General features: G+C 40.7%; 2 protein-coding genes across 3 annotated transcripts; one reads left to right on the top strand and one right to left on the bottom strand.

Annotated features, from left to right (window-relative positions):
- Positions 1 to 19,814: 19,814 nt before the first annotated feature.
- Positions 19,815 to 21,317, top strand: LOC131506893 (tripartite motif-containing protein 75-like). The gene has a single exon (XM_058720962.1). It carries the CDS (start codon positions 19,815 to 19,817, stop codon positions 21,222 to 21,224), a length of 1,410 nt encoding a protein of 469 aa, XP_058576945.1. The 3' UTR covers positions 21,225 to 21,317.
- An 18,422-nt stretch (positions 21,318 to 39,739) lies between these two features.
- TMEM192 (transmembrane protein 192) lies at positions 39,740 to 71,329 on the bottom strand. Of its 2 annotated transcripts, XM_058720966.1 has the most exons (7): positions 71,172 to 71,329; positions 62,473 to 62,619; positions 55,832 to 56,096; positions 50,436 to 50,570; positions 43,731 to 43,833; positions 42,990 to 43,173; positions 39,740 to 41,155 (listed from the first exon to the last, which is right to left on the bottom strand). In XM_058720966.1, exons 1-6 carry the CDS (start codon positions 71,196 to 71,198, stop codon positions 43,035 to 43,037), a joined length of 816 nt encoding a protein of 271 aa, XP_058576949.1. In that variant the 5' UTR covers positions 71,199 to 71,329; the 3' UTR covers positions 39,740 to 41,155; positions 42,990 to 43,034. The 2 variants fall into 2 exon arrangements, with proteins under 2 accessions (XP_058576949.1, XP_058576947.1); XM_058720964.1 differs by lacking the exon at positions 39,740 to 41,155 and having other exon boundaries at positions 42,613 to 43,173.
- Positions 71,330 to 72,089: the final 760 nt, after the last annotated feature.

The following is a 72,089-nucleotide window of genomic DNA, read 5'->3' as shown; positions in this document are numbered from 1 at the left end:
CTCTGGAGTGATGGACCCTTGGGGTGATACCTGAAACTGAATCCTCTATTTGGTTATCTGTCTGTAAAGTCCACCTCCAAGTCTTTGAAAGGGGCGGATTTCTGGTAACTGTCAGATCAGGTTTAGGGAAGATACGGTTTGCATATTTAGAGATCCATCCTGTTTCCCAGTTGTTTAAATAATCATGTGCCCATGGGGTCTTATTATTATCCCCACAGAATAACAAGCACAGAAGATTGCTTACACATGAAATACGGTGACAATTTTCTCAAGTTTACCTCAAGTTGTCTAGTTTAGGTAAACAACAAACATTTAAAGACAATCATAACTAGAATTTAACATCCATAATGGTGCATTGTTGAAATATATTTTTTCTCTCGAAAAAAAACCCTTTCTAGAGATAGCCAAATTGAGGCCAATGCATTTGTAGAACAAGTCCAGTCTTTTTTTTTTTATTATATGAAATTTATTGTCAAATTAGTTTCCATACAACACCCAGTGCTCATCCCAAAAGGTGCCCTCTTCAATGCCCATCACCCACCCTCCCCTCCCTCCCACCCCCCCATCAACCCTCAGTTGAACAAGTCCAGTCTTAACAAACCTGGTCTCATCATTTACATAAGCTCAGCAAGAATAGCGATCGATCATGAGGATCTTTTAAAGTTTCCTTTCCTGGAACCTTTTATAAGGAATCTCCGGGTTGAACTTTTAGTAGCCTCTTGAGGCCAGAAGCCAAGCCAAATACTTGCCATCAGACAGGCCTGCAATACCTGTAGAATTGGGCGAATTCCTGTTCATGAGGTCCCCAAGATATCCTGAGGTTCCTGCAACTGCCAGGAAGTGACCTTCTTTACTCACCTGGTAAGGCTGCTGGGAACTCTGTAAGCAAGGTATCAGGCCAGCATTTCCAAGGCGCTTTATGGCTCCATGTTTCATAAAGCCAACCTTAGTTCCTTAAAGCTGTCTGCTCATATCTGAGTCTATGAATGTCACTCTCAAATATGACATTCCTGTCAAAGCCTTGGTAAAATAACCAGTATATCCAGTGGTGACCTGGTACAAGATGAACAGATTCTTAATGAACTTATGCAAACAATTGTAATTGCCATGAACGAAAGAATACTCACTGAGAGTTTTTGAATTTCAGGGAAGTTATGTAGAGAGAAAAGATAAATGCTTCAGTTTACAAATGAATACTTTATGACATTTCCGTATATCATAGATATCTTAAGAGAAAGTTTCCTTAATCTAAAAGAGCAAACATTAGAGAACCAGCAATATTTTCAAAAAGAACCACAAAACTATAATCTTCCTCAGTTCATTTAATCCCATGTTCCTAATTCTTGTTCAATTTGAATGCAGATTTTTAGTCCTGGAAATTCTTACCCATTTTAGTATTAATCTTAAAGATGTTGAATACCTATATTTGTCCACAAAGTCCTTTTTATAAATCTCCTTGAATAAGAAACACATTTTGTGAGAGAATAAGAACAATTGTAAATGACAAAATCTCAGAAATAGACATTGTTAAAGATCTGATGAGAGTTCATTATGATGCAATTGACAAATTCGGTTATTTCTGTGACACATAACACTTCAAGTAATCAGAATATTAAGTGATGACCTTATACCAAAACATTAAAACTTTAGGAATTGCATATATATTTGGGCAGTTACAGCATTAACCTGTGCAATACAACCTAAGGTTTACTGTTGTAAGACAGTGAGTTTCCAAGTAACTTAGCATCCCAAATAAAAGGGCCTAACTGGTCAAAAAGACTTCCTTTACCATTTAAATCCTGGGAAGATTGTTAAAACCTTAGGAAGTTATAATTACATCCTGAATAGGATTACAGATCATTACAAATCTTAAAACTTTATTTATTCAACCAAGGTGGCAATAAAAGATCCTAAAGGTGAGTGTATAGTATTATATAGTTGTTACCACAACCTAGCTCCTTTAACATTGAGAAGTGTTAACTAAGTAATCAAAGACCTGATAAAGATGAAACCTGAAACTTTGGTTTTCCTGGAAGACAAACCTTTGTTTGCATTGTCTTATCAAGAGGAGATCAACAGTCCAAGAAAACTTTGTCATTTGAGCAGAGAGAAAAGCAGAATTTCAACCTTATACCAGTGTACTTTTAAAATTCCATTCATCTCAACCTTAGTCCATCATGACCACACATAAAATTCCTTTCCAAAGATTTCCCTTCATGAACCTTCTACAACTTTCCTTTGCCTTCAAACTTTGTCCCAAAGCCATTTCTCTCCAAATAACCAGTCTCATTGAAGACGGAATTACTTTCTTCTACCCTCAACAAAAATGTATTTCCATTACTAATATCTTTCTTACATACCTCCTACTGTGGGACCCAAGGAATTTAACAAAAACCCCCTACCCCTGGACAAGCAGAGCCAAGACTAACTCCATTTTGTGCTACACCCACTATTTCATGTATAACCCCCACATGACCTACTTATTGCTTAAGACACTCCCCCACCCTAGTCAAGCCTCTGAGCACACCCTTACTGGAAACCGGCTCAAATAGGAATGCGGAACCCCTAACTGCCAATTCTCAAACCCCGCCTTGTGCCCGCCAAACTTGCGCGCCGATTCTGACCAGAGTGATAGGCTAGTTCAAACAGTTACTGTAGGGTAAATTATAATTCAATTAGCCACCTGCGTGTGCACTGACATGACTATGCAACTTTCTGTGTGTGTTACAATCTCATTGGCCACTGGCCGCTATAAAACTGCTACACCTCTTAGCCTAGGGGTCCAAGTCCCTGCTCTGCTGTGTCGGGTATACTTGGGCCCAAGCTCGAGCTTGTAAATAAACCCTCATGCATTTGCATCGGTATTGGCTCCTTGGTGGTCTCTCGGATTCGAAATTGGCGGCATTACATTACTTTCCTACATACAGGGTTGCTTTCCTTATTTCCATCCGTCTTAAGTACACTTAGCAGAATTTTAACTCTTACAAAACCTTAGTCTCCAATTGAGGACTTAGTAACCAACTCAGAGGTGTTTACACCAGAACTTTTTTAGATGGTAAATTCATGAACCAATTAAGTACAAAGCATGTTTTCCAATAGGTCCAAATAGCCTTAATTTCTCTGCAATAAGAAGTTAAAAACACAAACTATATTCAGTAATCAAAGCTTTAGCGATTTATTCTATTTGGAAAAGACCTAGATGTCCAAGGGGGTGCACTTTACTCCTTAACCTTGAAGATGGGAGGAGGAGCCAATGGGGCCTGAGGCACTGAGGAGGGTATAGGAACCAGTTATGTAGACCACACCCAAGTTGGTGCAGAAACAGCAGGGGGAGGGGAAGGCAGAAGAGGTTAGGTGCCAGTAGAAGGCAGAAATGGAAAACCTAACTCAAAACCTTAACTCAGACAGAGGAGCAGATGCCATGTTTCCCCCCCCCCCCCACTAAAGTGGAAATATGAAGTCCACACACATGAGTGGGGGTGGGGCAAAGAGAAAAAGAAGAAAGCATCTGAAGCAGGCTCCATGATAACAGCAGAAAGCCCAATGTGGGGCTCAGTCCCAGAAACCATGAGATCGCAACCTGAGCCAAAGTCTGACACTCAACCAACTGAACCACCAGGCACCCCTCAATTGAATTTCTAAAGCATGCAACTCTGAGAACAGGCATTTAAGAAAAATTGTTTAAAAGGCACTACTGTTGGGGCGCCTGGGTGGCTCAGTCGGTTAAGCGTCCGACTTCAGCTCAGGTCACGATCTCGCGGTCCATGAGTTCGAGCCCTGCGTCGGGCTCTGGGCTGATGGCTCAGAGCCTGGAGCCTGCTTCCGATTCTGTGTCTCCCTCTCTCTCTGCCCCTCCCCCGTTCATGCTCTGTCTCTCTCTGTCTCAAAAATAAATAAACATTAAAAAAAAATTTTTTAAATAAATAAATAAAAAATAAAAAGGCACTACTGTTAATAAAAAACAAATGTTGTGCATATCTTGATAACAATGATTTGGCTGAAATAAAGGCAAGAAAAATGTATATAAATATAATAAATTACATATAACTTTATTTGTTACTCATTCAAACAGAGACAGCCTATCTACAGAATACCAAGAAATGAAATCATATATGCTCTTCTTTCTGGCTTCTCCATTTGGAATTGTGAGAGTCAATCATTTATTCCTTTTTATTGCTGATAGCATTCCATTGCACAGATACACCTCTAATTGTTTATTCATTCACACATTGATATACAGTTGGCCACAATGTGTCTCTCCATGGTTGGTGAGAGTTGTTTTTTTTTATAATCTATCTCTTGCCCTTGCATTTATTGACAATGACCTGAAGATCAGTAGGGGAGTGTAAACTCATCTATAACTAACTCAGGTTAGTATTGGAATATAGACTGGCCTTAGACTGAGAAGCAAATGATCAAAACCCCAATAGAAAAGTGTGCAAAGGTAGTACAGTTCACACACACATACAGAAGGTACACGGAACTTTAACAAGATCGCAGTGTAATCTGCGCTATATTGTTTCCAAATATGCTTAACCTGAATTAAGCCTCTAGAGCTAATTTTCAATTTACAGGAAATACAGGGTATAGAGGGACTGACTGAAGAATGCCATGAGGAAATCATCAATCAAGAATGTGGTCCACTTTGCTGACTTACAGAAAGAGGTAAACCAGAGCAAATTCAAAATTGTCAAAAAGATGAGTTTATTTGGGAATAGCAAGGAATTGCAGTTTGGTACATACAAATTATAGCAAGCTAAGGCAAACCTGTTGACGGTTTGGGTGGGCTGTATTTATGGGCAGGGAATGTGAAGAAGAGTGAGTTTTGTTAGAGTCTGTGAAAATGAAAGACACAGGAGGGCTTTGAAAATTCCCCAAGCAGACGAAACCAGTCCAGTCATAAAACAAAGCCCAATTCAGTTTATTTTGTGAGATCAACCCAACCTGGGTCATTTCTTGTTCATGTCTCTGAAAACCCTAAACAAGACTTCCCAAGGTTGATATGAGGCAACCCCTGAGCAACTGCCTATAATGTAAGAAAATGTCAATATTATCAGTTTTCTGTAAATCAGGCATTTATGGGAAAATAGCCTCTCAGTCCTGAAGTTTTGTTTTCCTGAGGACGGTTTTCCATTTTCCAGTTTGTATCATCCAGTTCCATTTTATTTTTTAATTTTCAAAAAGTTTTTTTAAAATGTTTATTCTTGAGAGTGTTGCATCCACACGACTCCTGAAACACAATGCTACGGGCACCAGTGACAGTCACAACAAAGTTTATTACAATGAGAGGCAAGGCCAACCGATCAGGACCCACACTCTTGACCAGAGTGGGGTCCCGAACAGCCAGGGTACAGAGTTTTTACAGCCGACCACATTGTCTTATCAACACCTGGGAACAAAACAAAGAAATAGTCCCCAGATGGGGGTGGACGTTCAGACATGCCCTTGCCCCAATCCAATCAAACACTAATCCAGTTGACTTTCCTTGAACTTTTGTTCCCTTAATTGAGAGGACAAGGCTGTTATCTCTTAATCTACACTGTTAAAACAAAGCTGTTATTTGTTAAGGCTACAGGTTAGCCAAAACTACAATTTAACCCTTACAGAGAGAGAGAGAGAACGAGAATGAACAGAGAAGGGGCAGAGCAAGAGAGGGACACAGAATCCGAAGCAGGCTCCAGGCTCTGAGATGTCAGCACAGAGACCAGTGCAGGGCTTGAACTCCAGAACCGTGAGATCATTACGGTTAAACAGTTAACTGATGACTAAGCCACCCAGGCGCCCTTCCAGTTCCATTTTAGATTGAAATTCTTTTACACCCTAAAAGGCAATTAGGCTGGACTTTTCAAAAAGTGAAGTTCTCTTGAAAAGATAAAAGGGGCAGGAAAATTGTTCCAGATTCAAAGAGACCGCGGAAACATACCGACCCAGTGCAATGCACTAACCTTAATGGGTCGAGGGTTGGGGGGGAAGGTACAATGACATTTGGGAGACTACTGGAGAGGCTTTAAAACCGAACACTTATAATAATAGTGGAATTTTTATTAATTTTCATGTTTATGATAATGGTACCCCATTTAGTAGAATATCCTCATTCTTAGGAGGTTTATGCTTAAGGATTGTGGTGAAATATACTTACAAATGTCACAAATTATTCTTAAATTGTTAAAAGGTGTTTGTTATACTATTCTTTCAGCGTTTGGCTATGGTTTAATTTTTTTTTTTTTTTTTTTTTTTTTTTGAGAGAAACGGAGAGAGGAAATAGTGTGCGCGCCTGAGCTGGGAAGGGGCAGAGATGGGGGGGGGGGGGGCGGGCAGAAGATCTAAAGTGGGCTCCTCACTGACAACAGAAAGCCGGACGTGGGTCTTGAACCCACTAACCCTGAGATCATGACCTGAGCCAAAGTTGGAGGCTTAACTAATTGAGCCACCCAGGCACCCCTGTGGCTTAAATTTTTTAAAGAAAGAAGTTGGGAGGGGGCGCCTGGGAGGCTCAGCCTGTTAAGCTTCAACTTGGGCTCAGGTCATGACCACCGTTTGTGGGTTTGAGCCCCACCGTTTGTGGGGCTGTTTGAGTCTGTGCTGAGAGTTCAGAGCCTGGACCCTGCTTCAGATTCTCCCTCATTCTTTGCCCCTCCCAGCTCCTGCTCTCTCTGTTTCTGTCTCTCTCTCTCAAAAATAAATAAAACATTAAAGAAATTTAATCATTGTATTCACAGGCCCTTGGCTTGGTTTCTGATTCATAACGGGCCTTCATAAATCTTTGCCAGTAAATAAATCCTGGCTCCCCTTTATCATCTGCCTCCTTGGGAAGGCTCCATCACCTCCGTGAGCCTCAGCTGACTCCTCAGTAAACACCCAGACGCAGGTGAGGAGGAGGAAGTTTGGAAGGTTCTCCACCCCACTGCATACCGCAAGCACTACTAGCATCATCAGAATAAGTCTCCCCGCCCTTCCCAGATCTGCCCTCCTCGGGACCTGCTCCTCCCCCAGTCTTCTCCCTCGGTCCAGGGAACCCCTTTCTCTCAACAGCTCCAGCAAAAACCTCACGGCTTCTCTGCTTTCTCTGCTTGACTCCCCACAGCCGGTCTGTCAGATATCCAGCCGTCCCTCCGCTGCGCTCTGTGCTCGAATTCTGGCACGCTCTCCTGGGGACGCCTGGGAAGCCCCTCTGACTGCCTGCTCTGGCCTGCAAGACTCCCAGCATCTGACCTTCAGCAGGCCGCCTGCCCCACCTACGCCACCTGTCCCTTGCCGGGCCCTCTGGTCAGCGCTCCACACAAACTGGCCTTCTTGCCTTTGCGTCCCCCCAACCCCACCCCCACCCCGGGCCCTTTTCTGCCCCGATCTCCCTTCATTTGTTCACCGCGCCTGGAGTGGATGTCCTGTCCCCTTGGCCCGGATAATTGCTGCTGAGACTGGACTTCACTTGGCCTTAGTCCCCTCCCCAGGGAGGAATTCAGGGGTCCTTCATGCTAGTAACGGGAGCCTGTCACCTGCTGCCCAGTCTACTGTTCTGTGGCACCTAGCACGCAGCACACACAGTGCGGTGGCTCAGGTAGTGCCTATCCTGAGACTAGATTACAAACTCCCTCATGGACGATAAAACTCCATGGAAGCAGAGACTGACTTCATCCAACTCCGTCTGACCAGAGCCAACCTATGCTAAGGTGCCATAATTGTTGGGAAAAGGAACCCGTGAAATGTTGCCACAAGAACCCACCCAGGGCACTTAGGAAAACAATGACCTTTTAGAGGGAAGATCTTTGACCCCTGGAGGGAAAGGACGGAGACTTAACCGGCAGAGGGAATCTGAACATGTCCGCAGGCAACTGAAGTGTAAACTTACCTTGACAAGCTGCCTGGCCCACCCTGATTTATCTCCGTGGGCGAGAAGACTTTCTATCCTGGCTCCTGCCTCACTCTCTTGATCAAATCAGCTGCAGTTTTTTCCTTCTTGCACACTTTGGCCACATATCCCTCCCGTCTTGTCTCCACTCCCTCTTTCCTTCCTCCCCACACCCAGGGCACCTACAATCACTGCCTTAGGCTGACTAAGCAAGCTTAGTCAAAAGCAAGCTGTTTGAATGGGAGTCCATTGTTACTTCTTACTCCCCCCACCATGTACGCTGATTGTGGTAAATGGTTTAACCTTCCTGATTGACAAGGATTCAGGGACAGGGGTGAAACTCATCTCCTTTCTGCCTTGTCTGGAAGCTAAAGGAAGAATGTAGAAAGATGTATTTTTTAAGAGCATTTATATCTATGTACAAGAAAATACAACAAAATGTTCTAAAACAATCCTTGGATTGGGGAAGATTTTACAACCTTCGGCTTTTTTGAACAGTCACTCAAAGAGGGGCATCCCCCCCCCCCGTACAGGGCCAGAAGCTGCTAGAAGTCAAGTTAAAATCTGGTCAAGTCTTTTTTTTTTTTTTTAATGTTTTATTTATTTTTGAGACAGAGAGAGACAGAGCATGCGCGGGGTATGGGAAGAGAGAGAGGGAGACCCAGAATGTGAAGCAGGCTCCAGGGTCTGAGCTGTCAGCACAGAGCCCCACATGGGGCTCAAACTCATCAATTGTGAGATCATGACCTGAGACAAAGTCGGACACTTAACCGACTGAGCCACCCAGGTGCCCCAAAGTTTGGTCAAGTCTTGAGTGAAGTTATTGGAATGGAGTGTCCATGCCAATAGTTTGTCCAGTTCTTGCGATACAGAAAAATATGTCTGTATATTCAGAATAAGATTATTTCTGGATAATGGAATTATTTAATTTTTGTGTGTCTGTGTTTAGGTATTCTTAAACTATGATATTATTGTAACAATAGTATTAATATTCCAGATAATATGTGTACATGTTTTCATAATACAGATGAGAAAAACAAGACTCGAGGAAGTTATAAGAAACTTGTCCATGGTTGATAAGCTAATATTTGGCAGGATATGATCGGAATCATATAGAATCAGAAAAAAAATATTGGTTACCTATAGCGAAACATGGACATTCAACAGACAGATTGCAGTGTAAGTCTCTGCAGAGAGTAAGACCACACCGGGAGTACGTGTGGCCTGAAGAAATGACCAGGATATACTCCTCTACATTCTTGGATGGAGAATATTATGAGCAATTATATGCCAATAAAATGGGTAATCTAGAAGCAATGGACAAATTCCTAGAAACATATACACCACCAAAACTGTAACAGGAAGAAATAGAAAATTTGAACAGACCCATAACCAGTAAGGAAATCGAATTAGTCATCAAAAATCTACCAAAAAGCAAGAGTCCAGGGCCAGATGGCTTTACAGGGGAATTCTACCATTTAACGGAGAGTTAACACCTATTCTCTTGAAACTGTTCCAAAAAAAAGAAATGGAAAGAAAACTTCCAAACTCTTTCTAGAAGCCAGCATTACCTTGATTTCCAAAACCAGACAGAGACCCCACTAAGAAGGAGAACTATAGACCAATTTTCTTGGATGAACATGGATGCAAAAATCCTCAACAAGATATTAGCCAACTGGATCCAACAATACATTAAAAATTTTATTCACCACGACAAAGCGGGATTTACACCTGCGATGCAGGGCTGGCTCAATATCCACAAAACAATTAATGTGATTCATCACATCAATAAAAGAAAGGACAAGAACCATGTGATCCTCTCAACAGATGCAGAGAAAGCATTTGACAAACTATAGCATGCTTTTTTGATAAAAACCCTCAAGAAAGTCGGGATAGAAGGAGCATACCTCGAGATCATAAAAGCCATATATGAAGACCCAATGCTAATACCACCCTCAATGGGGAAAAACTGAGAGTTTTCCCCCTGTCAGGAACAAGACAGGGATGTCCACTCTCACCACTGTTCTTCAACATAGCATTGGAAGTCTTAGCCTCTGCAATCAGACAACACAAAGAAATAAAAGGCATCCAAATCGGCCAGGAGGTGGTCAAATTTTCACTCTTCACAGATGACATGATAATCTATATGGAAAACCCAAAAGATTCCACCAAAAACTGCTAGAACTGATCCATGAATTCAGCAAAGTCCCAGGATATAAAATCAATGCACAGAAATCAGTTGCATTCCTATACACCAACAATGAAGTGACAGAAAGAGAAATCAAGGAGTCAATCCCATATACCTAGGGGATAAAATACCTAGGAATAAATCTAACCAAAGAGGTGAAAAATCTATACACTGAAAACTATAGAAAGCTTATGAAAGAAATTGAAGAAGGCACAACAAAATGGAAAAACATTCCCTGCTCCTGCATAGGAAGAACAAATATTGTTAAAAATGTCGATACTACTCAAAGCAATCTACATATTCAGTGTATCTATCAAAGTAACACCAGCATTCTTCACAGAGCTACAACAAATAATCCTAAAATTTGTATGGAGCCAGAAAAGACCCTGAATAGCCAAAGCGATCTTGAAAAAGAAAACCAAAGCAGGAGGCATCACAATCCCAGACTTCAAGCTACGCTACAAAGCTGCAATCATCAAGACAGTATGGTACTGACACAAGAGCAGACACTCAGATCAATGGAACAGAATAGAGAACCTGGAAATGGATCCATAAACGTATGGCCAACTAATCTTTGACAAAGCAGGAAAGAATATCCAATGGAAGAAAGACAGTCTCTTCAGCAAGTGGTGCTGGGAAAACTGGACAGTGACATTCAGAAGAATGAACCTGGACCACTTTCTTACAACATACACAAAAATAAAGTCAAAATGGATGAAAGACCTAAATGTGAGACAGGAAGCCATCAAAATCCTCGAGGAGGAAGCAGGCAAAACCTCTTTAATCTTGGCCACAGCAACTTCTTACTCAACACGTCTCCAGAGGCAAGGGAAACAAAAAAATGAACTATTGGGACCTCATCAAAATAAAAAGCTTCTGCACAGTGAAGGAAACAATCAGCAAAACTAAAAGGCAACTGACAGAATGGGAGAAGATATTTGCAAACGACATATCAGATAAAGGGTTAGTATCCAAAACCTACAAAGAAATTCTCAAACTCAACACCCAAAAACCAAATAATCCAGTGAAGAAATGGGCAAAAGACATGAATAGACACTTCTCCAAGGAAGACATCCAGATGGCCAACTGACACACAAAAAAATGCTCAACATCACTCATCATCAGGGAAATACAAATCAAAACCACAATGAGATACCACCTTACACCTGTCAGAATGGCTAAGATTAACAACTCAGGCAACAACAGATGTTGGCGAGGATGCAGACAAAGAGGATCTCTTTTGCATTGTTGGTGGGAATGCAAGCTGGTGCAGCCACTCTGGAAAACAGTATGGAGGTTCCTCAAAAAACTAAAAATAGGACTACCATATGACCCAGCAATTGCACTACTAGGCATTTATCTACGGGGTACAGGTGTGCTGTTTCAAAGGGACACATGCACCCCCATGTTTATAGCAGCACTATCAACAATAGTTGAACTGGAGGGTATTATGCTAAGTGAAATTAGTCAGTCAGAGAAAGACAAAAACCATATGACTTCACGCATATGAGGACTTTAAGAGACAAACAGATGAATATAAGGGAAGGGAAAGAAAAAATAATATAAAAACAGGGAAGGGGACAAAACAGAAGAGACTCATAAATATGGAGAACAAACTGAGGGTTACTGGAGGGCTTGTGGGAGGGGGGATGGGCCAAATGGGTAAGGGGCACTAAGGAATCTACTCCTGAAATCGTTGCTGCACTGTATGCTAACTAATTTGGATGTAAATTTAAAAAAATAAAAAATTAAATTAAAAACAAATAAAGAAAGAAATACAGTGAAACATGATTTTGGGGACATTCAACAGACAGATTGCAGTGTAAGTCTGTGGAGAGGGTAAGACCATACAGGGAGTAGGTGTGGCCTGAAGAGATCACCAGGATATACTCCTCTACATTCTTTGATGGTCACTGCTTGCCCTTTCTCTCATTTATTATTATTTTCCCCAGAAAACATTAAACACTGAATATGTTATACTTTATTAGAATCCCCACATTTATTGTATTGTCATTTTAAGAGTTCATAGAATTGAAAACATTCAAGTTCATCCATAAAACAGGAAACCTCACCTTGCCTAGTATGAAAAACTCCTGAGGGCAAAAACTGTAGATCTGATCATTTTTCTGCATCTATAGGTTGGGCCATAGAACTAAATGCAATTAGCCAACAGGTTGGGAAGGGGAAGAATAGAGATGCAATTACCTACCCTCAGAGAGGCAAATTAATCCCCCAAATCTACCTCTACATTTTGTTTCTGTGCTCAGGACTAATTACCTTTAAGAATTATAATCCACCTTTCCTTTTCATATCTCCCTTGGCTCCTCCTACCCCCCCCCCCCCAACACTGAAATTGCTTGCACTAATTCATCAGTGTCCCAGTCCATGAATACTTTTTCAGTCCCTTTAATGTTGTCTTGAGCCCTGGCCCATGACAGTGCTGACTTCCTCTGACTGTTTCTCAGTCTCTTTGGCAAACAGCTCTTCCTTTACCTGCCCTTTAGGACTCCTTGCTCCCTAAGGTTCTGCTCTTGGCCAGTGCCCTCCACTTTTCTGCCTCCACAGGACCTAAATACAGCCAAACACAAGTTCCCAAAGTCATATACCCTGTTGACAACACTGTGATTCGGAAGAGTGCGAGGCTTTAAGGTACCAGGCAACCCAGGGCAGGGGTACTCTGGGGTTCCCCAGGAGCATGGACAGAATTTAGGGATATATCTGAAGGGAGGACAACAGGAACTGCTGATGGAGTGGGTGTGAGTAAAGGAACAAGAGAAATCAGAGATGCCTAGTAGGTTTTTGCCTCAGCTATTAGGAGAACAGTGGTTCCCTGGATTAAGATGGAGAGGCCTGGGGGAAGGTCAGGTTCTGGGCAGATAGAAATTAAGAAAATTAAGATTTAACAGAATTTCTTTAAATTAAGAAATTAACAGAAATTAAGATTTCTGTTTTGGGGCTCCTGGGTGGCTCAGTGGGTTAAGCATCTGACTTCAGCTCAGGTCATGATCTCACAGTTTGTGAATTCAAGCCCAGTATTGGGTGAGTCCCTCATTGGGTGAGCTTGAGCCCTGCTTCAGGTAAAAACACGAGCCCCGCTTTGGGTGAGCCCCGCTTCTCTCTCTCTCTTTCTCTCTGCCCTTTGTGGGATTCTTTCTTTCTCTGCCCTTTACTCAATTGCACTCTCCCCCTCCCCTCAAAAAGATTTCTGTTTGTATCCATGAATCTGGAGATGCCAGTTTGAAATCCAAGTGATAGCCTCCATTGGGCGGTTGCATACAAGAGACTGATGGTCCAGAAAGAGGCCAACCTGAGAAAAATTTTGAGCTCTCAGCACAAAGGTAGCTTAATTAAAGAGCGATAATACCACCTAAGGAGAAAAATTAAAGAGAAAAAAATGAGGACCCTACAGAAAACTCCTAAAAGTAATACAAATTAACAAATTCTTAAACTCACTAGTAATCAGGGAAAAGATAGTTAAACCAACATCGATTTCTCCTATTAGATTAACAATAGTGAAAATGACCCTTAATAACCAGTTGGCAAGGATTGTGAGGGAAATGATACACTATCAGTGGGAATGTTAATAGATACAGGCTTCCTTTTTACACTTTAAAAACAACTAAGACATAGGAGGAGGATGAAATAAACTTGATTTTTTTTTAAACAGCATATTTCAATTTTGTAAGTAAGTTGTTCAAGTATATCATTTTGTATGCATATAGTATTGCTACCAATACTTTTTTTTCCCCCTCTCTTTTTGAGAAACTGGATTTCATCTTGTTCTTCAGTCAGACCACCTTATCATCATTTTATGCAAGACCACACTCTTATTGTTTTTAAATATCTCCCCTCATTCTTGTTCTCCACTCCTGTTCTCTCTTCCTCTATTCAGTACCTCCTTGAATGCATTTCATTTTCCTTTAAGACTGGATGCATTTTTGTAAGATTATAAAGTACTGCTTTGTGGGTCTAAGTCTGTTTAATTTGGGGTGCCTGGGTGGCTCAGTTGACTAAACGTCTGAGTTCGGCTCAGGTCATGACCCTGTGGCTCATGGGTTTGAGCCCCACATCTGGCTCTGTGCTGACTGCTCAGAGCCTGGAGCCTGCTTTGGATTCTGTGTCTCCCTCTCTCTCTGCCCCTTCCCTGATCGAGTGCGCTCTCTCTCTCTCTCTCTCTCAAAAATAAATAAAAAACATTAAAAAAGTTAAGTCTGCTTAATTTACCGATATGTTCATTTGATCCACATGTACTGTATAAGAATTCATTTAATTTATGTTGGACTTTGCTTTTTAGTTCCTGCTCTTCACTTAAAAACAGTATTGGTTATGTGCTTTTACAGTGCTACATGAATGGTATTAATACTTTATTTTTTGTCTACAATCTTCCACTATTCACCAATAATAATAGATTTTCTTTAGTGATTTATCTCTTATCAGGTTAGCTGAAGAATATTATGTATGTACAGTATTATTTACTATGGGACTCTGTTATACATTATACTGGATTCACATGAATACAAAAAATATTTTCAGGTGTAAAACCTTTTTATCCTCAGTTAAATCTTTTAAAAATCTTGTTACAAGCTTTAAAATTTAAAGCTTATACAAAGTAGAGAGAATGGGAAATGAACCTCCATGCGACAATCACCCAAAGTCTTACAACTTAAGAATCACTTCAGAATTATGTTATATCTGTCTATATCTCAAAAAAAGAGGACAGATTATTTCTCAATAATTTTCTAATAAAATTAGTTTGTACATTGAACCAATGCTTGCTTTATATTGACACCTTCAGTGTTAACCTTCTTTAAGGAAGAAGATCTTTCAGCAGGTAACCCAGCTGGGCAGGTTCTGGGTTGAAATCTCTTTTTGACACTTTGAAAGTCATAAAAATGCAAACAATAAAAGAAATTGCCTGGGCGCCTGGCTGGCTCAGTCCATGGAGCATGGAGCAGGAGACTCTTGATCTTGGGGTTGTGACTTCAGGTCCTACATTGGGCATAGAGCTTACTTTAAAAAATGAATGAATGAATGAATGAATGAAACTGCCCTACATTGTTATTATGAAGAAGACTCTAAAGTTCTTAGGCCAAAGACACTTAAGGGCTTATTATAATTATAGGACGCCCCCCACCTTCTCTCTTTCACGCCCCTCCCACTTAGAGGAGGAGCCGGGTTTGCTGGGTGGAGTCATCTCAGCTGGTCCCTCCCATTTATAATGTGGATTTCCCTGCAGATTGTGCCTCCCTGCGCAAATAAAGGGACCTTAGCAGAGGCTCCAGGTAAGCTGGGAGAGGGAGGGTGTGGGTGCGGGAGACTGGAGTGGTAGGATCCGTGGCCTCTGGAGTTAAGCGCTCAGTGCCCCGTGAGAGACCATGCTTGGAGAGACCATGCTTGGAGAGACCATACCTCATCAGGAATTGTAAACTCTGGGTTTGGCTTATTTCAAAACACATCCCTTGTAACATGGTTCCCGGTCTCTCAAAGAGCCTTGTTAAGAATCGCCTGAAATGTTCGCTAAACTCACCGATAGCCAGATCCCACCCTGCCCTAAAGGGGAAGTAATACCTGTTTCAAAGCCCTGGGAGGGGCTGGTCTGAGGTTGAAGTGGAATTTCTTTATAGGATGTCTCAGAAATGTTTTGCGGTGGGGCGAGTGGAGGGATAAGAGCTATGGGCCCCTGTACCCCTGATTCTCATGCCCTGCATGGCCTTCTTCTTACTTAGTTTAACCAATCTGCCTTCTTACAGAGGGCAGATTAAGTTTCAGTGAGGTTGAGTAGTTTACCCAAAGCCACCGAGCTTGTAAGGGAGCAACAGGAATCTAATTCGACAAGTATTTAATGGGTTCCTGAGCTGAGTGCTTAAGGATCAATTATAAGAAATCAAAGTACACTCTTGGTGGTTAGTGTGGAAGACAGAGCTTGACCTCAAAACACAACAGTAATTAAGGTTTACGGAGGGAAGGTGTCTAATACTGAACCTTGAACTAGGATATTGAGATCAGGGGGGATGTTTGAGATCTGAAGGGAGAGGAGGAACTAAGAAAGGACACTGAGCGATGGGCCAGAGCTCTGCTGGACTTCAGGTCAGCAGTGTTCCAATGTCCTCTGGCCATAGGGAGGTCAGCCTGGAGAAAGTGAAGGAAGAATTGGGGCTGAAGCCAGCTTGGGGGCTGGGTGCCAGACAAAGGCCCCGACCATGAGGGGTCTTGGGAGCCCAGTGAAGGATTTGGGGGAGCCTGGGCACTTTCTAAATCCTGTACCTGTGTAAGCAGAGGCAGGAATGGCAGGGGCCTGGTAGCCGCTGGTCCCGGGTCATCCTGGAGAGTCCACAAGTCTGAAACTCAAACCACTGTAAAACAAGTTTTTGATAAACTTGGTGCAAAATGTATTTGGTAAAAAAACTTCACCTGACACAAAGCTTTTTGTATCCTATAAAAGATAGCTTTAATTATCTCACTTGCTTTAAATACACATGAATTTTGCATAAATATTACAGTGTTTAATTAGGAAGTGTTTCCCCAGACTCTTTTGGGGATGTTCACATTATACTTGATGTATGTACTATATTCTTTTTCTAAAATATAACATTCCAAATATAGTAGTAGTCCAGTGGTCTCAGGGGAAGAGAATGCCGGGACTGGAGTGAGGGATTAGTTGAGAAAGTGGGAAGTCTCCTGCTTCCTTCGGTCTATAATGAATTGTTTGCATCTTTCTACATCAATACATTTAGTACTACCACCTTTCTTTAAAATCTGCTTGCTGGGCGCCTGGGTGGCTCAGTCGTTAAACGTCTGACTTCGGCTCAGGTCATGATCTCACGGTTTCGAAGTTCAAGTCCCATATCGGGTGAGCTCAAGCTGCACTTCTGGTGAGCCTTGCTTCTCTCTCTCTCTCTCTCTCTCTCTCTCTCTGTCTCTTTCTCTCTGCACCTCCTGAGATTCTCTGGCCCTCAATCGCTTGCCCCCCCTCAAAAAATAAAATAAAATCTGCACGTAAGTCTCTTCAAAAGAATGTATGTGACATGCACGTGATGTAGTTTATTCAGCCAATACCAACAGTAGAGATTTCTAATGTTTCCACTTGTTTGAAGTTCAAATCAGTGCTCAAGAGAACATCTTTGTATGTATTTGGATATTTTGTTCACATTATATGTGTGTTAAAAAAAAAACCACTCAACTGAGTAAATTTTAAAGATCTCAAATCTAACAGAGAAGAACTCTGACGTGCTGTACAAAATGAAAAAATTATAGGCAGAAGGGAGCGGGAACAAGGAAATTATACAGGCAAAAAAAGCAAGGTGAGTTTCCTTTAGAGGATAGCAAGGGTCTATCAGGCAGATCAACTAGGCCTGATCAGGTGACTCCTGATGGAAAGACTCCATTTCTGGGAGAGTTAAGTCTTGGTGACATGGGGCTTACCCCATTTTGGACCCATTTTCTTGTTTTTAACATGTGATTTTTGGAATTAGTATCAGTGGAATTAGTAGGGCAAAGCAGAGTTTTTAAATCTTTGATGGATATTTCAGCATTGGTTTCTAAAAATAAAAGGTTTCTACTTCACCAGTCTACAGTGTTGGAAACTCTACCTCCCAAAGCCAAAACAGGGTATTATTCTTTTCAATTTTACCAATACAATAAGCATAGTTAAAGGGGAAAAGCTCTTTTTCAGTTTGTAATTCTTAAGTTATTAATAAGTTTCTGTGTTTTCCATAACGTGTTTTTATGCTTCTTTTTCTGCACTGGGAGTTCAGGTTTTTAAAATTTGTTTTACTTGTTTTGTAGGTACTCTTTGTTCAGAGATAGGATTTAATTAGTAAATACCGAAAATATTTTTCCTTTTTTTCTTCTTTTTATAAATTCGTATGTCTAGATGTTATTTCCTGGCTCTCACTACGCAACAGCCTGTCCAGAAGCACATTGAGTTGTTGAAGGGGAGCAGAATTTGCCACCCCAAAATAAGCTCTTCTGCATAAGGATTATTTCAAGCTGATTATTTTTGAAAGAGGGCAAATGCTGGATAATGTTTGAAAATAGAAGTTGCCCTTTTGTGAGGGTAATTTACATTCATAAAAGAAATATCCATTTGTAAGGGTTTCTTTGCACTCTGTATCCGCAAGAGGGGGATGACTAAATCTCTAGAAACCCTTATCTTTGAAGAAGGCAGGGACTCAAATCTGCATAACAACCTTACTCTTGTTTACTCTGCTTTGCCAAATAATCTCCCCAAACTGCTCCCCTCCCTTGCATCTATCTTTTGTCTTTAGCTGGAGATGGTATTTAAAATGGTGGCTTGGGCCATTTTGGGGAGTTACTCCACTTTTCATGGGTATCTCCATTGTATACGGAGGTATACATATTATAAAACATATATTTTTTCTTGTTAATATATCTTTTTATAACCGGGGAGTCTCAGTCAAGAGCCTAGGAGGATAGAGGGAAAATTATATTTCCTCCCCTGTACCTTAGAGGAGCAAGGATGAGAAAAGCAAACCAAATAAGGTAAACGTGAATTCTGAGCCATCAGAAAAACTGTGTTTTAAGCTTCAGAATTGAGGAGGTTTCCTTAAGTTCTGTACTCTCATAAGACAAAAGTTTATAGTGATATTATAATCATTCTTTACTTAATTCTAAGAGTTTGGGATTGTAGGGGAGGAAAAATTTTCCATTCTGTCCTTTTAGGTTCTATAGTTTAAGAATTAAGTTGAGATAAAGAGATGAATAAGAAAAAACTTGAATAACCTATTTATGCAAAGGAATCTCACAAAGATATGAGACTCAAACGACGACCCAGACAGACCAGATGATTGGGACTTCCATGCCATCCAGAGCTCAGGAAAGAGCCAGAAGTCTGGAACCTTTGCGGTTGAGGGAGGCAATTCCCAGAAAGGTGAGTAGAAAAAAGTCTGGTAAACAAAGGTTCTTATGTTCTGCAGGTAAGTCTCTTAGGTGAAAAAGTTCTTTCTGGTAATAGCTCTTTTTGCACTAGTCCCCCTTTATAATGTAAATTTCCTTTATAATTGCAAATCCCGCCCTCTCCACAAAGGGGGAAATTACTTTTTTAAGGCAGTTAAGATGGAGGTAAAGGGCTTTTCCTGCTGGGTCTCGAATGCCTTCCTCAAAATAATTCACATTACTAATGGCCTATTTTCGGGTTGCATGTGCTGAACCCCTTCAAGATGTAAAACGAATTCCTCCAAGTTACATGGATAGGTGTCTTAATTTGGCTGTGCTACATCTATCTGTCCCAGAGCCCATGCCCTTTGCACAGCCCACGTTGGGGTGAATGGGAGGTAGATGAGATGTAGGGATTGTGGTACCAAGTAGGTAGGAATAGATAGAGCATCATAATAAAGGCATGGAAATAAAAGATTGGGGTTAGAAGAGGGTAATCTGACTAGAATTTGGTAATGGGTAGGACCACCTGAAACAAACCCAGAGTTGTTTTTGTTTGTTTTTTTAAGGAAGTTTTACTTCATCTGCAAGTAATTCATGATTCGAGGAAACAATTGTTCTCCTGGCTAAGAAAGCTGCTTCGCTCGGCTTTCTTTTCTCTGTTTCCAAAGGCTGGAGAGGACTTGTCTAGTTGAGTTGTGACTGGTTGCAGGCTGTGGGAAGGGCTCTCCTTGGCAGCTGGAATTAAAGGCCTGACGATTCACAGGACTTTAGCAGCGGCCAGCAAAGTGAGGACTGAGATTTTACAGTGTATCCACTTCTCGCTGGAGCCCAAGCTCCTGAAGAAAACCCACCTCAGTCCAGTCTCTCATTCACAGCCCAATGGCAGTGTCATCAGCCCTGGCAGGACTCCAGGCCGAAGCCAACTGCCCCATCTGTCTGGACTACCTGAGAGACCCCGTCACCACCGAATGTGGGCACAACTTCTGTCGCTGCTGCATCCAGCAATCCTGGGCTGATCTCAGCGACAGGTTCCCTTGCCCTGTCTGCCGTCACTCATGTCGAGAGACGCACTTGAGGAGCAACACCCAGCTGGGAAGGGTGATCGACATTGCCAAGCTCCTCCACATCAGCAGGAGCAAGAGGAAGAGGCGGGACGAGAGGCATCTGTGCGAGAAGCACAACCGGGTCCTGACCCTCTTCTGTGAGGAGGACCTACAGGTGTTGTGTCCCGCGTGCGTGCGACCCCCTGACCACCAGGGCCACTGGGTGAGGCCCGTGGAGGAGGCTGCCTCTCACCACAGGCAAAGGCTCGGCAGTTACATCGAGCCCCTGAAGAAGCAGGTGGCTGATATTCAGAAATTAATAAGCATTCAAAGCAAAAAACCCTTAGAGCTGAAAGAGAAGGTGGAAAACCAAAAGCTGGAACTACTCTCTGAATTTGAGTGCCTGAAGCAATTTCTAGATCGTGATCAAGCCGCAGTTCTTTCTCGGTTAGCTGATGAAGAGAAGGACATTCAGCAGAAACTGAGTGCAAACATAACTGCATTTTCAAACTACATTTCCACCCTCAAAGGTCTGCTGAGTAAAGTAGTAGAGAACAGTGTGCTGTCTGAGGTAGAATTGCTATCACAGATTAAACATTTCTACAAGAAGTCTGAGGATGAGATTAGCCCATCAATTTTTTCGATCCAATTAAGAAGAGAAGGTTGCAGTTTTCCTCCCCAGTACTCTGCTTTGCAGAAAATTATTAAAAAATTTGGAGTGGACGTGATCCTAGACCCTGAGACGGCACACCCTAACTTGATTGTCTCCGAGGATAAAAAAGATGTGAGATTTGCAAAGAGAAAACAAAACGTTCCTTACTTTCCAAAAAGATTTACAACCAACACAGTCGTCTTGGGTTTTCCGTATTTTTATTCCGGCAGGCATTTCTGGGAGGTTGAAGTGGGAGACAAGTCTGAATGGGCTGTTGGGATTTGCAGAGACTCGCTTCCCACAAAGGCCAGGAGATCTCTGTCAGCCTGGCAGGGATGCTGGAGGCTTCAGCTGCAGGGGGATCGATATAATGCAGTGGGAGCTGTTCCAACACTGCTACTGTTAGACGTGAAACCCAGAGGCATTGGCATTTTCTTGGACTATGAGCTGGGTGAGATCTCATTTTATAACATAACTGAGAAATCTCACATCTATACTTTCACTGACACTTTTACTAGACCGCTTAGGCCTTATTTCTATGTAGGACCTGATTCAAAGCCTCTCAGAATCTGTACAGGAACGGATTGTGAATGAAAACTCCCTGGACCATCGTAATAGTTGTTTTGTTTTAAAGAATGGAAGGTGGGGGCGCTCGGGTAGCTCAGTTGGTTAAGCGTCTGACTTCAGCTCAGGACATGATCTCGTGGTTCGTGGGTTTGAGCCCTGTGTTGGGCTCTGTGCTGACAGCTCGGAGCCTGGAGCCGATTTTAGACTGTGTCTCCCTCTCGCTCTCTGCCCCTCTCCCGCTTGTGCTCTGTCTCTCGAAAATAAATACACATTAAAAAAGAATTGGAAGGTGGGTAGGCTCTTGTATTAACTAACATGCCAGTAAAGTGAAACCCTCCTCCACACACCCCCGCTCCCCGTCATCTCCCAGTTTTTTCTTTCTGTTTCGTCCAAGAAGAAAGCTTTGTTTCCACAATTCTCTAGAAAACAGTGCTAGTAATGCCTCTCTCCAGGAATGTTGAAGGGGTTTTCTGGGTGTGAGGGTGGATTAAGTTGGTCAGAAAGTGCAGATGGAGTGTGCAAGGGATTGACCAAAACAGAACTGGTCAGCTTCGCCTCAGCTCTATCAAAGTTGTGTCATTAAAACATTGTGCTATTCTTGTCATGTACAAGTTGTGTACTAGGCAGAGCAAACTGTAACCTTAGTTTTCCTAAAGGGCACAATTGAAAGGGATGGGGCAGACATCAGAGGGAGTGGTAGACCGTTTTTTCCTTTACCCCAAGGGGGCCAGCTACTGGCAGCACTCACTACATCTGCCTTTTTAGAAACCCTCTACATAGTTTTCATTTCATCCTAAATTCTTTGTTATTATGCATTGTATTTTATAGCATGGTGACTCACAGCATTGTAGAAAATTGGAAAGTCTTATTAGTAACAGACATTGCAGTTTAGAAACCACGTCAGAGAATATAAGATGAATCACCAAGTAGTAAAAACTATTCGGGCGTGATGGCAGATCTATTTTTATTCAGCATTTTCTTACTAGGATAGCTAACATTTAGCAAGTCCTATGTCCCAGGAGTTACAGTATTTTCAAAGCAAGTAGTAAGTGGAAGGCACTAGGCTGTTAAAGAAAACAAGTGTACATGTTTAACCCTGGACACTGCACTGACTTCACCAAAAGGATCTAGGTTCTGTTCATTTTCTATGATGTACTTTAATTTGCAAAATGTACTTATTTTGCATGAAGGTGAAACTATATAGCTATGTGCATATGCTCCAAAGTTAACTTTCATATCTTTCCCTATTTTGAATAGAATTTTATATCTTAGCCTCTTATTTCCATCTTCATATTGATGTCATTTCCCTTTGTTTTTCTCTTCCACCAAAAACCTTTATGTTTTTGAAGAAAATAGATACAGTCAATGTGTGGGTCATTTTTTTGGAGTCTGATTTATTGAACAACTGAAAAATACTAACTCAGTGACGGAAGTGTGAATATAGTAGGGTGTTAGGTGACATCAGGGACCTATTTTGTTAGATGTGATACAATTATGATTCAGGAAATGTCCTTATTCTTAGAAATTACTAGTGAAATATATAAGGGTGCAATTTTGTTTCTATGATTTCTACTAAAGAACTCCAGCCAAAAAAAGGTGGGGGGGGGGGGTGGAGCAGGGAGGACACAGAGCAATAAATGAAGCTAAGTGACAAAATGCTGATAATTCTGGAATCTTGGTGATAGTATATGGACATTCGGTTTATATACTCTTATCAAGATAGAAAGCTTCTGCACAGAAACAACAAAACTAAAAGGCAACTGACTGAATGGAAGAAGATAATGGCAAATGATATTGGATAGGTTAGTATCCAAAATCTATGAAGAACTTATCAAACTCAACACCCAAAAGACAAATAATTCAGTGAAGAAGTTATTCAAAGGATACAGAAATGCTGATTCGAAGGGACACATGTACCCCAATGTTCATATCAGTGTTACCAACAATAGACTATGGAAAGGTCCCAAATGTCCATCAATATAGACCATGGAATACTACTCGGTGATCAAAAAGAATGAAATATGGCAATTTGCAACAACATGGATGGAACTAAAGTGTATTATGCTAAGCAAAATAAGTCAAGCAGAGAAAGATAAATATGATTTCACTCCTATGTGGAATTTAAGAAACAACAGATGAACAGGGGAAAGGAAAGAAGATAAAAATGAAGAGGGAGGCAAACCATAAGAGACTTTAAAATTTTTTTTTAATGTTTATTTTTGACAGAGAGAGAGAGAGAGAGAGAGAGAGATTATGAGTGGGGCAGGGGCAGAGAGAGGGAGACACAGAATCTGAAGCAGGCTGCAGGCTCTGAGCTATCGGCACAGAGCCGGACATAAGAGACTCTTAAATACAGAGAACAAACAGGGTTGCCGGAGGGTGGTGGCTAGGGCGATGGGCTATCGCCCATCGATTGTTGGGATGAGCACTGGGTGTTGAATCACTGGGTGTATATAAGTGATGAATCACTGGGTTCTACTCCTAAAACCAATACTATACTGTACATTAGTTCACTTGAATTTAAATAAATTTTTAAAAATAAATAAAAATTAGCAAGGGTGTTTCCTTTTGTCTTTGTGCTCCAAAGTAAGGTTTCTGCATGGACTCACTCTGCCATCTCTACCTGAAGTTTGAATGGGTGCATTTACAGTTGAATGAACACATTTATCTCTCCTATCTTATCTAAAATAGGTTTATATTGATTTTGGCTAGTTCCACATTTCTTGAGTTTTGAGAAGCTAGCTGTTATTGAACTACAAATATTAACTATCCATTTCCTTAGAATTGAGTGCAGATTGGATGTCCTTTGAGCAGTTACTAGGTGGGCTCTCTATTGGCTTTACATTTTTTTTTTTTAATTGTAATAGTATAACAAAAGATGCTTTGCCTCTTCTATTGTCTGTTGCCTAGTTACATTATATGAATTATGATAAACTTCAGGATTACATTTCACTTTCCTTTAGTTTTCAATTGGACTTTTTTTGACAACTGTTTTTGATAAATTCCCTGTTAATACAACATGGTTGCTCTAATAAAAAAAAGAAAAATAGCCATATAGAGATTATTGGTGTGACCCTTTCCCCTATTCCCTTAACAATACAGGCACACACACATACCCACACACCCTTCCTATTAACAGCATTAACATTTTGTGTATACCTGTACTGATTTCTTGGCATGCATAAATCAGTATATATTAAGGACTTTTTATGTGCACTAATTTTTTTAAATATATTTTCTTTTTTTTTCAACGTTTTTTTATTTATTTTTGGGACAGAGAGAGACAGAGCATGAATGGGGGAGGCGCAGAGAGAGAGGGAGACACAGAATCAGAAACAGGCTCCAGGCTCTGAGCCATCAGCCCAGAGCCCGACGCGGGGCTCGAACTCATGGACCGCAAGATCGTGACCTGGCTGAAGTCGGACGCTTAACCGACTGCGCCACCCAGGCGCCCCTTAAATATATTTTCTAAAGTTTATTTTGAGAGTGAGAGAGCGCAAGCAGGGGAGGGGCAGAGAGAGGGATAGAGAATCCCAAGCAGATTTTGCACTATTAGCACAGAGCTCAATGCGGGGCTGGATATCACCAACTGAGATCATGACCTGAGTCCATATCTGGAGGTGGATGCTGAAGTGACTGAGCCACCAAGGCACCCTGCCCCCTCCCCCCCCCCCCCTTTTTTGCTTCTGGTGCAAAAAGGTGGTTTTATTCAAGCACAGGGACAGGACACAGGACCTGTGGGCAGAAAGAACTGCTGTGAACTAACTTTTTAAATCAATTATTCCATATTTATGTACTTTATTTTTTTTAAGCTTATTTATTTATTTAAAGAGTGTCTACAGTCAACATGGGGCTCAAACTCACAACCCCAAGATCAAGAGTCAAATACATGCTCTTCCAACTGAACCAGCCAGGCCACCCCTATGTGAACTAATTTGTAATAAAGCCAATATATTAGGGACAGCAAGAATGGAAGAAAGGAGCTTTGCAGGTGACTTAAGGATTTAAGAACAATGGGAGGCCATGGAGAGGTTTGAAGCAGGAAAAAATATGATCAGATTTCTATCTCATTGGCTATGTCACTCTTATATTCAGATTTTTGGGTATCTAAATTTAGGAGTCCTCAGTAAATGCTTAGAAACTGAAGCACTGAAAGTAGATAAAACTTAGAGAAAGAATGCTGGGTGAAAGTCACAAAATTCATAGGACTAGCTGAAAAGGGGACTATCTAGGAAGATTATTTTCCCTCCCCTACAAGGGTAGAGGGGTCCTGAGATTAAAAAGTGATAACAACTACCTCAAAGTTTAGAAGGAAAGAGAATGGAATACAGACCACAAGAGGAATATTTGGTCTTTGACCTAGAGAGGTTAACTCCTTGACTTAAAAAAAAGGTAAAGAGGATGGATAGGATGAGATTTTGGGTCTACTAAATTCATTATACAAGTTTAGGGATTTCCCATCTGACAGGCTCTACTTTTTAATCTATATATTTACATTTTTATCTACATATTCATGAAATTTGTTTTCTTGGTATAAATTACTACAAAAAATATTAAAAATTTTGTGGGTTCTGGTTTCAAGTCATGTTTAGAAAGTCATGCTTAGGGGCGCCTGGGTGGCTCAGTCGGTTAAGCGTCCGACTTCGGCTCATGTCACGATCTCGCGGTCCGCGGGTTCGAGCCCCGCGTCGGGCTCTGGGCTGATGGCTCAGAGCCTGGAGCCTGCTTCAGATTCTGTGTTTCCCTCTCTCTCTGCCCCTCCCCCATTCATGCTGTGTCTCTCTCTGTCTGAAAAATAAATAAACGTTAAAAAAAATTAAAAAAAAAAAAAAAGAAAGTCATGCCTATATCAAGTTTGTAAAAATGGTCTCCAATGTTCTTTTATATCTTTATATTAAGGTTAATTTTATATGTCAACTTGACTGGACAGGGGGTACCCAGTTTAAACATTTCCAGGTGTGTCTTTGAGGGTGTTTCCAGATGAGATTAGCATTTGAATCAGTGGATACAAGTAGACTGCCCTTCCCTTTGTGGGTGGGCATCACCCAGTCTGTTGAGGGCTTCAATAGAATAAAGGAGGAGGAAGGAGGACTTCACTCCTATTTTTCTGTGCTTGAGCTGCCACATCATCTCATCTACCTAGGATTCAGGCTAAATCACACCGCTGGCTTTCTTAGGTTTCTGTTTATAAATGGCAAATCACTAGACTTCTTGGCCACCATGATCACAAGCTAGTTCCTCATAATATATATGGCTTCTATATATCTATATCTATTTTCTCTCTATATATAATACCTTCTATATGTATATATATCTTCTGTTCCTCTGAAGATCCCTAATATTCCTTATGCTTTTATTGAAACTTTCTCCTTTATTACCTTTTAATTTTTAATTTTATTTTTTTAAATTTACATCCAAATTAGTTAGCATATAGTGCAACAATGATTTCAGGAGTAGATTCCTTAATGCCCCTTACCAATTTAGCCCATCCCGCCTCCCACACCCCCTCCAGTAACCCTGTTTGTTTTCCATATTTATGAGTCTCTTCTGTTTTGTCCCCCTCCCTGTTTTTATATTATTTTTGTGTCCCTTCCCTTATGTTCATCTGTTTTGTCTCTTAAAGTCCTCATATGAGTGAAATCATATATTTGTCTTTCTGTGACTAATTTCACTTAGCATAATACCCTCTAGTTCCATCCATGTAGTTGCAAATGGCCAGATTTCATTCTTTTTGATTGCTGAGTAATACTCCAGTGTGTGTGTGTGTGTGTGTGTGTGTGTGTGTGTGTGTATACCACATCTTTATCCATTCATCCATCGATGGACATTTGGGCTCTTTCCATACTTTGGCTATTGCCGATAGTGCTGCTATAAACATTGGGGTGCATGTGCCCCTTTGAAACAGCATACCTGTATCCCTTGGATAAATGCCTAGTAGTGCAATTTCTGGGTTGTAGGATAGTTCTATTTTTAGTTTTTTGAGGAACCTCCATACTGTTTTCCAGAGTGGCTTCACCAGCTTGCATTCCCACCAATAACGCAAAAGAGATCCTCTTTCTCCACATCCTCGCCAGCATCTGTTGTTGCCTGAGGTGTTAATGTGAGCCATTCTGACAGGTGTGAGGTGATATCTCATTGTGGTTTTCATTTGTATTTCCCTGATGATGAGTGATGTTGAGCATTTTTTCATGTGTCAGTTGGCCATCTGGATTTCTTTGGAGAAGTGTCTATTCGTGTCTTTTGCCCATTTCTTCACTGGATTATTTGTGTTTTGGGTGTTGAGTTTGATAGGTTCTCCATAGATTTTGGATACTAACCCTTTATCTGATATGTCGTTTGCAAATATCTTCTCCCATTCTGTCAGTTGCCTTTTAGTTTTGCTGATTGTTTCCTTCACTGTGCAGAAGCTTTTTATTTTGATGAGGTCCCAGTAGTTCATTATTTATTAATAATGTCTATACCCAATATGGGACTTGAACTTACAACCCTGAGATCAGGAGTCACATGCTTTACCCACTGAGCTGGCCAGGCACCCCTATACTTTATGCTTTTAAAAATAGAACAATATAATGAATATGTGATTCTTAAGAAAATTCAAGTTTTATAGGAATATATAATTTAGAAAATTAAAGACTAAGTCCACAAAAGCAACCACTGTTATCATCTAACAGTTTGGTGTGCTTCGACCACCAGTTTTATTTTATAAAAGTTCTACATGTATATACTTTAAAGTCAAAAAGTTCTACACAATTATAAGAAACTACATTCTCTAACCTCCCCAACTCCTCTCTTCTCAGAGGTAACTACTTTCAGCTCTTCAGAATATCTTTCAGTGTTTACCTCCATATTTCTTGAAAAAAATTTTTTTAACGTTTATTTTTGAGACAGAGAGAGACAGCATGAACGGGAGAGGGTCAGAGAGAGGGAGACACAGAATCTGAAACAGGCTCCAGGCTCTGAGCTGTCAGCACAGAGCCCGACGCAGGGCTCGAACTCATGGACCGCGAGATCATGACCTGAGCCGAAGTCGGCCGCTCAACCAACTGAGCCACCCAGGTGCCCCTCCATATTTCTTAACTCCTCTTTTGCTACTTGTTTTTTCAGGTTTAGGCATTGTTCTACCAACCTTCCACCGCTCCAGCTCAACCACACATGTGCAATATTTTTTTCCTCCAAATCTCCCATTTAACTTTATTATCATTTTTGTTAACATTCAGTATTTAAGTTATGACAGTGAATGCTCTAGTCACTTTTTTCTCTGATCACTTTTCCTTTTTCACTCGTTAGTCTTCCTCCCTTTGAGTTTAGTGTTCTACATACTATTTATCACTAACTTGTTTATGCACATTCACACTGCTGATTCTCCAGGTCTCTCAAACATTGAGGATGACATGAATTTTTTTGCCGTGAACAAAGGCAAGACCATCTGGTCTTGCCATTTACTGAAATGGGGGAAGATAGGTGAGCAGGTTTGGGGTAGGGAAGATCAGGAGTTCAGCTTCAAAAATATTAATTTTAAAATGTTTATTAGATATCCAAGTGACAATCATGCAACTGTCTAGGAGTTCTGGAGTTCGGGAGAAAGCTAGACCAGCAATTTAAATTTGGGGAATTATTCAGGCAATGACATTGGGTGAAATCAGAAAGGGAATGTGTGCAGACTGATGAGAAGAGGGCCTGGGACTGAACGATTGAGCTCTCCAACCTTGAATATCCAGGGAAAGAAATTGGACGCCAACCAGAATGCCTGCTGTAGCGTATCTCTCCCCCTGATTTCAACTAAAATCCTCAACAAAATAGAAAAGCAATTATCTGAGGACTCCAAAAGGTAAATAATGACAGACAGACTGGGGAGGGAAGGCACAACTTGAAAAGAAACCTGTAGAGTTTCCTTTTTATATCTCCCAGCTTTGTGCTGAGTGAGATAATGAGTCAAAGACAGCAAAAACTCAGAGAACAATCCATCTTAGGAGAGGACCAGAAAAAAGGCCCCTGGGGATATGATTTCTTTTTCTTTGTTTTTTTCTCCCAGAGACCAGACCTGACCCCAGTTGGGGATCTGTACTCCCAGGCAATGGGAACCTGGAAAAGGGGTCCCAGTTGCAAGGGATAGTGGAGGATCCGTCTGTTTTTTTTCTCTCTTGCTCCTTTGTCTGCAGTCCAGGCCCGTTTGTTCAGAATCGCACAATTGCACAGGAAGCTAAATTTGCAAGAAAACTCCATCTGTTTGGCCACAGGTCATTGGGAAAGAGAGTCAGGACGTGGGGAGGGAAGGAGGAGAGAACTGGAGAAGGGAATTCTGTCTCAGAATATTTCCAGGCCCACCCAACAGCTGAGCCTGAGGGAACAACCCAGCGAAGTAAAGCAAATGGTTTGAGAAATGTAACGACGATGTAAATCCCTTCCAAGTCCCAGACAATTCCTAAGTGGCTCACACGAGAGGCAGATACAAATATAGAAAGGACTCTTGAAAATCAACACTAAGCAGGGCACCTGGGTGGCTCAGTTGGTTGAGTTTCCAACTTCTCAGGTCATGATCTTGCAGTTTGTGAAAGTTTGGGTCAAGCCCTGAGACAACTGAGATCTGTGCTGACAGTGAGCAGCCTGCTTAGGATGCTCTCTCTCTGCCCCTCCCCCCCATGCATGCTCTCTCTCTCAAAATAAAGAAATAAAAATCAACACTAAGAAAGCAAGCACCCCAGTAAAAAATGGATAAATGATCAGAACAGACTTTTTACCAAAGAACACGAACATGATAAATAAGCACAAGAAAAGATGCTCAACATCCTAGCCATCGGTGAAACGAAAATAACACAGTAAGATACTACTGCCCACTTACTAGAATAGCTGAAATTTTTAAAAAGTGACAATGTCAAGCACTGGTAAGCATGCAGAGAAACTGGAACTTTCTATGTTGCTGGCAGAAATGCAAAATGGTAGTTATTTGGGAAAATCGTTTGGCAATTTCTTATAAAGGTAAAGGTTTATAAAACCATATTACTCAGCAATCCTACTCAGGTGTTTACCCAGATGAAATGAAAACATCACTTAAATGAAATTCACACAAACGCTTTAAAGCAAATGTTTATAACAGATTTATTCATAGGAGCTCAAAACCGGGGGCAACCCAAATGTCTGCACTGAGAAATAGACAAACTATGGTATGTTCATGGGATACTTAATTCAGCACTAAAAAGGAGTGAACTATTGATATTTGTAACATGGATGGATCTCAAGTGTATTACGCTGAGGGAAAGAAGACAGACCTAACAGGTTACATACCATATGATTGCATTTCTATGACCTGGAAAAAACAAAACTATAGAGCTAGAAAACGGGTCAATCCTTGCCAGTGGTTAATAGTCAGGGGAGGGTTTGATTATGAAGGGAATGTAGAAGTAGATTTTTGGGGGGAACGGGCTGTTAGAACTATTTCTCTTGTATTAGTTTCCGGTTGTTGCTGTAACAAATTAATCACATGTGTGTGGCTTACCACAAATTTATGATCTTCCAGTTCAGAGGCCAATAGTCCTAAAGCCAAGGTGTTGGGAGGGCTGCATTCCTTCTGGAGGCTCTCGGAAAGAAATGGAGTATTTCCTTTTTGCCTTTTCCAACTTCTTGAGGCCACAGGCCAGCTGCTGTCCCTCCTCCATCTTCAGGGCCAGCAGTGTAGCAGCTCTGAGTTCTACTTCCCCTACAACATCTTCAGTGACTCTTCCTCTCCAGCCTTCTTTCTTCCCTTATAAGGACCCTTGTGATTAAGTTACACTGGGCCAACCCAAGCACTTTGAGATAATCTCTCCATCTTTCATGATACTTAATTCATGAAATTTAATTATACCTGCAAAGTCCCTTTTGCCATTACATTAACCTCTAGTTTCTTGGAATCAAGACATGAACATCTTTGGAGGGGGGGGGGGGCCATTATCTTGTCTGCCACAGCCCACTCTCTGGCACCCAAAGATTTACATCTGTCCCACATGCAAAACAGCTCCATGTAGGGGCGCCTGACTGGCTCAGTCAGTAGAGGAAGTGATTCTTGACTGGGGTCCTGAGTTCAAGCCTCACTTTGGGCATAGAGCTTACTTAAATTTTTTTTAAAAAGGGGCGCCTGGGTGGCTCAGTGGGTTGGGCATCCGACTTCGGCTCAGGTCATGATCTCGTGATCCGTGAGTTCGAGCCCCGCGTCGGGCTCTGTGCTGACAGCTCAGAGCCTGGAGCCCGTTTCGGATTCTGTGTCTCCCTCTCTCTCTGCCCCTCCCCTGTTCATGCTCTGTCTCTCTCTGTCTCAAAAATAAATAAACGTTTAAAAAAAAAAATTAAAAAAAATTTTTTTTTAAAAACACAAAAAAGCCAAAAAAGCAAAAATCCCTCACATCCACCTCATCTCGACCTGCACAGAGTTTCAAACTATTACTATGGTGGTATTGGTCAGACAATGTTATCTATACATTTTTCAAAAGTCATAGAACTTGGGCGCCTGGGTGGCGCAGTCGGTTAAGCGTCCGACTTCAGCTCAGGTCACGATCTTGCGGTCCGTGAGTTCGAGCCCTGCGTCAGGCTCTGGGCAGATGGCTCAGAGCCTGGAGCCTGCTTCCGATTCTGTGTCTCCCTCTCTCTCTGCCCCTCCCCCGTTCATGCTCTGTCTCTCTCTGTCTCAAAAATAAATAAAAGTTAAAAAAAAAAAAATTAAAAAAAAAAAAAAGTCATAGAACTTCATAGCAACAGTAAATTTTCCTGTACGCAAATGTTAAAACTGGGTGTAGAAAACAGGGAAAGAGCAAAGGAGACAGCAGAAATTGCCAGTAGGGTGACAAGAAACCCAAAGATTGTGGTGACCTGGAAGCTGAGTAAAGCAAGTATATCAAGGAGGGTATGATGAACTCAGATGCTCTTGAGATCCAGGACGGTGAGAGGTGAGTACTGACTGAGCATCATGGAAGTCTCTAGTGACCTTGCCTACAGTAGCTTCTGTGGAGCAGTAGAGGCAAAAGCCTGACAAAAATGTGGGTTCAAGAGAGAATCAGAGAAGTAAAGACAATTAACAAAGATCAGTGCCAGTCCGTGAGCTATTAACAAATAGTTACTGGTCCTCTAGGAGAAAGGAGTATACACTAGAATTTAAACCAACACACTGATTCTGTTATTCAGAAATCTTGCTATGAAAAAAAAATCATCTAATCTTAATCCTTCGTGACAGTTGATTTACATACTGGCTCAAGAGCCTTCTCTTCTCATGGATTGGTTACTGTTGCCAGCACCAGACCAGAGACCAACCACACTTTGAGCAGAACTGGCAACACTCTAGAAGGGTTTGCTGCTTTACATTTTAAGAAGTTGTCAGGGCACCCAGCCGGTGAAGCATCTGACTTTGGCTCAGGTCATGATCTCACGGTTTGCGAGTTTGAGCCCCACATCTGGCTCTCTGCTGTCACGCAGAGACCACTTGGATCCTCTATGTTCTCCTTCTGCTCCTACCCCGCTCATGTGTGTGTGTGCTCGCGTGCTCTCTCTCTCAAAAATAAACATTAAAAACATTTTTTTACATTAAAAATAAATAAAGCCTTTTGTTTCCTATTCTTCTGTCATTGTGAGTTTATGCTTTAACAAATTCTTCATTTTTTATTAAAAATTGTTTTTGTTTTAATGTTTATTTTTGAGAGAAAGAGAGAGAGAGAGAGAGAGAGTCAGAGCAAGAGTGGGGGAGGGGCAGAGAGAGGGAGACAGAATCTGAAGCAGGCTCCAGGCTCTGAGCTGTCAGCACAGAGCCCAACACGGAGCTCGAACCCACGAACTGTGAGATCATGAGCTGAGCTGAAGCTGGACGCTTAACCGACTGAGCCACCCAGGTGCCCCACAAATTCTTAAAAAAAAAAAAATGTTTATTTTGAGAGAGAGAAAATGAGCAGGCAAGAGGCAGAAAGAGAATCCCAAGCTCAGAGTCTGATGGGCTTGATCTCAAGTGTGAGAACATGACCTGAGCCGAGATCAAGAGTCGGATGCTTAACTGACTGAGCCATCCAGATGCCCAGCTTAACACATTCTTTACTATCATTTTAGCAGAGGAATCAGTAGTAACTTTGTATATTCAATCCACGCCATCTTAACTTTCAAGTACCAGGTTTTCTTTGTATGTATGCTATGCACTATTACTTACAAAGCAGTTATATTAAATATACTGAGTTGTAACTTACATTTTTTATTTACTATATGTTGAACATTATTCATTAGAAAATAAGTCACTATACAAATTTTAAATAATACAGAAGCAGAATAAAAAGCCAAAAATCTTTACTTTTATTCTTCTCCTTCTTCAACTCTTCTACCTTTCATTCTCCCACTCCCATTCACTCTTTACAGTATGAACTACTAAGTTTGTTTTATATCCTTCTGGACCTACTTCTGTCTTGATTCACACACACGCACACATGCACACACAAATTCTTAACCTAAGGGGAATATCAAAACATTATACAAATATATTGGACAATATGCTTTTTTTCACTTAGCAGTGTATTAGAGGCATGATTTCATGTTGGGGTGTGTGTGTGTGTGTGTGTGTGTGTGTGTGTGTGTGTGTGTGTGTATTTGCTCATATAATTTTCATACATGAATACTTTTGTAGGAAAGATTGTTGGGAGTCAAAATTACTGGGTCAAATTACCACTAAGAATGCTTTTCCACTTATTTGCCCATTATTGACATATCCATTGTGCACACTCCTGCCAAACTTGGATATAACCAATCTCTTCACTCTTGCTACTGTGACTTGCAAATGTACCTTGTTTAACTTCTATTTCCCTGATAGGTAACAAGGTGGATTTTTGCCACCGTGTTTCATCTATGAGCTGCCTGTATTTATCCTTTATTTTTCTTTGCTGTGCTTTTGTAAATCTTAAATTTAACATTTGAATAGGGCACTTGGGTGGCTCAGTTGATTAAGTGTCTGACTCTTGATGTTGGCTCAGGTCACGATCTCACGGTTTTTGAGATTGAGCCCCAAGTTGGTCCCCCATGCTAAGCATGCATGGAGTCTGCTTGGGAATCTCCGTCTCCCTCTCTGCCCCTCCCCCACTCATGCTCATCTCTCTCTCTCTCTCTCTCTCTCAAAATAAATAAATTTAAAAAATAAAAATAAAAAATATCAAATTTTAAAATTAAAAACATAGGAAGGGATATACAATGAAGTCTGGCTCCCACCTGTCTTCTAGCCAGCCAGTTCTCCCCACAGGTTGGTAGAGGTGAACTGTGAGTCCCAACTCTCTAAATCATGTGGTTGGTCTTACAGGCAACTAGTCCCTATCCTCAGGGGGGTTTCCAAAAGTCACTTCAATAACATGTAAACCCAGGTGTGGTTGAAAGGGGCTTGTTATGAATAACAAGACACTCCTTTCACTTTTATGGTCCTAGAGCTATTTGGGAATCTGCTGAAGACCAACTATTTTAACAAAAGGTACTCCCAGTGCTCTTAGGAGATTCCAAGGTTTAGGAGCTCTATGCCAAATGTACTTTTCTTATAAATCACAAATCACACTCTGTGACATGAATTGTAAATGTTTTTTTACCCATTTTTGTATTTGTCTTCTAACTTTTGGCTCGTTCCTCTCATAACACTTTTTGCCAAGGGGAAATTTGAATTTTTATGTAGTTAAATATATCAGGGTTTTCACTGATGGCTTTTATACCAATCTTAGAAAAAGTTCCCCTACTCTGAAATGATTTTAAAAACCTCTCCCATTGTTTATAGTACTTTCGTAGTTTTACTTTAAACCATGAAATCTTTGAATCAGCAGTAATTTATTAGATATGAATTCCAAGGCAGAGATATAATCTGTTAACCTAAATAAGGAGGTAAACTGCAACAAGCTCAAATTACCAGAAATTGAGTTTATTTGGGAACAGCACAAGAATTGCATTTCAGGGAATGCATGCTCTAGCAATCTACAGGCAAGTTTGCTGAGGATTTGGGATGGTTTGTATTTATGGACAAGGAGTACAGAGCAGGCAGGGGTGGAGGGGGTGGGGGCGTCTAGTCCAGCCAGAGTTCAAACAAGAAGCTCATTGGCTTGAAGATGGGGAGAGCTTCTTGGTGGATGTTCACTGGACAGGAGATAAGTCTCAGTCTTCTGTACATCAGGCATTTATGGGAAATCAGTCTCTGTTCTTAAATTCCATGCTTCTGAAGGTGCATGTGTGAGGTTCCCCATTTCATATCCTCCAGTTCCATGTCAGATGGAAATCCTTTCACAAACCTGTGTTTTCTTTGATGGTTGACCTAGTTGTCTCAATACCATTTACTGAATGAGCTAACCTTTTGGTGATTTGAATTGTCACCTTTTATATCCTAAATTCCCATATACACTTCGGTCTGTTTGTCCCTTTCCTTTTTTGTTACATTGATCTGATTGTGGGCAGTATCTCACTATTTTAATCATTACTGTTATAGTATGGCTGATACTATATTATGATATGATATTATATTATGGCTGAGCACTAGTCCTCATAGATAGATTAACCAAGGGAGAATGGCCGTGTTTACGATGTCAAGCCTCTATCTGAGGACACGCCATGACTTTTCATGTCTTATTTTTCAGTAGTGTTTTTAACTTTTCTTCAAAAAGATCTAGGTATTTAGTCTTTTTTGTTGTTATTATAAATGGGGTCTTTTTTGAATTGTATCTTCTAGCTGGTAGTTGCTTCTATAAAGCAATAGATTTTTACATATTAACTTTGCACCCAGTCACCTTACTGAATTTGAATTCTCTCATTTCTGGTTTTTTTTTTTTTTTTTTTTTTTAAATAGTTTTCCCAGTAGGTTCTTTGGAGTTTTCTGCATCTTCAATCATGTTATCTGCAAACAGTGTTAATTTTATCACTTCCTTTTCAAATTATATAGCTCCATATTGTTTTTCTTATATACATGTTTTGTTAAAACCTCTAGAATAATAAGTGTAGACATTCTCATTTCTGATGTTACTGGAAACATGTCTGATATTTTCTACTGATTTTCTTTTCTGTAGCATTCTTTTCAAATGAAAATCTTATGCAGAATAATGTTTTTGTTTTTTTTTTTACCATTTAAATTTGAATTGATATGATTACATTCTAATCAGGAGAGAGAAACCAAGCAAATGAGTAAATTATATCATACTGTAGGAGATAAGTACAGTGGGGGATGAATCAAACAGGGTATAAAGGAAGAAAAATTTTCCCTTCTTCTCTTCTAGATTCTTTGGCTGGTCTGGTAACAGAATGGGCATAAGACAGATTAACAAGAAAAAAAACAAATTTAATTTCATACACACAGGAGCCCCATAAAAAAGATGAGACTCATAGCAGGAAGCCTTTAAACCTTTTAGACAAAGAAACAATACATTTGTGAAAAACTGACAAGACAAAGGGGTTTGGGCTTAGGGATAGTAAACTGGGGTGAAGAATTATCAAGACTTGTTTATACAGTCTCTTTAGCCTTAAACCCCATCTCTGGTCATAAGGATGCCTTCTACCCTCCTCGTAAAAGGCACACAGCTTTCACATGGGACATTTATAATCTTTCAGGGGGGAAAGGGGAGGGTCAGAGTTTCTGAGAGGGTCACTGTTTCTCAAGTATCTTTAATTCAAAATAATCAATAAGCCAAAGTGGCATGTTTTGGGGTAACAGTGTAAACCCCTACGAGGGTAAGGAAGATAGAAGATGGTGAGTATGGGGAAAGCTGTGGTTTTAAATAGTGGTCCAGAGCAGGCTTCACTGAGAAAGTAACATTTAACCAAGACTGGGAGGAAGAAGGATATATGTAAATGGCTAATTCTAAGTAGAGGGAACAGCAACTGCAAAGGTCTGAGGTGGAAATGGGTCTCACAATCCAACAATCACAACGTAACTGAAACAGAGTAAGTAAAAGAAGAGTAGGAAGAGAGGAGGGAAGGGTGGGAGGTGGGACAGATTCTCTAGAGTCCTAGAGGTCAATGCCATGCTTTGGTTTTTACTGATAGGGAACCGTTAGAGTAACGTGATGGATGTTTTAGAAGAATCTCTTTGCTACTATATTAAACACTGATGTTTTGGGAGCAGGGCGTGTGTGGCAGTTGGAAGCCAAAAGACCACTTAAGAGACTATTAAAATAATCCATGTGAGGATGATGGATTCTAGATCTATTTTAAAGGAAAAGCCAGCAGGATTTGTATATAAGACTGTATATAGGTGTGAGGGGTGGAAGAGCTGTCACTATGGAGACAGAAGGCTGTGGAGGACAGCCTGGCTTTTGATGTGTTATGTTGGCAATGTCTTAGATGTTACCATAGAGGGCTAGATGAGGGAGCTAGGTATAGGAGTCTGGAGTTCAAAAAGACCGGAGGTACACATTTGGGAGTTGCCAGCTTGCGGATTGTATTAAAGACACAAGTTTACCAAGAAAGTGAGTCCTGACGGAGAAGAAAGAGGCCCAGGGGCTGAGCTTTGGAGTACACTAACAATGAGAAGAAAAGGAACCTGCAAAGGAGAGAGAACAAGAAGCCAGTGAGGTCGGAAGACAACCAGGAGTTTGCAGTGTCTTGAAAGCCAAATGAAGATGAATCATGGAGGGAGTGCTTGGCTGAGTCTCCTGCCGCTCACAGGCTAAGGAAGAGGAGACCTATGCATTCATCCCCAGCTCAAGCAATACAGAAAGGCCTTCTTGGTAACCTTGACAAGAACAGTTTCAGTGGAGTAGTAGGGCGAAAAGTAAGACTAGATTAGAGAAAACGTGAAGAGAAGAATTAGAGACAGGCTTCCTTGGTTTAGAAATAAAACAATTAAAAATAAATAAATTAATTAATTTTAAAAAAGGAGCAGGGAGGTGCTTGGGTGGCTCAGTTGGTTAAGCAGCCAGCTTCAGCTTAGGTCACGATCTCATGGTCTGTGAGTTCAAGCCCCGCGTCAGGCTCCATGCTGACAGCTCAGAGCCTGCAGCCTGCTTCAGATTCTGTGTCTCCCTCTCTTTCTGCCTCTCCCCAGCTCGCACTCTGCCTCTCTCTGTCTGAAAAATGAATAAACATTAAAAAAAAGAAAGAAACAATTTTCCTTAAGAAACCTAGGTAATGTTTTGAGATTTTTGTGATTTGTGATTGACATATTTTCAAAGTTTGTTTCCTTAAGAATTTAAGACTTCTAAAAGCATCTCTGATCAAGTTGTGAGATCATTAAAGTAAGTCTTTTCTGTAAAGAGGATGGAGGAAGAAGAACATAAAGTTCATTTCATTTGTCATTTGATTTTCTGAAAGGCTATAGTACACAGAAGTTAAATTTTCTCTGTAAGTCATAGTAACATAAGAGTACTCCACAAGGTCTAATTTACAGAATAATCGAATTTATCAAACCCAATGGTTGGTTTATTTGTCTACTGTGTTTAAGTCCATCTTTCCTCTACTCCCACCCCCCACACCATCATTAGCATGCAGATTCCATGAGAACAGGAACCTTCTCTGTCTTACTGACCCCTGAATTCCCAGCACCTAGAATACACTCGGGCACATGGTCAGTTCTGAATTAAATGCTAAGTGTTAAATGAAATGAAATGCATGTTATGGAGACATTTTGGGCTGTAACAACTGGGGGTATGTAGTGGCATCCTAGAGACAGAAATACTAATAAACATCCTACAGTTCATAGCATAGCCTCTCAAAACAAAGGCAATCCAACTTGAAATGTCAATTTCAAGTGACAAGGTTGGGCATGCCTGGGTGGCTCAGTCAGTTAAGCGTCCCACTTCAGCTCAGGTCATAATCTCGCAGTTCGTGAGTTCGAGCCCTGCGTTGGGCTCCGTGCTGACAGCTCAGAGCCTGGAGCCAGCTTCGGATTCTGTGTCCCCTCTGCCCCCCCTGCCCCCGACCCTCTCTGTCCCTCCCCTACTCGTGCCCCGTCTCACTCTGTCTCTCAAAAATAAATAAATGTTAAAAAAAAAAAAAAATAGTGGCAAGGTTGGAGAATGCTGCCTTAAAGGAAAAAGAATTAGCTTGATTCATGTAAGACTTGGGTCTGAATCCCTGGAAGAAGGAAAAGGACCTTCAGAAGCTGGGTATATTAAAATTCACTCAAGACACTGCTGGCTCTCACACAAGGAAACATCTGATGTGGCTTTTAGGGATGCATTTGTGTGAACTTTTTCACCAGGGCTGCAGCAGATAAAATCTAGGCTGCAGTGTTTGAAGAGATCATAGCAGAAGAACACAGAACAATGAAATATTTCCAACAGATAGAAACTGAGGACTACCCTTATATATAAAGTGAGATTATGTTTGTTAAGAAAAAGAGTATTCCAGGAGAATAATAAGCAAAAGACCTGATGATATATACAGGTCACGAAAGATTGATAAAAGGTCAAAGAATATGGGGGAAAACACTCAACTTCATTAGCATTCGAGGAAATGCAATATGAAACAATGACATATATATATATATATACGTATATACATATATATACGTATGTATATACATATATATATACGTATATATATATGTATATATATACGTATATATATATATATATATATATTTTTTTTTTTAACCCATTGGAAGGGCTAGAATTAAATATAGACGGAAAACACCCACAGGTGGTGAAAGTATGGGACAACAAGCAGTATAAACTGGTACAATTCCTTAGCAGTGGGATTTCAGATCTTTTTTTCCTTATAGTTTTCGATAGTGCTCTTTTAAAAAATGAGCTTTTAACATATAAGTCATGATGCTATTGTCCTCTGAAATAAAATCCCCAAATTACAGACATCTATGTTACACATATATATACATATGTACTTTCAATAGAATGCTATTATACTTGCCCTAGTTCAGGGCCAAATCTTTCTGCCATCTACTTTTTCTCCACCTTGTACTACAATCTGATGCTCTTGAAAGTAAAACTGACTCTGTCACTTCCTTGCTTGAGACTCTTCATCGGATCCCATTCCAGGGCGGGCCGCTCAGCACAGAGAACAAGAAGGTACTCTCCCAGATCTGATGCTGTCCGCCTCTCCTCCCATGTCGTGCTTCACACTCAAGTGCACAGCGCTTGTGATCTCTGCAGCTGTTTGCCTTGCTCCTTTACTCATTCATTTGCCTGGAATTCCTACAGCCCCTTCCCTGCCAGGGTGCCCTGGCCTGAAGTTCCGATAGTTCCTTGGACTTATAGCCATTATTTCACTTAGCACAGAGCCTAGAAATCCTAGTCCTCTTCCTCCTTACAAACCAGGGTCTCCTTAAGTTTTGTGTCTGCTGTGCCACCACACCACCTGCCTGGTGAATAGAATACTTAACATTTAAAGTGCTTTGTTCATTATCCTGTTTTCCTAGTTCCGATACTTCATCTCATTTTTGCTCATTGTTTGGTACGTTCATGATTGAGTTTAGAGAAGTCTTTGCAGTTATACAGACATCACATCAGAATCTAAGCATCCTAACTTTTTAACTGTATCTTTTTCTGTAAACCAAAGTTCATCCTATACACCTTAGAAACTGACTATAGATCCAAATGAATTTAAATAAGAATCGTCTACCACTGGTGTTTTCCTTTTGAAAAGGAAAATAGCTGAAGGCTGTTGGACATGACTGCCAACTGACCCATTAGCTGGACTTGGACAATCGGAGGCTGCTCACCCCTCCCCTGTCCTTGGAATAGACGTTCTGCCCACCGTCTCACAGTGGGAGCTGTTCCGAGGACACAGCTTTGGGAGAATAACGTGCTGTTGAGACCTCCGGATGGTATATGAGGCCAATTAAGGCCTCTTTATAAACTTAAGATTCTGGTGGGTGGATACAGAGATCTGTTTACCTGACAGCCCGCCTCTCAAGCCAAGCCTTGTACACAAGTTCCCTTGTTCATTAAACCTCCTACCTGCCAATCTGGAGTGCTCTGCCCCTCTCTGGTTGCTCTCTGATCTCTATGTGGGGCCAGTTTCAGATTATACCCAGGAAGCTCCCAAGGAGGCTGCAAACCAACAGAGGCAGTTTATGGCTTCTGCCAGAACACAGAGACAGATTTCCAGAGAAGGCAATGACTTTGAGATAGACTTATTAAAAAGGAAGGAAAGAAAAAGAAGAAGGAGGAGGAGGAGGAGGAGGAGGAAGGGGGGAGGGGGAGGAGGGAGAGAGAAGTCGGGAAACTTGGATACAATCTAAATCTTAAAAATATAATTTCGGCTTTAGTTTGTAGATGTTGTCATTTGGGGATTCAAGGGTATTGCCTACAGGGGATATACCATCACCTTTACCTTGGTAAAAAAAAAAAAAAAATTTAGAATGGTCCAGTAACTGCTATATCTAAGGGAAGCTTGGTGTTTGGCCTCCATAAGTACCTGGATGGGTTTTCAAATGAAATATTTAATATTTAAGGGTTTTCAAATGAAATATTATTCAGCTAGTGACCAACATACATAATCACAAATATCCCCTCTCCTCATATTAAGCTTTCTAGGGCAGTATATAAAGGTGCTAATAGCAAATGGATAAATTAAAAGGGCAAACTAGGAAAACTGGGGAAATAATGCCCTTTACTCATAAAGTGCTTCATTTTCCCTGGAGAATGAGATAATGTTTAATATCTATATAAGTTTATATGACATTTTATTCCTATAATTTAAAAGCATAATCCAAGGGGCACCTTGCTGGCTCAGTCGGAAGATTGTGAGCCTTTTGATCTCAGGGTCGTGAGTTCAAGCCCCACATTGGGTACAGAGATTAATTAAATAAATAAAACCTAAAAAAAAAAAAAGTATAATCTAAGACTAAAAAAGGTCCTTTTTCCCTTTTTAGACCAAATTAAAGTCACAGAACATACCTTTCTTGATCTAGTCAAGGCACAGTCAATACTGAAATCTATGGCAACTTCTTGAAGAAGGGTAAAAATAAAGATGGGGGGCGCCTGAATGGCTCAGTTGGTTGAGAGTCTGACTCCTCTAATTTTGGCTCACGTCATAATCTCAGTTCGTGAGTTCGAGCCCCATGTTGGGCTCTGTGCTGACAGTGTGGAGCCTACTTAGGATTCTCTCTCTCTCTCTCTCTCTCTCTCTCTCTCTCTCTCTCTCTCTGCCTGTCCTGTGCATGTCCCCCACCTCTCTCAATAAATAAAATAAAAAAAATAAAGGGAAAGTTCTCAAGTTTTCTCTTAAGTATTTCAGTCGTTGCTAATGAAAAGTACTGCCGATGTAACAAGCAACACTGGTCAGTCTAACACTGGTCCATGTAAACTCAGTATCTTATTTCTGGAGAATGGAAAACTGTAGGAGTTTGCATAGGAAATCACCTAGTGAGATCTTGGTCCTACAGTGAGGAAATGCTTCATAAAAGCTGCAGCACAGGTCATGCTGTAATCCCAAAACACATGAGCATGTCAAGTACATGACAAAGCTCTGAAGGGGGAAAAAACATAAACCACCAGAAACAATGACTTCTCTCATCAGTTTAAGAATGCAAAGAACTTATTTGATCAAAACCCTGTTTAAAACAGATTATCGAGTCAGACTTCCTCTATATAAATAACCAAATTATTACAGGGTTCTAATGTCATGTGGTACAAGCATTGAGCGAGGAGGTGTTTAAATCATACTTTTGATCCTATGATAAACCAGGCAGTTAAACAACTATAAAATGTGCAAAAACAGACCTCCTTGAGTTACTGATGAAGTACCTTTCAAGTGACCCGCAAGTCCCACATATTGAACAGCCACACAGGTGAAAATGAAATTCAGGTTTCCAACAAAAATTGTCAAATGTTATCTGGCAAAAGCTGCAATTCCCCAGGACAGCTTGTCAGTCAGTCTTACGTTACTCTGGAGTCCTCTGCACCTGCTGTCTTGGCCTTGAGTCTCTCACATTCTACTAGGTGGAGAGTCTAGCTCGGAGGAAGTGAAAGTCAACAACCGTTTACTCAACAGGGCATTGTGTCGCTTCAGGTACGCTATTATGTCTCCTTGCTTTTCAACGATGTCTTCTAGGCTTGAAATAGTCCTGCAAACAATCAGGATATTAATGGGTTGCACAAATTCACCAATACTCATTGGTCTCTTTGCAAATGGGTCGTAATAGTTTTCAGTACAGCATATTGTATTTGTGACTCTTTCTTAAGATATTTTAAGCCAAGGCAATATCCCAAAATAAGATTCTTTCATTAGACTTGGTTTCATTACAGTTAAATGGAATTAAGCAAATGGAACTTAATTCTAAAGGCACATATGCATGGGGGTGCCTGTGTGGCTCAGTTGGTTAAGCATCCCGCTCTTGGTTTCAGCTCAGGTCATGATCTCACGCTTCATGAGTTCCAGTCTGCTATTGGGCTCCATGCTGACAGTGCAGAGCCTGCTTGGGACTCTCTCTCCCTCCCTCTCTCTCTGCCCCTCCCCCCTCATCTCAAAATAAATAAATAAACTTCTACCAAAAACAAACAAACAAAAAAGGCACATATGCATAATAATAAACTCCAAGCATTAGAATGTTTTCTAAATTTCCAGGGGAGAAAACTTTTTATAATTCTCTCTCTAGTCTTTTACACCCCACCCAAAGCCTACCTGAATCCAGTCTCCGAGGTTATATTGCTGGGGTAAGCATAGATTTTTTCTTCTTCAAGTACATCAGGCTGTGGCTTGGCTTTATTAAAGTTTCGAATTTTCACTAAAATAATAAAGTCATTGTCAGGTTAGATAATTATGAAAAAAAATGTATTTCCACTTATTCAAATTACATTAATTGGCTATGCTTTTCAAGTAAGTTAATATGGGTAAAAATGCTTCATAAAATGAATAAACAGGTTTGTTTACTGATGTACTCAAACCTTTGAAAGTCTATGTGCCAGGCCTGTCCTAAACACTGGGTATACAGACAGTATTGTTACTATTGATAATAATAATAACAGCTATGATTTCTTTGTGAATTTAAAACACAGGCGAACTATTTTACACGGAATGTCTCATTCAGTTCTCAGAACCATCCCCTGAAGTAGATGTTCTTATTATGCCTACTTTCCACAATAAAGTGAAGTCCAGGGAAGTTAAATTAAGTAGCCAGGTCTCCCAGCCAAGTACTAACCGGGCCTGACTCTACTTAGCTTCCAAGATCAGACAGGAACAGGCACGTCAGGGTATGGCTGTAGACAAGTAGCGAGGTTTCTAATCCAGGAACCAAAACTTTGAAGCCTTCACTGTTGATACTACCCTATAAAAAGAGCTACTAGTCCAGAGAAAAATACAGATGATAAGTCTACATTCCAAGGCAGTATGAAAGAACCAAGGGGCGCTTGGGTAGTTCAGTAGGTTAAATGTCTGAGTTTTGATTTCAGCTCATGTCATAATCTCATGGTTTGTGAGTTCAAGCCCTGAGTCGGGCTCTGTGCTGACAGCTCAGAGCAATCTTGGGATTTTCTCTTTCTGCCCCTACCCTGCTCATACATGCTTTCTTTCTCTCGTACAAAATAAATATACGAACGAACAAATGAAAGAGAAAGAAAGAAAAGAAAAGAAAAAAAAAAAAAAGAAAAGAACAAAAATCAAAGCTTACACAAGGAGCTGTGACAGCCCTGGAAAGCTGCCCCTTAACTCAGCAGCAGTGGGATGGGAGGGAGGATCATGGAGAGGGAGGAGGGTAGGGCTTGCATCCAGCCTTGAAGAAAACACAAGAACTAATCACACAGACTAGAGGAGTAGAGAAGAAGGGTGTTTTAGGTGCAGGAAGAGCCTGAACAAATACTTAAGACCTTGACAAGGTGTATGTGTGTATGAGGGGGTGGAAACGTAGGTAGGGAAGATATGAGTGACTGGTGTTGCCGTGCCAAGGCATTAGATTTGCCCTGAGAGTAAATGCAAGTTATTGAAAGCATCTCGTCATCATCCCTGAAGAGCAGGGATGAGTAGGGCCAGCTCATGGAGAGCCTTTTATGCCACAACAAGATTGCAGATTTTCTTCCTCAGGCCGTTAGAAAACACTAAACAGGGGTGCGCCCAGGTGGCTCGGTCCTTTAAACATCTGACGCTGGATTTCGACTCCAGTCATGATCTCACGACTTGTGAGTTCAAGCCCTGAACCAGGCTCTGCACTGTCAGCTCTCTCTCCCTCTCTCTGCTTCTCCCCTGCTGGTGCTTATACATTCTCTCTCTCTCTGAAAAAAAAAAAAAAAAAAAAAGGAACTTAAAAAAAAAAAAGGAAACTCTGAACAGGGATGTTGTTAATGATTTGAATTTACCTATGAATACAATTATATTAGCAGGAGTAAGGAATACAAATGAAGAGGACAGAGGAAGGGAATTGTCCACACAGGATGTGATGAGTGTCTACTTAAGGCAGTGGCAGTGACAGAGGAAAGGAGACAAGTTTGAGAGGCAGACAGACTGAACAGTACTGATGATTGATCCCTGGGAGAGTAAGGTGGAAGGAAGAATCCAAAACGATGTCTAGGTTTCTGATTAAAAGGTGCAGGCTGATCCTGCTAGCTGAGATGGGGAGGAGGGATGGGATGGGGAAGGTTTGGGAGAAGAGAAAGATGTTCCACCTCTGCCTTATTGGTACACTGGAACACTTGGATGGAAATTATCACTAAGCAGATGGATGTAAAGGTTTGGGTGGCTCTGTTCATCTGAGGGCTGCCCATGAGTGTACAGATGGTAACTCTGAGTATGTAGGATGAAAAAAGACGAGGGAACACCAAAACCTACCAATATTAAAGAAGTAAAGAAAACGAATCTGCAAAGGCAGGAGGAGCATGAGGAAAGCGCAGTCACTGTTCACTGCCACAAAGATGAAGACATGAAGAGGACCCAGTGGATGTGGCAGTTTGGAGGCCACCCATGAACCTGGTTGTCAGCATGGAGCCCGACACGGGGCTCGAACTCCCAAACCATGAGATCATGACCAGAGCCGAAATCAAGAGTCAGTCACTTAACCGACTGAGCCACCGAGGCACCCCAAAACTCACTACTGTTTAAAATCATTTAGGTATGGAGAAGCAAGAAAAATCCATATATCAGGGAACCTATCTTAAATTTTCCATGACACCGAACAAAAGCAACATTTGTCTCTAGAAGATATTCCCTAAATCTCTCCTATCAGAACCTACAGTACATTTAAGGGAACATTATAATTTAAAAAGTTAAGCCTACTATTGACGACGTGGAGGTAAAACAGTCATACTTGAATCTTCTAAAGCAATTCAATATTTGCAGAAACCCGAAGTTTATAATTATTATCATTATAAACACTTCCCTGTGTAAACCATCTATTTACTTTACAGGTCTGAAATACCAATTATCAGGTTTTGTAACATTAGGAACCATATTATTTGAGATTTAAACAATTTTAATGGCATTTTTATTCAGATAAAAATTTAAAATTTAATGTGAATGAAGACGAAATATGCCATTAAGTCTTAGAGTATAGAATAAAGCAATTCTTTTTAATTAGGAAGACAATGGATTAAAATAAATGGAAAAGAATAAAATAAAATTATTTTAAGTTTAGGTTCCATGCAACTGATATATTTGTGTCCAACTGTGAAAATGAATTCCAGTCAGGATTTTTGGAACATCTGTTTCCTTTACCTCTTAAACACTCTCAGGTTTTTGTCTTTTTGTTTTTAACATTGCCTATTTTACTTATAATTAATTAAAAATGCTACAGCAAATTCTTTCAAAATGGTACAATAGGGGCGCCTGGGTGGCTCAGTCGGTTGAGCGTCTGACTTCTGACTTCGGCTCAGGTCATGATCTTGCGGGTTTGTGAGTTTGAGCCCTGTGTCGAGCTCTGTGCTGACAGCTCAAAGCCTGGAGCCTGCTTCGGATTCTGTGTCTCCCTCTCTCTCTGCGCCTTCCCCGCTTATGCTCTGTCTCTCTCTGTCTCTCAAAAATGAATAAATATTAAAAAAAAATTTTTTTTAAAAGGTACAATAAATCCTAGAGAAATAAATCTTGGACTACATTTTAACAGTATTAAATTTCCTCTTATTTACATGATGACATTCAAATGGTATCTGGAATATGATTGTTACCTCCTTGTATGTCATAGACCATTCCACAGGTATTACAGAAAACACTTTAATACAAGAAGTCTTGGACCCTCGCAGTAAAGAAAAGTTGTAGAGATACTGGAACATAACATGCCAGTTCCATATTCAGATCTAAACTATCACCTCATTTACAGCATTTGACAGATGTGTTTAGAATGGACCTGATCTTAATCAATAAAGTAATTCAATATTCATTTGTCACATGGATCACTTTACTGACACAGCAAGCTGTTTCTTATATATTGGAAAATAAACCTTACTTTAAAACTAAAGTCTCATTCTTTTCTGGGAGGTTAAGTGGGTATGATACTTACTTACTTACTTACTTACTTACTTACTTTAAAATATAACTTATTGTCAAATTGGTTTCCATACAACATCCAGTGCTCATCCCAACAAGTGTCCTCCTCAGTGCCCATCACCCATTTTCCCCTCTCCCACACCCCCCAACAAATTTATGTTTTTAGAGTGAGGGACAAATGTAATCCTCTACATAATTTGTCTCATCGTTAGCTGATAACTACAGAAAAATTTACAAAGATCAGTCAATAATGGGACATCCTTCACATTTACAAACTAGTCACTCCATTCACATTCTAAGTACTCTTCTATAGGCCTAAGGGTATGCAAACAAAACAAAACAAAACAAAACAAAACAAAACAAAACAAAACAGTAAAATGAAACAAACTGAGACCGATGTGATTTTGTCCTTCATAATTAGAGAAATGATCTCTTTCAAAATGGACAAGATATTTTATTGTCACAAAATAACTGTTGAGCAGTGCCAGAAAATTAGGTACTTTTTTTTTTTTTACCTTTAAATTTCATATTTTTAATTTACATCCAAATTAGTTAGCATATAGTGCAATGATTTCAGGAGTAGATTCCCTAATGCCCCCTTTATCCACTTAGCCATCTCCCCTCCCACAACCCCTCCAGTAACCCTCTGTTTGTTCTCCATATTTAAGAGTCTCATGTTTTGTCCCCCTCCCTGTTTTTATATTATTTTTGCTTCCCTTCCCTTATGTTCATCTGTTCTGTGCCTTAAAGTCCTCATGTGAGTGAAGTCATATGATATTCGTCTTTCTCTGATTGACTAATTTTGCTTAGCATAATACCCTCTAGTTCTATCCACGTTGTTGCAAATGGCAAGATTTCATTCTTTTTGATTGCTGAGTAATACTCCATTGTATATATATATCACAGCTTCTTTATTCATTCATCCATCGATAGACATTTGGGTGCTTTCCATACTTTGCCTATTGTTGATAGTGTTGCTATAAACATGGAGGTGCATGTGTCCCTTTGAAACAGCACACCTGTATCCCTGGGATAAATACCTAGTAGTGCAGTTGCTGGGTCATAGGCTAGTTCTATTTTTAATTTTTTTGAGGAACCTCCATACTGTTTTCCAGAGTGGCTGCACCAGCTTGCATTTCCACCAATAATGCAAAGGAGATTGAAACAATGTTACAATGTAACAATGCACCAATGTTAATGTGAGCCATTCTGACAGGTGTGAGGTGGTATCTCATTGTGGCTTTGATTTATTTCCCTGATGATGAGTGATATTGAGCATTTTTTCATGTGTCCATTGGCCGTCTGGATGCCTTCTTTAGAGAAGTGTCTATTCATGTCTTTTGCCCATTTCTTCACTGGATTATTTATTTTTTGGGTGTTGAGTTTGATAAGTTCTTTATAGATTTTCGATACTAACCCTTTATCTGATAGGTCAGTTGCAAATATCTTCTCCCATTCTGTCGGTTGCCTTTTAGTTTTGTTGATTGTTTCCCTCACTGTGCAGAAGCTTTTTATTTTGATGAGGTCCCAATAGTTCATTTTTGCTTTTGTTTCCCTTGCCTCTGGAGACGTGTTGAGTAAGAAGTTGCTGTGGCCAAGATCAAAGAGGTTTTTGCCTGCTTTCTACTCAAGGATTTTGATGGCTTCCTGTCTCACATGTAGGTCTTTCATCTATTTTGATTTTATTTTTTGTGTATGGTGTAAGAAAGTGGTCCAGGTTCATTTTTCTGCATGTTGCTGCCCATTTTTCCCAGCACCACTTGCTGAAGAGACTGTCTTTATTCCATTGGATATTCTTTCCTGCTTTGTCAAAGATTAGTTGGCCATATGTTCGTGGGTGAAAATTAGCTACTATTATGGACAGATTGTACAGCATGCCAATATTGCAGCAGGAATGACATCTAGATTTTTCCAGGGCTTCAATTTTTTTCTGTTAAAAGTATCCTTCCATCTATTTTTCATGTTAACGTATCTAAGGCTTACTTTAATTTTACCACTGAGAGTTCCGAGAGAGGCAAAGAGACAGAGAGAGACAGACAAACAGACCAACCCTCAGACAGCTCTAAATTTAGAAAATGGGTTCATAAATAGTTTATCCTAAAGGAAGTTTAGGCTAAATGCAGTTTTGTACACATTATTTATTTACTTACTTACTTTGTATTTTGTTGTTATTATCATTATTATTATATTATTATTATTATTATTATTATTATTATTATTATTATTATGTTTTAGCAGGCTCCATACCCAGCAAGGAGCCAAACACGGGCTTGAACTTACCACCTAGAGTTCAAGACTTAAGCTGAGATCAAGAGCTGGATGCTTAACCAACTGAGCCACCCACATACCCCTGTATTTCTTTTCTTTTTTTTTTTAAAGCTTATTTATTTATTTTGAGAGAGAGAGACAGAACACAGAAATGGCAGAGAGGCAAAGACAGTGGGAGAGAGAATCTCAAGCAGGCTCTGCACTGCCAACGCAGAGCCCAATATGGGGCTCGAACCCACGAACCATGAGCTGAGGTCAAGGGCTGGGTGCTTAACCAACTGAGCCACCCAGGTGCCCCTGTATTTCATTATTTTAAATTTAATGCCAGAATTACATTTCAGTTGCCTTTGAGGAAGCAAATGGTTGTGGGTTTTTAAAATTCTTTTGTTTTTGTATTTTTTAATGATCAGGCATTACTTGAGTTGACCAAGATTCGTTGATGACACATATTTAGAAGCGTGACTCGTTGGTATCTTCCTGTTGGTTTGAAATTGAGGAAGTCTGGATGTGGTCAGCAACGAGAGGTAGAGGTGCTAAAGAGGCTCTCAGCTACTAGAAACACCCTGCTGCAAAGATAACAGCAAACTTCCCACTATCAGGGATGGAACAAGCAGTTAAAGGGGTCTGTCCCAACTGTGTAGTTGTAATTCTCACCTGTGTAAGTAAGCAGACATGTCAGGGAGCAGATGAGTTCCAGGGCCAGGATGGCCAGGATGAGGTCAAGATACAACCTGCTGGGCTCCGGGAAGGAGTGCTGCACGCACAGCACAAGGAGAAGAGCCGTGTTGCCTGAGGAGGAGAAAGAAACACAGAGTCAGCAGAGCGCAGAGCCGGCCCCAGGGCAGGCTTACAACGGGGCCACTTACACTGAGCAGTCAAGGGAGCAAAAGGACAAAAGCCCCAAATTGCTGCTCTCTTGAGGAAAAAAACCCCAACCCGTCTGAATTAATGATGCCCCATAATACTTAAAAGCTAAGAAATGATTTTTTGCTTTATAAAATTATTCGCAATGGCATATGCATTGAGTCTTGTGTGCATTTGAGAAAGGATGCAGTTCGTAGAACTTTGCATTATCCCAGTTCTTCAGAATCCAGAGGCACGAGGACCCTGGTCGCCCATGCTGGTGACAAACTGCAACAACACAGACTGCCGCGAGGCTAAGGATGTTGCGGTTATCCGCACCATCTGGGTGGAACTCCGGGACACGTTGCTAACCGTGGACAAGTGACCTGATACCTCTGCTCCTCAACTTCCTCGTCTGAAAAATGGGGATGACAGGACCTTGCTCACAGTTCTGTTGTGAGGCATAGATGAGTTAATATGTGAAAAATACTTATAATGGCAAGTATTTTATAAATATGAGCTATTCCCCCTCCCCACTCCTGGCTCAGCATACCTATTACTTGGTTTTGAAGACCAGCAAAATATAACACAGAAGAAAAATACAATTCTGGAGCAAAGAGCCCAGGTCTTGCCGTAGCGTAGTATATGACGGAGTTTGCCATGGGGACCTGCTTGGAGGAAGGGTTGTATGGCAATGTACTTGCAACTGTGAAGGATTACATGAAATCAGAATTATTCTGATAATTCTGGGGATACCTACCCTTTCTTGAATGCCTACTAGGCACTGTTCACTTCCTCCTACAATAGAGTTTGTGTGATAAATATTATATCTCCAATTTTATAGAGAAAAAGTATCAGGATGAAGCTAATCACCATCTGACAATATTATCACCAGCGATAAAAACAATAGTTACACTCATCTGATTAGCTGGAAATCCTATAGCCTCATAGATTTACCTTTTTATTCTTCATATAAGGAAAAAATACTTAAAGAAAATAGAAACAAGGTAAATACCCGTCCCAATCTCTTTGATTTTCTGGGTCCTTCCTTATATAAGCAACATAAAAGTGTTGCCATTTGTGATTAAAGTAAGGGTCCGATTGCTTAGAAACAGATTAAGGGTCATAGTAGCAAGAATTTGAAAGTGAGAGGAAAAGTAAAGATTACACAATCCTTTGGTGGGCTTCAAAAATACTATTTCCAGACCGGTCACTTGAACATTCTTTTTGTCATAATTCATATAAGTTAAAAATGGGTTTTGCTTTTATCTTTGTGGGTGGCAGGAAAGGTCATAGTGACATCTTCTGGCCCAAAACAAGTATTACATATCAGCAGTTCAACATATAAGCCAAACTCTACCCCAGGGAACAGTAAAAATGTCACCCCTTTCATGATGAGTCAATCAGCCATCTCTATAATATGCTTCTTTCTCTGTTATAGCATGGCCCTGCAGCTTCCACTGAGAACATCACTGAGTGGATGAACTCGCAGCTTGCCCCTTAAGAAAATGTACTAACAATCTCCCAACCAACAAGAGTCCAGGGACAGATGGCTTTCCAGGGGAAATCTACCAAACATTTAGAGTTAACACCTATCCCTTTGAAGCTATCCCAAAAAATAGAAATGTAACGAAAACTTCCAAACTCTATGATGCCAGCATTACCTTGATTCCAAAAGCAGACAGAGACCGCACTAAAAAGGAGAACTACAGACCAATCTCCCTGATGAACATGGATGCAAAAATCTTAAACAAGATACTAGCCAACCGGCTCCAGCAATACACTAGAAAAATTATTCACCACGATCGAGCGCGATTTATTCCTGGGACACAGGGCTGGTTCAATATTGACAAATCAGTTAATGTGATACATCACATTAATAAAAGAAAGGATAAGAACGACAGGATCCTTTCAATAGACACAGAAAAAGCACTTGACAGGGGCACCTGGGTGGCTTAGTCAGTTAAGCGTCTGCCTTTGGCTCAGGTCGTGACCTCATGGTTCATGGGTTCAAGCCCCATGTTGGGATCTCTGCTGACAGCTCAGAGCCTGGAGCCTGCTTCAGATTCTGCGTCTCCCTCTCTCTCTGCCCTTCCCCAGCTTGCACTAGGTCTCTCTCTCTAAAAAAAACATAAATAAATAAATAAATTAATTAATTAAATTTAAAAAAGGATTTGATAAAATACAGTATCCTTTTTTAATAAAATCCTCAAGAAAGTAGGGATAGAAGGATCATACCTCAAGATCAGAAAAGCCATATATGAAAGACCCACTGCTAATGTCATCCTCAATGGGGAAAAACTGAGAGCTTTCCCCCCAAGGTCAGGAACATGACAAGGATGTCCACTCTCACCACTGTTATTCAACATAGCATTAGAAGTCCTAGCCTCACCAATCAGACAACACAAAGAAATCCAAGGTATCCAAACTAGCAAGGAGGAAGTCAAACTTTCACTCTTCGCAGATGACACGATACTCTATGTGGAAAATCTAAAAGACTCCATCAAAAAACTGCCAGAACTGATACATGAATTCAGCAAAGTTGCAGGATATAAAACCAATGTACAAAAATCAGTTGCATTTCTATACACCAATAATGAAGCAGCAGAAAAAGAAATCAAGGAATCGATCCCATTTATAATTGCACCAGAAACCATCAAACACCTAGGAATAAATCTAACCAGGGAGGTGGAAAATCTATACACTGAAAACTATAGAAAGCTTACGAAAGAAATTGAAGAAGACACACACAAAAAAATGGAAAAATATTCCATGCTCATGGAATGGAAGAACAAATATTGCTAAAATGTCCATACTACCCAAAGCAATCTACTTACTCAATGCAATCCCTAACCAAATAACACCAGCATTGTTCACAGAGCTAGAACAAACAATCCTAAATTTGTATGGAACCAGAAAAGACTCTGAATAGTCAAAGCAATCCTGAAAAAGAAAACCAAAGCTGGAGGCATCACAATTCCAGACTTCAAGCTGTATTACAAAATTGTAATCATCAAGACAGTACGGTACTGGCACAAAAACACACTCAGGTCAATGGAACAGAATAGAGTACCCAGAAATGGACACACAAACGAATGGCCAACTAATCTTTGACAAAGTAGGAAAGAATATCCAGTGGAAGAAAGACAGTTTCTTCAGCAAGTGGTGCTGGGAAAACTGGACAGAGACAAGCAGAAAAATGAACCTGGACCACTTTCTTACACCAGACACAAAAGTAAACTCAAAATGGATGAAAGACCTAAACGTAAGACAGGAAACCATCAAAATCCTAGAGGAGAAAACAGGCAACAACCTCTTTGACCTTGGCTGCAGCAATTTCTTACTTGACATGTCTCTGGAGGCAAAAGAAACAAAAGCAAAAATGAACTATTGGGACCTCATCAAGATAAAAAGCTTCTGCATCGAGATAAAAAGTTTCTGCTGCAAAGGAAACAATCAGCAAAACTAACAGGCAAATGACAGAATGGGAGAAGATATTTGCAAATGACATACCAGAGAAAGGATTAGTATCCAAAATCCTTAAAGAACTTATCAAACTCAGCACCCAAAAAACAAATAATCCAATGAAGAAAGAGGCAAAAGACATGAATAGACACTTCTCCAAAGAAGACATCCAGATGGCCAACCGACACATGAAAAAATGCTCAACATCACTCATCATCAGGGAAATACAAATCAAAACCACAATGGAAAACACACACACACACACACACACACACACACACACACACAATGAGATACCACCTCACACCTGTCAGAATGGCTAAAATTAATAATTCAGACAATAACAGATGTTGGTGAGGGTGTGGAGAAAGAGGAACCCTTTTGCACTGCTGGTGGCAATGCAAACTGGTGCAGCCACTCTGGAAAACAGTATGGAGGTTCCTCAAAAAGTTAAAAATAGAACTACTCTACGACTCAGCAATTACACTACTAGGAATGTATCCAAAGGATACAGGAGTGCTGTTTCGAAGGGGCACATGCACCCCAATGTTTACAGCAACGCTATCAACTATAGCCAAAGAATGGAACAAGCCCAAATGTCCATCAGCTGATGAATGGATAAAGAAGATGTGGTATATACATACACTGGAATATTACTCAGCAATCAAAAAGAATGCAATCTTGCCATTTGCAACTATGTGGAACTAGAGTGTATTATGCTAAGTGAAATAAGTCAGTCAGAGAAAGACAAATATCATTTGATTTCACTCACGTGTGGATTTTAAGAAACAAAATAGATGAACATAAGGGAAGAGGAGCAAAAATAATATAAAAACAGAGAAGGAGACAAACCATAAAAGACTCTTAAATACAGAGAACAAACAGGATTCCTGCTGGGGTGTTGGGTGGGGGCATGGGCTAAATGGGTGATGGGCATTAAGGAGGGCACTTGTTGGGAGGAGCATTGGGTGTTATATGGAAGTGATGAATCGCTGGGTTCTACTCCTGAAATCATTATTATACTATGTGTTCACTAATTTGGATTTAAATAAAATAATAAATAAATAAATAGAAAATATACTAATAGAGCATAGAAAAAAATAAAAATTAAATTCTGTACAGCTGTTTTTGTAGGAAAAAAAATAATTTCGAATCTGGTTTCAAAATGTGTAAGCATTTATTCTGGACTCAAACTGAAAAAGAAGGTCTTTTGAGAGAGGCAAACCAAGAAACAGACTCTTAACCATAGGGAACACACTGATGGTTACCAGAGGGGAACAGAGTTAGGGAGATGGGGGAAATAGGTGATGAGAGTTACGGAGGGCACTTGTCATGATGAGCACCAGGTGATGTAAGGAAGTGTTGAATCACTATATTGTACACCTGAAACTACTATAACATTGTATGCTAACTATATGGGAATTAAAGTTAAATTAAAATGTCAGGGGCATCTGGCTGGCTCAGAAAAAAAAAAAAAAAGAAAAGAATCTACCTGAAAGGGTAGAGGGAAAAATTTTTTCCCTCCCCTAGAATAGCAAACACAGATGTCAAAGAAAAGTTAAAGCTGTAATATATTATTTAAAAAGCTTCAAGACATTAAGGTGATCCCAATTTTAGTGGCCACCACACACATCTCACAAAAATGAGAGAATATACTGGATTATAAAGTCAAATTTCACGTTTTCTTTCTGCTATCATTTCTGCCACTGACGCAAGCCACAGACCAGCTGAGCCAGACTTACCAGTGGAGTGGATCATCAGGGCAAGTCCTTTAAGATGCCTTGTCGACAGGTAGATCATGTTATAGCCTCGGTTTCTTACTTTGTTGTGGTGATACTGGATGTAGCGCTCAAGAAGGAAGTGCAGAATCCACAAAATAACTTTCCCAAGGATTATGACTGTCTGAACTTTCAATGGGTTGGTATAGTTTCCTGGGCACTTGTCCTCAATTGGATTCGGGTAAGAACAAAGTACACCTGTTAAAAACGCCAAAATGACAAACACAACCTGGTGGAAAGGAGAGCAGTAGGATTAATATTCAATATTTGGAATTAAGAAATAATAATCACCATCCCAGCACATACTCATACCTATGATTTTGTTATCCTGTTTTTATAAATGAATTTAAAACCTTTTTTTTTTTTTTTTTGCCTTTTTACAGACATTTTAAGCAGAAAATTTGGAGGAAACTTTACAGGAAGTTTGGAAACAAATCACAAATAAGACAAATCACCCCCAATCCATCTAACAGAGATGAGTAAATGGTAAACAGCTTTCTGCTCACTTCTCTTTTTTTTTTTTTTTTATTTTTTTTAACATTTATTTATTTTTGAGACAGAGAGAGACACAGCATGAACGGGGGAGGGTCAGAGAGAGAGGGAGACACAGAATCTGAAACAGGCTCCGGGCTCTGAGCCATCAGCCCAGAGCCCAACACTGGGCTCGAACTCACGGACCGCGAGATCATGACCTGAGCCGAAGTCGGACACTTAACCTACTGAGCCACCCAGGTGCTCCATCTGCTCACTTCTCTTTTATTGAAAAGAGTGAAAATAATTAACTCAGTGCCTCAAAGGTTAACTAATAAAAAGCATCATTTAAAAAACTTTATTTCTAGGTGGCTCAGTTGGTTACGCGTTTGACTCTTGGTGCTGGCAGCGCGGAGCCTGCTTGGGACTCTCCCTCTCTCTTTGCCCTTCTCCTGCTCATGCTCTCTCTCTCAAAGTAAATAAATAAACTTAAAAAAAAATTCAATAAAGTAAAATATATGTGATTTGTCAAAGAGATTTGTCAAGAATAGTAATATTTGCTATGGCAACCCAAGGTGCTTATTAACATAAAGCAAATAGTTGAACGGTCAGCATATACTCTATACTATAAAAATATTGTACATTGGACCAAATTGATCCATTATACATAAAGTAGCATATAGACATTTTTCTTAGTATTTTTTGAAGTTTTAATTTAAATTCCAATTAGTTAACATACAGTGTAATATTAGTTTCATGTGTACAATATAGTGATTCAGTAATTCTATACATCACCTGATGCTCATCACAAGTGCCCTCCTTAATCTCCATCACCTATTTAACCCATCCCCCTACCAACCTTCCCTCTGATAACCATCAGTTTGTTCTCTGTAATTAAGAGTCTTTTGGGGCGCTTCGGTGGCTCAGTCGGTTAAGCATCCGACTTCGGCTCAGGTCACGATCTCACTGTCCATGAGTTCGAGCCCCGCGTCGTGCTCTGTGCTGACTGCTCAGAGCCTGGAGCCTGTTTCAGATTCTGTGTCTCCCTCTCCCTCTGACCCTCCCCCGTTCATGCTCTGTCTCTCTCTGTCTCAAAAATAAATAAACGTTAAAAAAATTAAAAAAAAAAAAGTCTCTTGGTTTGCCTGTCTCTCTGTTTTCCCTTTGCTCATTTGTTTCGTTTCTCAAATTCCACTTGAGTAAAATCATAGGGTATTTGTCCTTCTCTATTTCACTTAACATAATACTTTCTAGTTGCATCCATGTCATTGCAAGTGACAAGATTTCATTCTTTTTATTTTTTAAATTTTTTCTTTTGATTTCATTCTTTTTTATGGCTGAGTAATATTCCATCACATATATACGTATATATATATATATATATATATATATATATATACGTATATATATATATATATATACACACACACACACACACACACACCATCTCTTGTTTATCCATTCACCGGTTGATGGATACTTGGGCTGTTTCCATAATTTGCCTATTGTAAATAATACTGGTGCATGTATCCCTTTGAATTGGTATTTTTGTATTATTTGGGTTAAATACCCAGTAGTGCAATTGCTGGATTGTAGGGTAGTTCTATTTTTAACTTTTTGAGAAACCTCCATACTGTTTTCCAGAGTGGCTGCACCAGTTTACATTCCCACTAACAGGACAAGAGACTTTCCCTTACTCCACATCCTCACCAACACCTGTTGCTTCTTGTGTTGTTGATCTTAATCATTCTGACAAATACAAGGTGATATCTCATTACCACTTTGATTTTCATTTCTCTGATGGTAATATTAGGCATATTTTCATGGGTCTGTTAGCCATCTGGATATCTTCTTTGGGAAAATGTCTATTTATATCTTCTGCCCATTTTTTAATTGAATTATTTTTGGGGTATTGAGTTTTATAAGTTCTTTATAGATTTTGGATACTAACCCTTTATCGGATATGTCATTTGCAAATATGTCTTCTCCCATTCTGTAGGTTGCCTTTTAGTTTTGTTGTTTCCTTCACTGTGCAGAAGCTTTTTATTCTGATGTAGTCCCAATAGTTTATTTTAGCTTTTGTTTCCCTTGCTTCAGGAGACGTATCTAGAAGAAAGTTGCTATGGCCAATGTCAGAGAAATTACTGCCTGTGCTTTAAGGGGTTTTATGGTCTCAGGTCTCACATTTAGGTCTTTAATCCATTTTGAGGGGTTTTTTTTCCTTTTATTTATTTATTTATTTTGAGAGAGAGAGAGAGAGAGAGAGAGAGAGAGAGAGAGAGAGAGAGAAAGCACAAATAGAGAAAGCACGAGAGAGAGGGAGAAAGAGAGAATCCCAAGCAGGCTCCACAGCAGCAGTGTGGAGCTCAACTCGGGGCTCCAACTCATGATCATGAGATCATGATTGGAGCCAAAGTCAATGCTTAAACAACTGAGACACCCAGGCACCCCATTTTGAGCTTATTTTTGTGTACAGTGAAAGAGAATGGTCCAGTTTCATTCCTCTGCATGTTGCTGTCCAGTTTTCTCAATACCATTTGTTGAAGAGACAGTCTTTTTCCCATTGGATATTCTTTCTTACTTTGTTGAAGTTAATTGACCATATAATTGTGGGTTCATTTCTGGGTTTTCTATTCTGATCTATTGATCTATGTGCTATTTTTATGCCAGTTCCATATGGTTTTTTTTTTTTTTTTTTTTTTAAATTTTTTTTTTTTAACGTTTCTTTATTTTTGAGACAGAGAGAGACAGAGCATGAACAGGGAAGGGTCAGAGAGAGAGGGAGACACAGAATCCGAAACGGGCTCCAGGCTCTGAGCTGTCAGCACAGAGCCCGACGCGGGGCTCGAACTCACAGACCGCAAGATCATGACCTGAGCTGAAGTCGGACGCTCAACCGACTGAGCCACCTAGGCGCCCCCAGTTCCATATGGTTTTGATTACTACAGCTTTGTACTATAATCTGAAGTTCAGAATTTTGATGCCTCCAGCTTTGTTTTTTTTCAAGGTTGCTTTGGTAACTCATTTGTGGCTACATACAAATTTTAGGTTTGTTCTAGCTCTATGAAAAATGCTGTTGGTATTTCAATAGGGATTCCATTAAATGTGCCACTTGCTTTTGGTAGTATAGACATTTTAACAGTATTTGTTCTTCCAATCCATGAGCATTGAATGTCTTTCCATTTCTTTGTGTCACCTTTGATTTCTTTCATCAGTGCTTTATCATTTTCAGAGTACAGCCCTTTCACCTCTTTGGTTAGCTTTACTCTTAGGTATCTTACGATTTTTGGTGCAATTGTAAATGGGATTGATTCCTTAATGTCTCTGTTGCTTCATTATTGGTGTATAGAAATGCAACAGATTCCGGTATGTTGATTTTATATCCCATGACACTACTGAATTCGTGTATTGTTTCTAGCAGTTTTTTGGTGGAGTCTTTCAGGTTTTCTGGGTTTTCTATATATAGGGTCATGTTGTCTGCAAATAGTGAGTTTGACTTCTTCCTGGCTGATTTGGATGCCTTTTATTTCTTTTTGTTATCTGACTACTGTGACTAGGACTTCCAGTACTATGTTGAATAAAAGTGGTAAGAATAGACATCCCTGTGAATGTATCACAGGCAACATTGTTCTTTGACTGTACAGGAAAAGCTCAGTGTTTTCCCATTTAGGATGATGTTCACTGTGGGTTTTTCATATATGGCATTTATTATGTTGAGGTATATTCCCTCTAAACCTATTTGTTGAGGGTTTTTATCATGAATGGATGTTGTACTTTGTCAAAATACTTTTTCTGCATTATTGAAATGATCATATAGTTCTTTTTTTAAATTGACGTAATCTATTACATTGATTGATTTGGGAATACTGAACCACCCTGGCAACCCAGGAATAAATACCACTTGATTGTGGTGAATGATTTTTTTAGTGTATTGTTGGATTCAGTTTGCTAGTATTTTGTTGAGAAGTTTTGTATCTATGTTCCTCAGAGATATTGGCCTGTAGTTCTCTTTTTTGGTGGTGTCTTTATCTGGTTTTGGTATCAGGGTAATGCTGGTATTTGTTTGTTTTTTAACACGATATTTTCTTAGTCCTAAAACTAGGGTAATCGACCCCATAATATCATAGGCAGGCAACTTAATATAAAAAGGTTTTTTTTAAGTGGTATGTGTGTATGTTTGTGTGTATGTGGGGGGTATGTATACATAAAGAGTATGTTACATGAATTAAGGAGTATATTATTAAAAAAAAAAGAAGAAGAAGAAGAAAAACCGGCCACGATGCAGGGACCAGGAGGCCACCTCTGCACGTGGTGGCATCAGGAAAGAAGTGCTTCAGTTGATAATCTGGGGATCAGAAGCCATGGCAGAACCACACTGCACTTACTAGATCTACACAAGGAGAAAGGACACATCTGTCTCCTCAGGGTATTCAGGTCTTTTTTCTAAAATTTTTTTTTTTAATGTGTATTTATTTTTGAGACAGAGAGAGACAGAGCATGAACGGGGGAGAGTCAGAGAGAGGGAGACACAATCCGAAACAGGCTCCAGGCTCCGAGCTGTCAGCACAGGGCCCGACGCGGGGCTCGAACTCACAGACTGTGAGATCATGACCTGAGCCGAAGTCGGATGCTTAACCGACTGAGCCACCCAAGCACCCCGTCAGGGTATTCAGTTCTTAATTCAAGGCTACACAGTGCGTGTCACTGGAGCAGCAGCTGAGCAAGTCAATGAACCACATTCATCCCCATAAACACTTGGGCTGCTAAGAATTTGCCCTCTGGATTTCTCACATTGTAGCCAAGAATAACTATGTCCCCTCGCACTTCAGATCTCGACAACTGAAATGGAGATTTTTAACAGAGTAGATGCAGAGACATCAGTAAGCCCACAACAAGACCATTCACACATGGAGATTTTTTCCCTTGTTTGTTTGTCCATTTAGGGGTTCCTTTTGGTACGTGATGCTGATTGTGTAAGTTTAAGGAGTACCACTTTGTTTTGGGTTTTTTTTTTTTAAGTTTTTATTTTATTTTTGGGTAATCTCTATACCAAACGTGGGGCTCAAACCCCGGGATCAAGAGTCACGTGTTCCTCCGACTAAGCCAGCCAGGTGCACCTATAACGTGTGGATTTAATACATTAATATATATTGCTATATGATTACCTCCTTGGTGTTAGCTAACGCCTCTATCGCCTCACATCATTATCATTTCCTTTCTTTGGTGAGAACAATTAAGATATGTAACCTTTGGCAACTCTCAAGTTTACAATACACACAGTATGGTTGGCTGTGGTCACTGTGCTATGCCTTAGATCTCCAGGACTTATTTATCTACTGGTAGCAACACGTGTGTTTTTAAAAATCCCCAGACATTTATAATTTTATCATAATATAAAATAAGGTGCACCACTGTACTTATTGTTCTGCTGCAATTTGATTTCTCTGCTTAACGTTATTTCCTACGTGTAGATAAATTGATAAGATTCTGTCAACATATATAGATTTATCTACATCTCTTTTTTCTTTTGTAACTGAAAAATACATGCATATGGGGGAAAAAATTCAAATAGTACAAAAGGCAGATAGTAAAATATATCAGGTATTCCTTCTATGAGGCCCTCAGTCCTCCACCTCAGTGGCCACTAGTGTTAAAACAGTCATGTGAATGCATCTAGAAATAATCTGTTTTTAGCCAGGAATACACATGCACACCAGCCCTCTGAATTCTCTTTTAAAATGTGTGAATAGGAACATTCTGTGCACACTGTTGTAAACCTATGTTTGCAAACACTCAATAATATAATTGTGAACGCTGGTCTAATATATGCACATCCATCCTGTTTCTTTTTCAGAGACTGCAGAGCATTCTTTCATATGGATGGGACATACAAAGTGTCCTCTGAGTGGTGGTAGGGGCAGTAAGTTGATATCATGGACAGGAGTACTATTATCAACAATCTCCTGACACATGAGCAAATACATCTACAGTAAACTCTTTGAAGAAGAGAGATGAGTCAAAAAGTATGCACATTTTAAATGTCAGTACATGTAGCCAAACTGCCCTCTAAAGAGCTTCTAGATATATTTAAGAACATCACCTTTGTATGGATTACTTTGTCCCAGCCAACTTACATGTATTAACGAGAGCAGATTTGCTATGATGACCGTAGGAAGAGGATGGAATCTGGGTCTAAAATGAGCATGTAATGAATGATGTGGGAGATGCTGGGTGTCCAGAAGGGGGTCATCTTCAATACTTTGGGTGAGATCCAAGGAGCCCTGAGGGACAGAAAAACAGAAGCAAACTATAATCACCACTTTCTGGATTATGTTTCTAAGACAAATCTACTAAACTATAAAGCTTTGGGGCACCTGGGTGGCTCAGTTGGTTAAGAATCTGACTTTGGCTCAGGTCATGATCTCATGGTTCATGAGTCCAAACCCCACATTGGGCTCTGTGCTGACAGCTCGGAGCCTGGAGGCTGCTTCAGATTCTGTGAATCCCTCTCTCTCTGCCCCAGCCCTACTTGCGCTCTGTCTCTATCTCTCAAAAATGAATAAATGTTAAAAAAAAAAAAATTAAAAAAATAAACCATAAAGCTTTAAAAAACCATTATACAAGTTAGAAGCAAGAAAAATCGACTCCCTACCTAGAGCTAATTTAAAAAGACCATAAACTTCTAGACAACTACTATACACAAATTGGTGAAGCAAGTATTAAAATGGGTACAGGAAATCTTAACTTCAGTTATCTTCAAATGAGATAATACAGAATGAGATTAAAGCAAACATTTTTTCTTTAAGCCCTCAAAACTTAGGTATTGATTTATCTAACATCATTCACATTATTGATGAAATAATTACATATGGTTGCAGTTCTTTTTTTTTTTCAGTTTTTGGGTTTTTTTTTTTTTTAAAGTTTATGTTGCGAGAGAGGGAGAACAAGCAGGGGAGGGGCAGAGATCAAGGGAAAGAGAGAATCCCAAGCAGAGGCACTGACAGTGCAGAGCTCAATGTGGCGCTCGAACCCAGGAACCGTGAGCTCATGACCTGAGCCGAAATCAAAAGTCGGATGCTTAACCAACTGAACCACCCAGGCGCCCCGTGTGTGGCTGCAATTCTTAAACTACATCCTGGTGTTCCACAAAAATTTGGAAAGCTAGTGGAGGCTTTATTGGACTTTTAGTTATGATTGAAACATTTTAGAGAAGGAAGCATCATCCTGCTAGATCTTTGAGGAGACTTCAGTTTATAGATATCAGATTCTCAATGAAAACAACTAGTGGCAATGGCACTGAAGTAGCTGATGGGGTTGAGCTACAACCTACAACTTCAGTCGGTCTTATTGAAAGGTATTGGCGGTACAGGAACAGTACTACCAGGTCTCCGGTGCATACGACAATCTTTTAATCTCAGGCCCTAACCGAAAACTATCGTACATAAGGCACTCTAAGATTAAAAAACATAAAACACAGTCCCTGTCCAAAAGATAACATTTTCATTGGGGAGGTTAGGGATAAAGGCATACAGGATGAAATGATAATGTAAGTGAGCTCATTGGACGAAATATAAAATAAGATGGAAATAAAGGTTTCAACAGAAAAAGGGAAGCCTGAGAACAGCATTTGGAAACAGAGGATAAGGACTCTTTGGAAGGGATAGAGTCAGATGAACGGTATAAGGGATGCCTTCTGGGCACTAGATTACAAAGATAAAAATAATAATCTGGGGCCTAACTCGGATCTGGGGTGGGCTTCTCAATTTCCAAGCTCAGGTGTTCAAGGCTGTTCTGCAATTTTTTTTTCATTCAGTGCCTAGATAGCTTCCTGTTCAGTCTGCCGTAACTTATGGTATGATTCTGATTAGTTCTGTTCTTTTTGAGATTCCTTTGCCTCTGGCTCTTTCTCAGTCAGCAGATGTCCTAGCTCCACAGGGCTAACGTCTGTGCATCCATCCAGGCCCCGCTGGGGCAATTCTCACAGGCAGCCTTCTCAGGCATCCAAGCATCTGGATCGCGCCACACCTTCATGTCTTCCCAAGTTTGTGCTCACTTCCTCTATCATACTATTCTTTGACGGTCTTATTCCTTACCCGTCCCCAGTACATTTCATGAGACCCACGAACTCCCCATCCCTTGTCTCTGTAATCCTGGCACCCGGCAGTGACTTAGGGTTAGCACCCAGAGAACACCCGATGAATGAATGACTGGTCCCAACCTATCTTCGCAGTGTTCCTAACTCAATTATGGTATCATCAAAGACCTGGGCTCACCAGGAGAGGTCACCAGGAGCTGCGGGAGGATCAGCTCTGATCAGATGCAGAGGCAGAACGTACTGTGGTCAAAGGCAAGCTCCTAAGTCAAACTGCCTGGCTTCAGCTACAAGTTCTACTGCTTCCTAGCTGTGAGCAAGTTACTTCAGCTTTCTATGCCTCAGTTTCCTCATCCCAAAAAAGAGAATAATAACAGCACCTGCTTCATAGCTTTCTTGGGAAGATGAAATGAGTTACTATACATAAAAGTGCCAGAACGTTGGCAGGCACAGACTAAGCAGTGAGTAACTAGCAGGCGTTATTGTCTCTAACTCGCTTTTCCCTTGCTTTTCCCCACATAGTATTCCTTTTACCATCCTAAGTCTGTTCTTTTCTCTCTGTGCTCACTATTCAGTGCAGGCCCCAGTGTTTCTCATGGCCTTTGCCTTCCAGTCTCCGGACCTCAGCAAACTCTTGCTGCAGCTGGACATCCTCTAAAATAACATACACGTCTCTTTCCCCTAAACCTTGAGTCCCTCCCGATGATCCTCAGAACACAGGCCAAATTCTTAGACTGGCTCTCTCTTTTCCAACCCATTCCCAAGCTAGTTTTTGGGACTTGCCTCTCATTCTCTCTCTTCCCCCTGATGCCGACTGCTCCTTGCTCCCATCTCTCACAAAACTCTTTCAGTCCCTGGGCCTTTACCTATTTTTGCCCACGTGTCAAGGCTTGTCTCAGCAAAATCACTGGCTTCTCTGATGCTTCAACACTGTTCCTACTGCCCTTTTCATCTGATATTCTACTTTTCATGTCCCCAAGTTTGGCTTGGGTCTATTTTCTATCTTCCATATGTCTTTTTAACCTTTTGAATGTAGAGAAAACGGGTATAACAATTTTTTAATGTCCCTGTTTGCTATTTCTAGCATGTCATTTCTGAATCAGTTTCAACTGCCTTATATGTCATATTTTCCTGCCTTTTTGCATGCTTGATAGTTTTTCCAACTGTATTGAGATATAATAGGCATATAGCATTGTGTAAGTTTAAGGTGTACCATGAGTTAATTTGATATACTTTTTTTTTTTTTTTAATTAAGTAGGCTCCACACCCAATGTGGGGCTTGAACTCATGACCCTGAGATCAAGAGTCACATGCTCTACTGACTGAGCCAGCCAGGCACCCCTTGATGCAGTTATGTATTGCAAAATGATTACCACGGAAGCATTAGTTAACACCTTCATTATGTGACATAATTACCAATGCCTAGTAATTTGGGATCAGATGCCAGACTTCCCAATTTATCTCTTTGGGTGCAGGACAGTTTTGTATTCCTATAAATATCCTTGAGCTTTGTTCTGGAATGCAGTTAAGTTACTCAGAAACAGTTTGATCTTTTTGCACTTGCTTTTAAGACTTATTATTAGGTTGGACCATAGCTGTGTTTAGTCTAAGGCTAATTTTTCCCCACTATGAAGGCAAGACCTTTCTGAGCACCTAATACCCTGTGAATTATGGGGTTTCCAGTCTGACTGGCGGAACAGGCACTATTCCGGGCCCTGTGTGAGCACTAAGTACTGTTTCTTCTAATCATTTCAGGTGGTTCTTTTCCAGGCTGTGGGAAATGTCCTCACAGGCATGTATTGAGCGAGACCCTGCTGACTACCTAAGGGGGACTCTGCACATCTTCAGTTCTCGCTCTGTGCGGCTCTCTCCTCTCCAGGGACCGCCGTGTGAACCCTTGTTGCCTCTGCCTCCCCAGGCTCTCAGCTCTATCTCCTCAATTCAGGGAGCCTGCTGACCTCTGCTGGGGCGCTCTTTCCTATCACAGCCTGCAGACTCTCAAGGTGGTCGGCTGGGGCAATCCTATGACTCACTTTGGTTTTTTTAAATTAAAAAAAATTTTTTTTTAAGCTTATTTATTTTGAGAGAGAGAGGGAGAGAGAATCTCAAGCAGGCTCTGCACGGCCAGCACAGAGCCTGATGCGGGGTTCGAACTCACGAACCGTGAGATCATGACCTGAGCTGAAATCAAGAATCAGACGCTTAACCGACTGAGCCACCCAGGCACCCCCGACTCACTTTGTTTCCTGTCTCTTGGAAAACACTTTCCTTCACTGCCTGATGTTCAATATCTTAAAAAGTGTTGTTTCATATATTGTATACAGTTTTTTGGTTGTTTGAGGCAGAAGGATAAATCTAGGCCCTGTTACTCCATGCTGGCTAGGAATAGTGGTTCCTACAGCTAACTTATAATACTAACCACAAGGTATCAAAGCTGTGGGAATAGTGTGCTTGACTAGGGCAGAGACTCTGCAGTATATATTGTTTGTACGTAGCACCTAACGCAGAGTAGGTGCTCAGTATGTGTGTGGAATGAATGAAAGATTGCCCAACTTGAACACTTGGGACCTGGGAATTTATACAAAGCTAGCCTTGAAGACTTAACGGTAAGTCTTTCCTTTACCTCCCTTTCTTCCATGCACCATCTCCTCTACCCTAAATGACCTTTCTGGAGTGCCCCACAAACATCCTCTCTTATTGTTTTCAGAATCCAACTCACCTTGCAAGGTGCAACCAAGACTTAAGGTCTCCATAAAACTTGTCCTGACAAGTGTTTTCTTTCTACTTTAAAATTGCTGGGGTGCCTGGGTGGCTCAGTCAGTTGAGCGTCCAACTTAGACTGAGGTCATGATCTCACGGTTAGTGAGTTTGAGACCCGCATCCGGCTCTGTGCTGACAGCTCAGTGCCTGGAGCCTGCTTCAGATTCTGTGTCTCCCTCTCTCTCTCTGTCCCTCTCCCACTCGCTCTGTCTCTCAGAAAATAAATAAAAACATTAAAAAAAATTTAATAATTGCTATAAAATGTACTGCTCACATTAATTGGATTATTTCTTATGCTGTCTTGTATTACTTCCTTTTTTATGTGTATACCTTTTGTTTCTCCTGACTACATTGGGGTTGGAAACTAGAATACGGTTTCTTCTCTATGTCACTTAATAGATGTTCGGTAAATAGAATGTACTTGGTGGCTATATCAAATAAACTGTCCAGTGGATTCTATAGGAAATGTAATATAACCACACAAACAATACCTTATCACCCTCAGATGGCACCTCCCCGTCTGCATGTGAAGGGTAAAGGGAAGACAACTCCTGAATCCAAATAATTTCTTTACTTACACTATTAGTAACTTATGACCTGTACAAGAGATCTGTTGTTTTTGCCCATGCGGATCTCCTTCCTCTTCTTTTGTGACCATAACTCAATTTCCTCTGGGGACCCACTGGGCACATCCTTCAATACTTTTCACCCTCCTCTGGCCTAGGTGGAAACTAAGAGGGCTGGGCAATCCAATTCTATGAGCAACAAAGCAAAGGGGGACCATGGTGGGGCAGATTCAGTCCAGGGCTGACCCTGAAAGGACTCCCATCACTTAGATCCTTTGAGCTGCCCTTGTTTCAAGTCCTTTCAGAGGCCTAAGGGTTCATCCACGCTGTATCATTTCAAATAAATTCCTAACTTCTTTAAATTTACCAGAGTTGGTTTCACAGCTTGCAAACAATGAACCCTAACTAAAAAGCCTCTGCCTCTGCTAACTCACTTAAATGTCTAGTCCTACAGCATACACCATAGTTTTAGCTTCTTACTGAATGGTAGAAATCATATCCACAAAATACCAAAAACAGGCAACTTGCTCAGATCTAAAGGGATTTACGTATGTAACTGTTGGTGAAACATCAATCTCCAATTGTTTGATGAAACAGATTTCTCGGATTGTACTCATCCCAAAGCGAAAAGCTACAGATTCAAGAACCTGGGGCAAGTTAAAATCAACCAAGAAGCATTTACTGCACACATTTGCCTAACAGTCTCTCATTTTCCTCAGATTTTGTTCCCATACATTGTCAGGTCATGAATCTCACCCTTAAAAATTCAGAAACAATGATTTTTCTTTAAATGTATATGAATGTCAAAACTACTTCTATGTCTTACAGTTAGTTTTCCATTTTTTCAACTGAAAAAAAAAATAAAGTTTTAGTCTTATCATTAGAAACTGTTTGGTTTTCAAAGCAGGAGGCATCACAATCCCGGACTTCAAGCTGTATTACAAAGCTGTAATTATCAAGACAGTATGGTACTGGCACAAGAACAGACACTCCGATCAATGGAATAGAATAGAGAACTCAGAAACGGACCCACAAACGTATGGCCAACTAATCTTTGACAAAGCAGGAAAGAATATCCAATGGAATAAAGACAGTCTCTTCAGCAAATGGTCCTGGGAAAACTGGGCAGTGACCTGCAGAAGAATGAACCTGGACCACTTTCTTACAACATACACAAAAATAAACTCAATAGGATGAAAGACCTAAATGTAAGACAGGAAGCCATCAAAATCCTCAAGGAGAAAGCAGGCAGAAACCTCTTTGATCTTGGCCGTAACTTCTTACTCAACACGTCTCCAAAGGCAAGGGAAACAAAAGCAAAAATGAACTATTGGGACATCATCAAAATAAAAAGCTTCTGCACAGCAAAGGAAACAATCAGCAAAACTAAAAGGCAACCAATGAAATGGGAGAAGATATTTGCAAATGACATATCAGATAAAGCATCAGTATCCAAAATCTATAAAGAACTTCTCAAACTCAACACCCAAAAAACAAATAATCCAGTGAAGAAATGGGCAAAAGACATAAATAGACACTTCTCCAAAGAAGACATCCAGATGGCCAACCAACACATGAAAAAATGCTCAACATCACTCATCATCAGGGAAATACAAATCAAAACCACAATGAGATACCACCTCACACCTGTCAGAATGGCTCACATTAACAACTCAGGCAACAACAGATGTTGGTGAGGATGCGGAGAAAGAGGATCTCTTTTGCACTGCTGGTGGGAATGCAAACTGGTGCAGCCACTCTGGAAAACATTATGGAGGTTCCTCAAAAAATTAAAAATGGAGCTACCCTACGACCCAGCAATTGCACTACTAGGTATTTATCCAAGGGATACAGGTGTGCTGTTTCGAAGGGACGCATGCACCCCCATGTTTATAGCAGCACTATCAACAATAGGCAAAGTATGGAAAGAGCCCAAATGTCCATCGATGGATGAATGGATAAAGAAGATGTGGTGTGTATATATATATATATACATATATATATATATATACACACACACACACAATGTTGTATTACTCAGCAATCAAAAAGAATGAAATCTTGCCATTTGCAACTACCGTGGATGGAGCTGGAGGGTATTATGCTAAGCGAAATTAGTCAGTCAGAGAAAGACAAATATCATATGACTTAACTCATATGAGGACTTTAAGACACAGACCAGATGAACACAAGGGAAGGGAAGCAAAAATAATATAAAAACAGGGAGGGGGACAAAACATGAGACTCTTAAATATGGAGAACAAACAGAGGGTTACTAGAGGGGTTGTATGTGGTGGGAAGGGCTAAATGGGTAAGAGGCATTAAGGAATCTACCCCTGAAATCATTATTGCACGATATGCTAACTTGGATGTAAATTTTAAAAAATAAAAAAAAAATGAAATGAAATAAAATAAAATAAAATAAAAAGAAATTGTTTGGTTTTTAGTTAAGATACCTTAACTGTTGTTGCTATTTACACAAGAATCTAAGCTCATGTAGGGCTGGAACTGTTAGGAGTCTTGCCTGATGCCCCTAATGAACTGACAGGATCACAGTAATAATTCCTATTAATGTCTTAATCCAAATTAGTGCTTTGCATTTCTTTCAACTTCGCATTTCTCAAGGATAAAAATTTTATTACCTGACAATGGGGCAGCCAGTTATTCTGGGCACAATTACATGTTTCCCCTAAAAATGTTTCAATATACTTATGCAAATATTTTACTTCGTACTCTACAGACTGTAGACTAGGCGACTAGTTTTTTAGTAACCTGGTTTGGATCCATCAAGCAAGGAGATTTAAAAATCTTTTTCTGCCTATCACGGTTACATTCAAAACATCACGACACTGCTTTTCTCCAATGCGGGTTCTGGACGATGCCAGTGACAGGTCGACCCCTGAGACACTGGCAGCCGGCCTGCATGTCGCAGCCGCTCCACGTTCACAGCCCTCTAAAGCCAGGGCAGGGAACCCACGAGGAGGGAGATTCGTCCCCGCGACCCAATACGTCTGAGCGGAGCCAAGGGGCCCAGCTCAGAGGAGCACCCCAGAGACGGCTGTCAGGCCAGACGGGCATCACGTGAGGCTCCCAGTTCCGGGATCAAAGACGCGCGCCGCACGTGGGTTGGGCGCCTGCCTGGGAGCGCCAGCATCCGCGCATCCCCTGCCCAGCAGCCCACCCGGCCTCCACTCGGAAAAGTAAGCCTGGAGCCAGCGCGTCGCGGACCCCACTGCCCCCCTGGGTGTCTTGTCCCAGAACCCCGAGTCCCGGGCCAGCCCTGCGCAGGAAGCGCCTCCTCCGGCCGCGGTCGCACCGGGTAAGGGTGGCTTCCCTCCGCAGTCTCCGCCCAGCGCGCCCAGCAAGGGAAGAAAGGGGTTCCGGGGCCAGCCTCCCGCCACTTCCGTGCACTCACGTCCTCCATTCTGCCCCCAGCCGCCATTTCCCGAAGCCCGAGGCCAAAGTCCGGGCCAGCCGGCCTCTCCACCTGCGCCGCGCGCCGCGGGCCCAGGAAAATTGCCACCTTCTAGGACTTAGCGGCCCCCACTTCAGACACACCCCTTTGACTCCCGCTCCGCCTCCGGCGGGTCCCGAGCCCCGCCTTCTCTCTCCCGAGCCCCGCCTTCTCTCTCCCGATTGGCCAAGGCGGAGGGGCGTGTCCCGCTCTGAAACCAGCTCTGTGGGTCGCTTTGGCTGGTCCTACCTTCCAGTTCCAGCGATCTCTGCTGAGGTCGGCCGGAGACTTGGGCATTGAAGGTTGTGTTCCAAATCCAAGAATTTAACTATTTTCGGCTGCCACTTGCTTCTTTTAAAAATATTAATTTTTCATCGTCTTCCTTAGATTTTGTTTGCAGACACAGCTCTATGCATAAGTAGAAACAGCTATAGAATCCTATCGCTCCCATTTATACCTGGAAACTCCACTAGCAGAATGACAGGAACAGAATAAAGATTCTAATTTACATGACTTATTTACGGATTTCGCTTATAGGAAATGAAGCATTTAGAATTTTCAGGGCTTTTTTTTTTTTAATGGAATAAAAAACAAAACTTTAATGAAATTTTCTAAAAATACATGATCGTTGTAAAAATGTAAAGAAAGTAAAAATTTCTGCTAATATCAGCTCCCTAATTTAACCCTACTAGGGAGGATATACACACTTTCATACTTTTAATAGAACTTTAAATTTTATTTTTAGAAAGAGAACAAGTGCAAGCAGGGGAGAGGGATACAGGGAGAGAATCTTAAGCTGTCCCCATGCTCATGACCCTGGGATAACGACCTGAGCCAAAATCAAGGGTCAGATGCTCAACCAACTGAGCCAACCAGGTA

This window comes from Neofelis nebulosa, chromosome 3, assembly GCF_028018385.1.
Source record: "Neofelis nebulosa isolate mNeoNeb1 chromosome 3, mNeoNeb1.pri, whole genome shotgun sequence".
Classification (NCBI taxonomy): domain Eukaryota; kingdom Metazoa; phylum Chordata; class Mammalia; order Carnivora; family Felidae; genus Neofelis; species Neofelis nebulosa.
The sequence above is the reverse complement of the archived record's forward strand: the minus strand, read 5'-3'. Positions and strand labels throughout refer to the sequence as shown.

What these genes read in the sequence shown, in the direction of transcription:
- LOC131506893 (XM_058720962.1), top strand. Translation starts at nt 19,815, where the DNA reads ATGGCAGTGTCATCAGCCCTGGCAGGACTCCAGGCCGAAGCCAACTGC.
- TMEM192 (XM_058720966.1), bottom strand. Translation starts at nt 71,198, where the DNA reads ATGGCGGCTGGGGGCAGAATGGAGGAC. An exon ending in CCTGATGATCCACTCCACTG is followed by an intron (nt 50,571 to 55,831) that starts GTAAGTCTGGCT and finishes TCTCCTCCTCAG; the next exon opens with GCAACACGGCTCTTCTCCTT. An exon ending in ACCTCGGAGACTGGATTCAG is followed by an intron (nt 43,174 to 43,730) that starts GTAGGCTTTGGG and finishes GATTGTTTGCAG; the next exon opens with GACTATTTCAAGCCTAGAAG.